General features: G+C 35.3%; 1 pseudogene; it reads right to left on the bottom strand.

Annotated features, from left to right (window-relative positions):
• Positions 1-35,361: 35,361 nt before the first annotated feature.
• On the bottom strand, positions 35,362-35,931 carry LOC118836546 (annotated as a pseudogene).
• Positions 35,932-72,089: the final 36,158 nt, after the last annotated feature.

Raw genomic sequence — 72,089 nt, 5'->3', positions numbered from 1 at the left:
CTTTTTCTGGATGTAGATAGCTTTTTCCATCATGAATCTTCTGGAGCTGTCTTTGAACCTTGTATTTCTGAGAAGAGCCAAGTCTATCAAAGTTAGTCATCACTGATGCTGTGTGTCTCTAATTGTGTATAATGTTCTCCTGGTTCTGCTCACCACACTCAGCATCAGATAACATAGGTCTTTCCAGGTTATTATGAAGTCCAGATCTTCCCCATTTCTTATAGCACAATAGTATTCCATTATATTGATATACCACAACTTATTTAGCCATTCCCCAGTTGATGGGCATCCCCTTAATTTCCAGTTCTTTGCCACCACAAAAAAAGCTGCTATAAATATTTATGTACATACAAGTCCATTTCCCACTTCTATGATCTCTTTGGGATACAGCCCTGGAAGTGGTTATTGCTGAATCAAAGGGTATGCACATCTGTATAGCTCTTTGGGCTTAGTTCCAAATTGCTCTCAAGAATGGCTGGATCAGTTCATAATGCCACAAACAATGTAACAGTGTTCAAATTTTCCTACATTTATAATTTTCCTGTTTTGTCATGTTGACCAACCTGACAGGAGAGATGTAGTACCTGAGTTTTGATTTGCAATTCTCTAATTGATAGTTTTTGGAGGATTTTTTCATATAACTATAGATATCTTTAATTTCTTCCTCTGAAAACTGAGAAATTACTTGTATTCCTATAAGTTTGACTCAGTTCCCTGTATATTTTAGAGATGAAGCCTTTGTCAGAGACACTGGTTGTAAAAATTCTTTCCCAATGTGCTGCTTCCCTCCTAATCTTTGTTGCATTGGCTTTGTTTGCATAAAAGCTTTTCAATTTGACATAATCAAAATTATTCATTTTGCATTATGTAATTCCCTCTATCTCTTGTTTGGTTATAAATTCTTCTCTTCTCCATAAATCTGACAGATAAACTATTCCCTTCTCTCCCAAATTGGTTAGAGTATCAGCCTTTATACCTAAATTATGAACACATTTTGACTTTATTTTGGTATACAGTGTAAGATATTGGTCTATGCCCAGTATCTGCCATACTATTTTCCAGTTTTCCCAGCAATTTTTGTGAAATAGTGAATTCTTAACCCAGAAGCAGGACTCTTTCAGTTTATCAAAGAGTAGATTGCTATAGTCATTGACTGCTTTGTCTTGTGTACTTAACCTATTCCCCTGAATCCAGCACTCTATTTCTTAGCCAGTACCAAGTAGTTTTGATGACTGCTGCTTTATAATACAGTTTAATATCTGGTATGGCTAGGCCACCTTCCCTAGCATTTCTTTTCATTAATTCTCTTGATATTCTGAACCTTTTGTTCTTCCAGATAAATTTTGTTATTATTTTGTCCAGCTCCATGACATAATTTTTTTGGTAGTTTGATTGGTATGGCATTGAATAAGTAAATTAATTTAGGTAGAATTGTCATTTTTATTATATTAGCTCAGCCTAACCATGAGCAATGGATTTTTTTTCCATTTTTTAGGTCTTATTTCATTCGTGTGAAAAGTGTTTTGTGATTGTGTTCATATAGGTCATGAGTTTGTCTTGGCAGGTAGACTCCAAAACATTTTATAGGGTCTACAGTAACTTTAAAAGGAGTTTCTCTTTCTATCTCTTGCTGCTGGCTTTGTTAGTAATATCTAGGAATGTTGAGGATTTATGTGGGTTTATTTTATATCCTGTCACTTTGCTTAAGTTGTTTATTATTTCAAGTAGTCTTTTTTTAACTTGATTCTCTAGGATTCTCTAAGTAAATCATCATATCATCTGCACAAAGTGATCACTTAGCTTCTTCTTTGCCTATTCTAATTCCTTCAATTTATTTTTCTTTCCCTATTGCTAAAGCTAACATTTCTGGTACCAAATTAAATAATAGGGGTGATAATGGACACACTTGTTTCACCCCTGAGCTTGTTGGGAATGCATCTAGCTTATCCCCATTACATATAATGCTTGCTGACAGTTTGAGATAAATGTTAGTTATGATTTTAATGAAGACTCCATTTATTTCTATGCTTTCTAGTGTTTTTAATAGGAATGGGTGTTGTATTTTGTCAAAAGCTTTTTCTCCATCTATCGAGATTACCATATGGTTTCTGCTAGTTTTGTTGTTCATATGATCAATTATGCTGATAGTTTTCCTAATATTGAACCAGCCTTGCATTCCTGGAATAAATCCTACGTAGTCATAGTGTATTATTCTCATAAGTTGCTGCAATATTTTTGCTAATATTTTATTTAAAAATTTTGCATCAATATTCACTAAGGAAATTGGTCTATAATTTTCATTCTCTGTTTTGACTCTTCCTGGTTTAGGTATTAGTGCCATATTTGTGTCATAAAAAGAATTTGGTAGGATTCCTTCTTTACCTATTTTCTCAAATAGTCCATAAAGTATGTGAATTAATTGTTCTTTAAATGTTTGATAGAATTCACATGTAAATCCATCTGGCCCTGGAGATTTTTCCTTAGGTAGTTCATTGATGGCTTGCTCAATTTCTTTTTCTGAGATGGGGTTATTTAGGTATTTTACTTCCTCTTCTCTTAACCTGGGCAATTTGTATTTTTGTAAATATTCATCCATTTCCTTAAGATTATCAAATTTATGGGCACACAACTGGGAAAAATAATTCCTAATTATTGTTTTAATTTCCTCTTCATTGGAGGTGAACTTACCCTTTTTATTTTTCATACTGGCAATTTGGTTTTCTTCTTTCTTTTTTGTTAAACAAAATGACCAAAGGTTTATCAATTTTATTGGCTTTTTTTTCGTAAAACCAGCTCTTAGTTTTATTTATTAGTTCAATAGTTTTCTTGATTTCAATTTTATTAATCTCTTCTTTGATTTTCAGTATTTCTAATTTGGTGTTTAATTGGAGATTTTCCATTTGTTCTTTTTCTAGCTTTTTCAGTTGCATTCCCAATTCGTTGATCTCCTTTTTCTCTACTTTATTCATGTAAGTATTCAGAGATACAATACTTCCCCTAATAACTGTTTGTGCTGCATCTCATAAATTTTAGTATATTGTCTCATTATTGTCATTCTCTTGAATGAAGATATTGATCATTTCTGTGATTTGTCCTTTGACCCACTCATCCTTTAGGATTAGATTATTTTATTTCCAATTAATTCTCAGTCTATCTTTCCATGGTCCTTTATTACAAATAATTTTTATTGCATCATTATCTGATGTTTGATGATTTCTGCCTTTCTGCACTGGTTTGTGAGTTTTTTATGCCCCAGTACATGGTCAATTTTTGTGCATGTGCCATATACCACTGAGAAAAGGGGATATTCCTTTTTATCCACATTCAGTTTTCTCCAGAAGTCTATCATATCTAATTTTTCTAAAATTATAAATACCTCAACTTTTTTCTTGTTTATTTTGAGGTTAGATGTATCAAGTTCAGAGAGGAGGAGGTTAAGGTTCCCTACTAGTATTGTTTTGCTGTCTATTTCTTCCTGGAACTCCTTTAACTTCTCCTCTAAGTATTTGGATGCTATACCACTTGGCACATATATGTTAAGTAATGATATTACTTCATTGTCTATGGTGCCTTTTAGCAGGATATAGTTTATTTCCTTGTCTCCTTTAACTAGATCTATCTTTGCTTTTGCTTTTTCTGAGATTAGGTTTGCTACCCCTGCTTTTTTTTTTTTACTTCAGCTGAAATATAATATTTTCTACTCCAGCCTTTTACCTCTACCCTGTGTGTATCCCCCTGTTTCAAATGTGTCTTGTAAACAACATATTGTAGGGTTACAGTTTTCAATCAATTGTACTATCTGCCTCTGTTTTATGAGAGAGTTCATCCCATTCACATTCACAGTTATGATTATTATCTCTCTTTTTCTCCATCCTATTTCCTAGCCATTCATGCTTTTATTTCTCCCTTCTCCCTTCCCCTCCTCAAAAGAGTTTTGCTTTTGATCACTGCCTCTCTCAGTTTTCCCTCCCTATCAACCCCCTCCTTTATCTCACCCTTTTCCCCTACTATTTCTTCCCTCTCTTCTAACCACCCCCTTTTCTTTCTCCTTCCTTTTCCTTCTTGTTCCTTCTCCTCATCCTCCTCTTCCTCCTTTTCCTCCTCCTCCTCCTCCTCCTCCTCCTCCTCCTCTTCTTCTTCTTCTTCTTCTTCTTCTTCTTCTTCTTCTTCTTCTTCTTCTTCTTCACCTGATTTCACTGTGTGAGACCTTTTAGTAAGTAAATGTACATGAAAGTACACATCCATGACATAATGAAAGTTAATGAAGATATTTTTTGAGTGGGACTTGGAAAGAGAGCATATTGATGGCAAAAGACCTAAATTTTCAGTTCTTTAGATAGGAAGGAAGCCTTTCTGTGCACTGGGGGATATGGTACTGATTAGGCACCAAGGCAAATGCTGGTATGGTAATTTTCTGGAATGTAAGCAAAAATTGATTAAGAAACACATTTAATTGTCTGATACATTTGCATTTTAATCTTGCAAAATGGAATCACTGAAATTGCAAATCATCAATAAGACTGCTGCTAAAGGAAATTTACAAACAAATGCTATTTTATAATGCTTTTTAAAGCTTTTCTTTGCTGTTGACTAGAATATTTTTAGAGTCTCTTTTCCTTGGTATTTAAGACAGACAAAATTACATTGGCTAATGATGCAATGTGATTTCATATCAGAGTTCCTGTGTAGAAAAAATTTTGCATAACCATTTACCACTAAAACCTTCCTCAACTAGCATGCCTATTGCCAATTTACAATAGAGTGTTTCAAATTTATAGAGCAAAAATTATACTACAAAAATTATAGATCAAAACCAAGGGCCTGAGTAAATATAAGAAGATCTACATCAATAGTCTGAAATATGTTTTTAATTTGAAAATTAAAATGTATATAGGGGCACCTTAATGGTGATATTAAAAGGTATTCACCTCTCAGCCTTGCAAATTCTTAACATGTTAAAGTGCATGCAGTCATCTCCAAGCAGTAGGGGTATGTAACTTGCATCTCCTTTAGCCCCATATTTCCACATGTCAAGGAATTTCCATCCAGATGCTTCCAGACATGTGATACAACAGTATAGTCAATTCTTCAAAATAATATAGGCCCTTTCCCATCTTTTTTTTGCTTCTTTCATAACATTTGCACTCTTGATTATGAACTTTTTTCTTTCTTTTTGGATAATATCCTTATAAAAAATCAACTCAGTGTTCATCCTTGTGATCTTTTATTTTGGAAAACAAATAACCTTAACTCTAATTAGAAGTTGCCCACAACATTTTTGCTTTATGTATTTTGAGGCAATATTCTCTGACAGTGTTATCTCAACAGAACATATGACCGTGAGGTAGAGCCAAGATCGAACAATTCAAGCAGGGACCCAGCTCAACTCTCTCAATGTTTCCCTCCAAACAACTTTAAAATAATACATCAAATCAAATTTTGGAGCAGCAGAGCCAATAAAAGGTTAGAGGAAGACATTTTTTCCAGCCTAAGTCAACTCAGAACGTCCATAAAAAGAGTATATAAACCTGGGATGAGTAAAGGCCCTTAGTATGGCAGGAGCACCAGCAATGGTCTTGAAGGTTACCCCAACAGCAGAACCAACTTCAGGAGCACTCAGTCTAGAGACAATAAGGGACTGGGACGACTGGTTAGAAAGAAACTACCAGGAATGCTTTGATGACATAGGGAGCAGATGGTGCTGATCGGCAACTCTGTTGCCCATTAGCAGTTTTAGGACAAAGGTATAGAACTGGGAGTATCATTTGTGTGTGGTCACAAGGGAGCAGGAGCCCTGGTTACAGTTCCAGTGTTAAGAGGAACACTAATACTTGTGACTGTGGGGGAGTGGTGACCATACCTTTCTCCAGGTCACACATATACACACTTGGGTATAGAAATCTATCTTACTTAATGGTGAGATAGGAGAGGAAATGAATAAAAGATATTAAAGAGGGGATAATAATGTAGAGGGAAAATTGGGGGAGGTAGTGGTCAGAAGCAAGAAAGACTTTTGAGGAAGAGTAGGATAAAAAGAAAGAAAGAAAGAAGGATGAAAAGAGAAAATTGGATGGAAGGAAATGCACAGGTAAGGATCATAAATGTGTATTGCATGAACTAACCCAAACACTAGAATTGGATATCAGAATAGATTGGAGGGCAGATTCCAACAATATGTTGTGTACAAGAGACACACTTGGGACAGAATAACACAAAGAGAGTTGAAATGAAGGGTTGGAGCAGAGATATTATGCTTCAGCTGGAGTGAAGAGGGCACAGGTGGAAATCATGATCTCAGACAAAACAAAAGCAAAATCAAACCTAATTGAATGAGATAATAAAGGAAACAACTTGCTGAAAGGTACCATAGAAAATAAAGTAACATCAAAAAATATAGCATATTTTACTGATAAAAACCTTATTATTCAAATATATAGGGAAATGAGGTATATTTAAGAAAATAAGGGCCAATTGATAAATGGTCAAAGGATATGAATAGGGAGTTTTCAGATGAAGAAATTAAAGCTATCTATAGTCACGAAAAAATTTTCTAAATCAGTGTTGATTAGGGAATGGCAAATTAAAACAACACTGATATACCATCTCATACCTCTTAGAAATGGCAAATACTGGAGGGAATATGAGAACATAGATACCCTAATGAATTGTGGGTAGAGTGGTAAACTGGCTTAACCATTCTGGAAAATAGTTTGGAACTATACCCAAAGGGCTATAAAAGTGTGTATATCTTTTTTTCCCAGCAATCCCACTACTTGTTGTGTATCCCAAAGATATCATAGAAACTGGAAGAATGAGCTATATGTACAAAACTATTCATGGCATCTTTTTTGTTATGGTAAAGAATTAGAAAGTGAGAAGATAGACATCAATTGGGGAATGGCTGAACAAGTTGTAGCATATGATTGTAATGGAGCACTCATATGCTTTAAGAAATGATGAGGGAAGTGGTTTCAGGGAAAAAAAAAACATGTCAACATCTGTATGAATTGACGCACAGTGAAATGAGAGGAACCAAGACATCATGGTGCACAGTAACAGTAATGTTGTAATGATGGTCAACTGTGAAAGACTTGGCTACTCTTACCATTACAAAGATCCAAAACTACTCTGAAATTTTCATGATGAAGAAATGTTTTCCACCCCTAGAGAGAAAACTGATGAATTCTGAATGCAAATTGAAGTATAATTTTCTTACTTTCTTTTAATTTTTTTATATGGGGTAATAGGCAAATATGTTTTGCATGATTTTGCATGTATAACTGACATCATATCATTTGCCTTCTCAGTGGTTGGAAAGGAGTAGGAGGGAAGGAAGGAATCTGAATCTTAAAATTTAAAAAGAAAAGAATGTTGAAAGTAAATAAATAAATATTTTTAAAAAATTTTATGATCAAACAATTTCCATTTCAATGATAAGGATCATCTTCAAATTGCACAGGTTATTTTAAATGCTATTTGAATATATTGCCATGATCTCAATTAAAGAATATTCAAAAATTTTGTACTGAAAATTTTAACAATTAATTTGGCATGGTAGAAGAAGTGGTTGAACCAAAATATCTTGTAACTCTCATTTTTCCCAGTAAAACATGAATGGTTTTGAGAACCAGATGTCTCCATGAATTGAGTGATCTCTGCCATTTTATTGTATTCTTTAAATACTATTTAAATATTGGCTGTTAAATCTTTTAGATAAAACATTTCTTCCATTAGTCATAGAGATTCATTCCTTGAATCTCATAGCATATTATATGCATTCAGTTTATTTGAATAAATGTTTACAGATTAAATACATTTTTGTTTAAATGGAGTAGGGATTAAATTATGGATATGCCAGCAACAAAAAAGAATTTAACCTAGAAATACACCAAAAGATTAAGTTGTAAAAACTTCCCAATTAGGAAATGGACAGGTAGAAACTTAGGAAATGAGTTGGAAAGACAGCACCTAGTATAAACATAGGTAAGCTTATATATAATGATAAATCAGCATAGTTATTATTGTTTATCACTTCATATTTGTGGAGAAAAATGTTCAGTGAAGATACTGGAGGACAGAAGAGGGAACTGAAATGTTTTAAGAAATAATGGGGTACAATATCCTTATTGTAGACACTCAGAGATTAAGAAAGGGGTATAGAAGCTATTACAATTGTACAAGCTATATTCTGCATACTGTCTGTGGTATTGTTGAAGTTTTAGCTTTTAAAAGGGGAATAAACATAATTTACTTAACATTTCCTCCTGTATGTTGTAAACAAATGACTAAGAGCACTCATTTATTCACACAGGGTTCCACCTGTTTGGGTGACTACAATAGGTAGGAAACAATACATCAACATTATCTTAATGTCACTGCTTTAATATCCTTCTGCAGTAACAAACCATAATAGTTATTCTAGTCAAGGGGACAGTCCCATAGATGGAAGGATTGATCATTGGCTCCAATCTTACACCTTTTCCCTTTGGGCACGATACCCTCCTAACTGTAGTTAAGAATTGTGAGATTCAAGGTATTTGAGTTACAGAAAGAGGTATTAATGTTTGAGGAAATAGCATCATAGATTTAGATTTTGGAGGGTCAGGAGCAAACATTTACTAATCAACTATATGACATGTTATATGCTACAGCTACAAATATGGGGCCAAATTGAACAATCTAGAAAGGACCTAGGCACCTAGGTGGCAAAGAGAATAGAGCTTTACACTTGGAATTAGGAGAACCTAAGTTCATAATTCTGCCTTAGATACTTACAAGATGTTTGACCACGGGCAAGTCATGTAAGCATTCAGACTCATTTTCCTTATCCATAAAACAATAATATTATCACCTATCTCACAGGGTTACCATGAGGATCAAACTTAATAGATAGACATAGATTAGAAATAGATATAGATCTATTTGAGTGAGGTTTTGGTTCAACCAATGTCATCTGTTTACCATTCTATCAAGGAATAAAAAAAACTAATTTGAATTTGTAATAATTCCTAGTGATAATAATGCAAAAATATATAATTGCATATCAACAATAAGACAGATTTAGTTTATCAAACACTCCTATTTACATATTAGGAATGATTTGATAGTAATATCAAAGCTGTCTATTTTCTATAAAAATAAATTTAAAACTTTAAAATAACCATAATTTTTAATAAAATAACTGTAAAATTTTATACAAAATATCTTTAAAATAACTATAAAACTTTACAGAAAGCAGTATAGCCTGGTATAATGGAGAAAGTAGTGGTATCAAGAGACCTGATCCCCTTTGACCCTTAATTTGTGAACCTGGGAAAGTCACTTAACTTCTCTGTATTTCACTTTGTCTTCTGTAAAATAGAGATTCTAATATCCCATGGCCTACCTCACCAAGTTGATGTGAGGAAGTCATGTTACAAACTTTAAAGTAATGATGTCTATAAAGAACTTTGAAAACCTTAAAATGCTATGAAAATGTCTGTAATTATTATTGTTTTGTGGTTATTCTGTAATTGAGATTTCTGAAGAGCCATAAATATTAAATTTCAGAAATCATTTTATTGAGCCAAATCATGCAGTGGTTCTCCCTTTGAATCATAAAAGGGACTTTTAAAAAACCTATAAAAAGACTCAATTCTGAAGGTTATATGAGTTAGGAATAAATCTTTTTTTTGTCAGCTATATAGGCAGTTATGTTTCAGGTTCTCAAGCTTAGATGATGCTTTGGGACAATAGCTTTGAGAGGTGGTACAAGGTCTGGGGTTTAATGAAGGAGAATTTTGTGATATTTTGGTGAGCTGCTCTAGCAGGCCAGGACCATAGTGGACCTGGGGCAGTTTGAGTTAACCTCCCCACCACAACATAGCCAATCAAGACAGTTGTGAGCCAGGATACTGTTACACAGAACAGGGTCTGTTTGAGTTAAGTTTGCTCCCAGGTAGATAGACCTAAAACCCCACTTTGGGCCCTTTGGAACCAGTGGTCTAGCTTCCTAATACTAAATCATTATTGTCACCTGTAGATCAACAAGAGATTGTGAATTTCAAGGCATATTATTTACAAACTAAAGTTGTCTAGATAATTGCAGCTTTGGATGAAGATAATAACTTGACATTGAGATATTTCTGGAAATATTGTAATAGTTACCATTACCATGCAATTCATAATATTGCTCAGGCATGGGAAGATGTAACAGAAACATGTATGAAGAGAGTTTGTGGAAAAAGTAAGCTTGCCTTTCATTCTATACTATATAGTTTGGCATTGGTATCTCTAGGAAATGCTATATGTCCTCTTAATCCGGCCTCTAATATAAATGCAACTCATTAAAATTATGCTTCAAGATTATATATGCTAAATAGTTACTAAAAGTATGACTCATGATTAAGTCAATATGAAATTCAAGTAGTTTGTGAAAAGGAGTTTCTTATGCAAAAATTAAGATAAATTATTAGATTTTGTATTGGTGCTTATTGGATTAAGCAAATGTATGTGTCTTAAGAAAAGGGGATTAAATAAAACTTGGGTGTGCCTAAGAATTTTATTAGGTCCATATTACAAACATACATTGAGCTTCCATAGTTCTTTCAGTTCATTTTAAATGTTTGGTTTATATATTTATATTAATAGATGGATGGATAGATAGATAGATACACACATATGTATGTATATATATACACACATATATGTGTGTGTTGGTCTATATATTCACACACATACACACATATACATATATACACATATATACATACACACATATGTATATACACAAATATGTATATGTGTGTGTGTATATATAGTGTGTGTGTATATAATGTGTGTATATGTGTGTTTATATATATATGTATGTGTGTGTGTGTGTGTGTGTGTGTGTGTGTGTGTATATATCAGCTGAAATTTCTAAGGCTTTTGAAATTAAAATTATTTTCATGCTCATAACCTAGAAATCATTTTTAGAAATTATGAGTTGTAAAACATAAAATCATAAATCATTTTTTCTACCAATTTCCTTCAAAGTTTAGATTTGGAACCAGTCTTAAAATTCAACATGTTCATATATTGGAAATACTAATGAAGACTGTAGAAGAATAAATATAAGGATTCTATTTATATGTCATATTTTATATATAAGCAAGACAGTCAACCCATGCATTATATATTAGGAAAACATAATCATATAAAATAATGCTGATTGAGGAATATGGTAGAAGAAAACAGTGGACAGCTTTGAGGTGAAGATCTATGGAGGCAGAAAAAGAATCCATAATGTAATCATAGTATGCTTTAGGCCACCAACAAGGAAGGAAGAAATAGATGAGGAATTCAATTATCTGGCTATCTACCTAAAGGTCTCTTTCTGGAAAACAAGAACAACAACAACAATAACAACTAAAAGTTTCTTGGCTTGCCTTAGTTTTTGTTTTGTTTTTCAAATAGTGAATGAACCAATGAGGAGAACTACTGCTCTAAATCTAAGTCTAATCCAGGAGACACTTTCTGTGAGGGTGGAAGTAATGGAAATCTCCGAGTGGGGTGTGTGTGTGTGTGTGTGTGTGTGTGTGAGAGAGAGAGAGAGAGAGAGAGAGAGTGAGGGAGAGAGAGAGAGAGAGAGAGAGAGAGAGAGAGAGAGAGAGAACTACTCTATCTTAGCATAAGGAATGAGTTCAGGGAAGTGATCTCTCCCTTCCTTTACTTAGGTTGACATAGTGATTGTAAAGCCAATCAGTAAGTGAAAGATCTTACCTGCCCGTTGAATAGGCTTCTGGTGGGGCTTCAGGTGGGGCAAACAAAGGAGGTCTTATTAGAGACAGGCCCACACCCTTTCACTAATTAGGTATGAGGCCCCAGGCTAGTTAGCAAACTAGTTTACTAGTTTGCCAGAGTCTTGAAGCCCTCAGGGCCCTCAGAGCAGTTGCTAAGACAGAGCCAATGGTATGTGCCTGAGTTCTAGTCAATCAGATGATGTCTAGTACTATATAAGAAAAGAGTACAGAACTTGGAGCAGAATAGACACTGAGGACTGAGAGTGGAACTGAACACAATGGAGCTGGAAGCAGTGGATCAGAGAGCAACAGTATTCAGAAGCAGAGAGCCAGCATCCACAGTGTGCAGAGCAGAGAGTGCTGAACAGAAGAGGTAGTCTTAGAGATCAAGGAACTGAGAGTCAGCAGAACTGCAGGAGGGAGTTAGGATTTGTGAGTGATCATCTTATAGGAGGGCACTAGCATTGCAGGGAAGCACAAGTGTGTCTTGGTCTCCCACTATAATATTTTGTTATAATCTCCTTGGTTCTGTAGTGAGGTGGGCTTATTGGTTTTGGAATATTATTGCCACAATATCAAATTGGGGGCATTGGTCCTTGAATCTGATCCTTTGGAGTCTAAATAAATGTTACACTTCCTCTGCCTTCTACCTAGAGAATTCTTTATACTTCACTATTCCAAACCATACAGGCATGTCCATGGTCTTCTCAGAGGTCATGAATTTTGCCTTACTGATATATTGATACATAATGAGGTTTTAATGTATTAACAATATATAATTCCTGTATTGGTTACAAACATCTGAGTCAAATAAGGAACAACACAATTGGTTGAGCAAACAAATTAGCCATGTTTCTCAGATCTTTAAATAGGTATTCTCAGGATGAATGTCAGTAGATGCAGAGATAATACAAGCAAGGAGTATACTGCAGCAGAGATACCTACAGGGGCAAGAAGAAAATTTCTCCTCTCTACTCCTTCTACTAACCACCCACAAGGCTTGTATCTGTTGAGTGGAACTAATAACTAGGAAGTGGCTACAACTAGCCACTACATGTAGTGGTGAACACAGACATGGATTTCATTAGGAAAAAAAAAAACAGAGAGGGGGCAGGAAATGATGAGAATCATAATAGTGAACATTTGTGCTTTAGTGCTTTTAGATTAATAAAGTACCTTACATATATTATCTCATTTGATCCTCACAGTGAAGGAGAATAAATCTAATGTGATAAAATAAGAGGTAGGGAAGTAATCAATGGGACAAGCTCCTGGTGGAGATGGGACATGAGAAATTCTTAATCGCAGTGAACTATCAACTGTATAGCCATATATGGCTCATACATATTTATCATTTATATGCAAAGGTGATGTGGTCTAGAAGATGATTCACTATAACTGAAGTTCTTTCTTCCGTCATCTACTCTGAAAGCTTGTCACTCTGAACATCCCCTTATTCCCTTCTCTTCCCCTCTACTATTTGATCTCTTCCCCTCTACTATGAGGAGCAAACACACACACACACACACACACACACACACACACACACACATATGCATGCATATATGTGTATATAAATGTTTATGATTACATATGTAAATGTTAGCTATTATGATTGTTATAATTTTCCAGTTCCTCTAGAAATCTAATGATATATATGATATATGACATGAACATATATACATAGATGTGTGTGTATTTGTGTCTTTATATCTACTCTGTCTTTATACATATACACATTTATTAAGCTACTAAAACTTAAAGCCCTAATGAGTCTTTTATGTACTTATGGTATAGCATATATGGTGCTTGTGTATCAGTATACATACATATATATATATATATATATATGTATATATATATATGTGTGTGTGTGTGTGTGTGTGTGCGTGTGTGTGTGTATCTTTATACACATATGTGCACATATGTGTATATATTTTCATATATGTATAAAACAAAAGTAATAGAGCTCTATATAAAGAAATATATAGGGAATTGATATAAATCCATGAAATAACCATTCTCCAACTGATAAATGCCCAAAGAATTTGGGCTATTTTAAAAAGAAGAAATGGATATTCTAGCCACCATCTAAAAAATCTCCAAATAACAAATGATATGAAAAATACAAATTATAGTAAGATTTTGATTCTACCTCATATCCATTTGATTTCAAAAAAAAATTAAAAAGGAAAGAAAAGGGCAATTGTCAAAAGTGCTGTACTTGGACAGGCCTACTTATGTATTGTTGATAGAGCCCTGAATTGCTCTGCCCCCTAATACGTTTATTCCTTTTGATAGAGATGCCCCTAGCAAATCTATACCTCAAGTAAATACTCATCTGTACCCAAAAAAATTTACAACAGCTTTCATTAGAGGAAAGAATCAAAATTAAGTGGATGCTCATCAATTGGAGAAGAGCTTATAGAGTATGAATGTAAATCTGTTATTATGCCATTAAGAAACTACAATGTGAACAACCTGAGAAAACTAGGAAAGACAAGAATGGATTGATGCAGAGTCAAGCATATCTTTTTAAGAAGACACTATGGAGGAAAAGCAATGGGAAGAACTAAATGAAAACAATCTATTCCCCAAGGGGTTTGACCTTCAAAAGAAAAAAATGTCACACTATTATAGTGGAATTACAGTTGTGGTCCAGAAACCCAGAGGTAGCCATGAGCTAGTCCCATTGTCCTGGGTGCTCCAAACTAAATTGATATCTACTTGAATTGTAATATCTATAGCTCTATCTTTTGGTATCAAGGTTTATAGGTTACAAATCCCTATAAATATGATTTCAGAATGAAATTACAAGCTTTAAGATAGATTAGTTTATATGCCCAAAGGGCTACAAAAATGTGCATACCCTTTGACCCAGCAACACCACTTCTAGGGCTGTATCCCCAAAAGATCATCTAAATGGGAAAAGGATACACATATACAAAAATATTTATAGCAGATCTTTTTTGGTGGCAAAGATTTGGAAATTGACGGGATGCCCATAAATTGGGGAATGGCTGAACAAGTTAGGGTATAAGAATGTAAAGGAATATTATTGTGCTATAAGAAATTATGAGCAGGCAGACTTCAGAAAAACGTGGAAAGACATAAAAACCGATGCTGAGTGGGAGGAGTATATTGCACACAGTTACAGGCACATTTTGTGATGACTAACTTTGATAGACTTGGCTCTTATCAGCAATGCGAGGTTGTAAGACAACTCCAAAAGACTCATGATGGAAAATGCTATCCACATCCAGAAAAATAAATTACAGAGTCTGAAGGCTCTCTCCTTTTTGTTTTGTTTCTTCTTTCTCATGGTTCACTCCATTGGTTATAATTCTTCTTTGCAACATGACTAATGTGAAAATATGTTCAATGCGAATGTATATGTAGAGCTTATATCAGATTGCATGCCATCTTCGGGAGCAGGGAAGGGGAAAGGGAGGGACAGTGGAAAAAAATGGAACTCAAAAGCTAGTGAAATTGAATGTTGTAAACTGAAAATAAATAAATAAATTTTAAAAAGATAGATTAGTTTAAAGATAATGATAAAATTTAAGCTTCTGTTTGTTATACCAAGAAATATTCTTTTCAGAGTGCCAGGCTTCTAAGTAAAGAGAGGAAGTGCGAATCTTAATTAAACATTTTATTCAGAGTAGCAATTGAACTTCGCCATGATGTAGGAACAATGGAAAAGTCTGATTTTATTGACTAAGAATATCACTGGCTGGCAGTCAGAATTTGGTCTAAATTTAATAAGGTAGGTTTAATATGGAGAAATGTAACATCTTGTGATTGGAACAAATAGATTTGACTTCACAAATTCAATATGGGGAAGGCCTATTTGGAAAATAGTTGCTCTACAAAATAGTTGAGGGATGCAGGATCTAATGGTTTGGAAATTCAATATCACCAAGTGTAACAGGCAGCCAAAAAAGTTATTGTGATCTTAAAATAGGTTAAGAAAGGTATGGTTTCTATAAATAAGCTGGTTCTAGGACTGCCAAACCCTTCCTGATAGCCCCACATCCAGATGGTTATGTTTACATCTGGGTATGATAGCTAGAGCTCAAGAGTGTAAAGAAAAAAAAAGGAGAGTAACAAGCAGAGTGAATATCCTCGGAGCCATGAGATGTGAGGGATAAGCCAATAGGAGCAAAAAATGGAATCAGAAGCAAAGTTGAAATGAGGTGCACATATGGAAAATGAGTTTGAAGTAAATGACCTTGAAAGTTGCCACTAACTCTAAAGAACCAAGAAAATGCAAAAAATGTCATGAAAATCTAGAGATAAGTAAGAGAGATAGTGATCTAAAGTGTTAAATGTCACAGAGAGGTCAAGGGAGTCAAAGACTACCAAAATTCCATTGGGTTTGAGAATGACGATGCCCTGGTAACCTCTGAGGTGAAAATTTCAATATTGTGGTAGAGATTTGACTCAAGGGGAAAGAGATACAAGAGTTAAGAGGTTGAATGCATGCATGAAGAAATGAGTGAATGGAGTATACATGAATAGTGCATCAAAGACCCAGGAACAGATGAAAAAAGTTTTTACTGTGGGAGGAAATATTAACCATTTTTACTCTATGACTATCTTGAGTCAGGAAGACCTGGGTTAAAATCTAGCCTGAGACACTTATTAGTTGTGTGATTCTGGGCAAGTCACTTAGCCTCTTTTACCTCAATTTCTTCTATAAAACGAGGATAGCAATAGCATCTATCTGCAAGGGTTGCTATAAGGATCAAACGAGATAATAATTATAAAGCACTTAGCATAGTGCCTGGCTCATGTTAAGTGCTATATAAATGTTAGGTATTACTATTGTTAATAGTATTATTACCATCATTTTCTCTTTAGAATTTGAATTTTAGTGGTTAACTAAACTAAAGAACTAGAACAATGATAGAAAAATGACAAGAAAGCATTCTGCCAAAATGGAATCAGAACTCTAAACTGTCTTATCCTTCTTAAAGACTGCATTATTGTATTAAAAAAAAGTTCCATGAGCAATATAGGAAAACACTTTAGAACTCTTCTTTATCTTCTCATTCTTTTTTATGCTGGAGATAGATATAAGCAATAAGTCTCTGGTGATTGTTTCTTTACTTACTTGATGCTTAAAATTATCAAAGCAATTTTGGTAAAGCCACATGTATACTAAGTAATATGTATCTCATAATTTAAAGAACTAGGCTAATATAGCTGTCTATTGATTTCTTGATCTCAATTTTGCAGATAAAATATGAGGAGTGAAGGTACAGGAATATAAAGAGAGACATGGAAAGCTCAAGTAACTTTTCTCTAGGAATTTGTATCATTTGTGTTTTATTAGTTATTGGTAAAACAGGTGGAAAACAAGCAGACCTTCAACAACTTAGCTACTGTTACCAAAAAAAAAAATTAGTCTTGGCTGATACTACCTGAGTTCACTATAGCATACGAAGCATGAACTACAGCACTCATACCACCATGTTATTTAGTGACAGATAGAATGAGGGGGAAGGCCTCAACTTTGTTGTAGTAGTATTTTTTCATCAGCAAGTTAGTGTGCTATCTGAACTAGATGCGAACCTATAAAAATACAATGTACTTACAATTCAGCAATTGTGATGATTATTTCTTTCACTTTATGGCTCTGTTGAGTCATCACACAATATTGGTGAGAAATCAAAACCAAAGAATGTGCTGCTGAAGGTTCTGCTATTGTCAAAAACCTGGGTAAGGGAAAGGTTTGAAATTAACTAATATAGCAATATGAAACAGACTCACCTATACTTTGTACCTTGAATGGTATAGAATCTACAACCTTGAGAATAATTCCTGGAGCCCATATTCCTCTAATCCCTTAATTCTTGGAAAATTATGTATCTTAGGCTATTTCTATCCCTGTATATGTAAAAACAGGTGTAGACATATATAGAACGGATTATTGTCTTCTAAGTCCTGAGTTGTCTACTTAGTGATAGCTAAGATGAGTTTTGAAATACCATCTCATTAGTAAAATCATTGTACTGACTATTCTTACTGTTAATTCAATGACAGATTAAGTAATGAGGATCCTGGCAAGTTTTGTTGGCCAATCAACTTAAATAATCCACTTAAGACATTATCCTCTAACATTTTATACTGGTAATTTGCTTGAGGAGAATAAGGAATGATCATAACATATTAAGGTTCATAGTGACATAAGTCTCCTGACCTGAAAGTTATTAAATTTAACTCAGCCAATGAAGAATCACTATCAGCAGTGGTACTTTTTGACCATCTATCTGTCTCAAGTAACCAGAAAAGACCTGAGATTGATGTAGAAGTTTGATTTGCTCTTAAGATTAATTAAAAACTTTTGAGACTTTTCGGCAATAAGCAAGTGTTCTTCCTCTGATATGGTACAAAAAATAATATGAATTGTTGACCATGACTTCTTGATAACTAACTCACCCCATCAAATCAAACATAGGTACCTTTGGCAGTTCATGACAAGTATAATGGCCTTGTTGTTATTCAAGTGACTGGACTATATATAGTTTTCATTAAATAGCTACTTAATATGTTGAATATAATGTAACAACTGATAGCCCTTACACTTAGGTAACAAGTTTATGTTTTGTTTTGTTTTATGATTTTTTTCTACTATAAAACTCAGTAAACCTAGCAAGATTTGCAACGCTTGCTTTTCTTTGGTTATAGAATCATCATTGTATTAGGAGGGCAGAGTTTATAATCTCAAAGAGGATCATAAACATGTCTGAAACGTTCGGAACCGCCGGATATAAGAAACTCACAAAGTAGAAGGCAGAAGAATCAAAACATTTATTTAGGCTCCACAGTAACCAACCCATGAACCAGCAACCCCATTTTGATATATTGATCAAAAGCTTCCAGGCCCAATAAGTACGCCTTGAAAGAGTAACCAGGAGGCTACAGAGAAGCATGATTGCGTAAAGCAAAATCATGTTTCCCCCTCTATGGTAATAAGATTACCCACTGGCCTGAAGTCTTTGTTCAGCTTTCTCCCGTAGGTCAGCTCTGCTACTGGCAGCTCCTGCTTCAGCTGTGGCTGTGGCTGTAACTGTAGCTGTAACTGTCGCTGTAACTGTCGCTGTAACTGTCGCTGTAACTGTCTCTGGCTCCAACCGGAAAAGGAAAAGAGGATCTTCAAGCTGTCCTCTCCCCTCTTATAGAGTTTTTGACATCATCAAGCACCGCCTGAACGACCAGGGCCGATTGGTTCTTGACTTGGCCCCTCCCCCTAGCATAGCCGTTAACACCTCCCCTCAGCCAGCCCCATGACTCCTCACACAGGAAGTTGTCTGCTTCCTGGAATGCTCTTTGGGCCTCCTGCCCCGGAAGAGCAAGCCACAGTGTCCAGAGGCTCAATGAGGTAAGCTGAGTCATTCAAAGAAAACAAAGGCCATTCTGGCTACAATCATGAATTTAGAATACCTTATTTTGAGAAGAATGAATGCCCACAGCATTGATATGGTAGTCAAAGAAATCGACACTACAAAGTGCAATTCCACATTTTCCATTTTATCACTTGGATGCCCAAATAAAGGAACTGTTTTGAGTTTTGTTGAACCTAGTCAATTCTACACATTTTTCTTCAATAAAAGACAGTCATTATTAAGCCACTAATTGTTTATGTGAATGGATTTAGCAGCATGAAAATATATTCCAGAATATCGAGTGTTAATGGCTACTTGATTTGGTGCTGACATCCACATCAATGCTGCCAGTAGAGATTCTATTCAAGATAACATATTCCGAATCAATGATGGGTCTTGAAGTAGCCAAAATGGAAACCCCTGAACAGAAACATGTGTCAAGATGCTGCATGAAATATTTTTGTTGAAGCTCAGTCTCTACAGTCATATCTGGTACAAGACAAATAACAACCAGTTTCGAATGAAGTTCTATAGTAACTACTCTGCCCTATTTTTACCCCTAAGAGCTTCTTCAGCTTGCAGGTTTTGAATTTATTTACTTCGAGACAGAAGGAAATCTTTGCATAGAATTCCCAGAAGTCTGACTGTCTTCAAACCATCTATTTTAAGTTCCAGGTTAAGAATGCTGACCATATGCAGTCACATACTGATTGAACTTGAGAATACAGTTAAAGTTTTACTGTCAGTGATGATGCTGATTTCATCTTACAATTTATTTCAACTCTATATATTCAAAAGTATACATTAGCCAAAGTGAGTCACTAATAGTAAACATACAAACAAACAAATGCTAGTAAAATATAGTTGATCTCATTGTCATTAAAATAGTTTATTCAGTATGTTAGTTAAGTATAGCAGTCAAGAGATAAACAAGTCCACAACATTACAGTTGTTTATTAAGTCTTGCCTTCAACAGCAAGTCTTGCATTTAGTAGGCACTTAATAAATACTTGTTGACTGGCTAGCTTTATTGCTGCAAAATGCCTCTGGGCTAAACTCAATCCTAATTACAGTTATAAACACTGAAAAGGGACAAAGCACAACCACATTGATTTAGTGGCCCTTGAAATATAAACCTGCTTAGATTATGATTTCATGAAAAAACTCCCACATATTTGGTTAAGGGTGAGAAAATGGGTATAGAAAAAAATAAATATAAAAGGAGCTATGTGAGCAGGGTCAGGAGAAAGGAGCACATGGCCCAAAGAAATGTGGACACCTTGCTTTCTCAGAATGAGGAAGTAAAAAGAGTTAGCCCTGGCCTCTACATGCCAGTAGAACATACTGATTCTGGAAGTGTAAATATTTTCCTGAGTTGGAAATAAATGTAATTACGTTAATATCAAATGGAAAAGTTAAATATGTGTGCTTTCTTTGAGAGTCACAAAGCTCAACACAGAGCATTTATCATCTCCCAAATTCCCAAGATTCATTCCAAATTGGTGAGATACCAGATTCACTGAAGCGTTTAAAGATAAGGATGCATGTATAAGCCTTTAGTCTACCACAAAAAGGAATGTGTTGTTCTAATAAAATATAATTCTGTGATGTGGAGTTGAAAAAACAATATTAATGTGCAGAGAGGGAGATGTTTAATTCAGTAAAAGGAAAAGCTGTCTAAATGTGGAATAGGCTGCCCTGGGAAAGAGCAGAACCTCCCTCAGTAGAAGGCCTTAAGCAAGGGCTTACTTGGTAGCTTTGGGCGGGAATAGATTGATGCGGATGTCCTTTCCCAACCTGTGTTTTCCCTCAGCCTTTTTCCCCCAAATAGTAAATATTAATTCTTCAAATGGTTGTCTTAGTCAAATGTGGTCTGATTTAGACAATGTTCTCTTCAAATTTTGATTGAACTTTAAATTTGACATTATTTTAAAATTGAACTTTTGATGATAATATTTCTATATGTAATAATAGCTAGCATTTATGTAACAGTTATAAAGAACTTTATAGGTGCTATCTCATTTATTCTTTACAACAGCCCTATGAGCTAGGTTCTAATTTTAGAGATGAGGAAACCGAGGCCCAGGACAATTAAATGACTTAGGGTCACATGGTTAAGGCATTTATGAATTGGGATTTAAACTCAGGGTTCTATCCACCATATTTCCAAACTGCCATAATTGATACAATCCCCTGAAAGGTGAGGCAAGTCACATCATTACTTTAATGATTAAGTGATTTTACTTTCCCAAGGTAAAATATATAATAGGTAACAGAGATGGAAATTGAACCCAGGTCCTCTCACTCTAAATCCAGTTCTCCTTCCACTATACCATGTTCTCACTAAAAAGCGAAGAATTTATGTGAACCCCATTGAGTTTTCTAGTCTTTGTTTTCTTTTCCTTTTTTTTCTTTTGTTTGTTTCACATTAGGCAATAAGCATTTGTTTTCTTTCTTTCATATTCACCACTTAGAAATGTCTCTCCAGGACTCTGGTCCAAATTCTTCTCATCCTAGAGATAAAAATTATATTTGTATTTAGTCCTTTTGCTTTTGAAAGCAGAACTCAACAGCAGAAGAGAAAAACAGTTGTTAACAATCTGTTGCATTCTTTTTCTAGAAATCATCCTTACTTATTTTTCTCTGTTCTCTTTCTTTCTGAAGGAACAAGAAAGTGTGCTTTGGAAAGAACTTCTTTTCTTTTTAAAAAATCTACAGATGTACGCATTTCTCAATGAAGTTTAATGAGTTGGGAATAACTACACAGTGATGATTTTTGTTTTAAATCATGCATTTGTTTATGAACAAAATATCATTTAAAAATCAGCAACCTATGTACATTTCAAAAATCGGGAGCACTTTTGTAGTAACTGAGTGTAAACAAGTTTACAGATCCATGCATCGATTATACATACATCCAGGTAGACAATTCTTTTGATTTCACAATGATTGAAATTTTTCTCAAAAAATACAGGTGATAATAGAAGTTGTAGCCTTGGGACATTATAAACATGTCATACAGAGATTACCGTGGGGACTCCACAGGACACTTTTCAGTAATACTAGGAATAATTTCTAAATTAGACTGGTAGACTAATGGTTCAGGACATTAAAAAAAAAAAGCAATCGCTTGAGTAATGGCCCACATATCCTTGTTCAATTACAGTTTTCTGATGGTACCAAAATCATTATGTGTGTGTATGTATAAATGTATGTATATGCATATGTATGTAGATATACATATATGTGTGTATATTTGTATGTGCAGATGTATGTGTGTATATACATATCTATATCTATCTATATATTTAATAACTTTTGTCCTTATACCATAGTCATCACTGGAAATAACCTCTTTCCCTCCCACTCCCAAACAAGGCTATACCCTCCCCAGGAACAAAGTGGAGGGAACTTGGTTTTTTTTTTAATGTCTTGATAACATTATTTTGATGTATTTGGTTTCCTGCTTAATTTTCTGTATTTTATTTTGTATATTAAAAAAATAAACGTTATTCTTAGTTGCTTATAAATTACCAAAGAGCCCATTACATGCAAATAAAATTAAGAACTCAGTTATGCAATGATTTCATGTGTTTATGCATACTATTTTCTGCTGCAGAAGTTATATTGGAGGTATGTGGAAAGTAACAATTTATTATATACAATTTTAAGGTTTATATTGCTTTTTACATATTTTATCTCATTTGATTTTCACAACAGCTCTTTTAGGGTCAGTGGAATTTTTTCTGCCATTTTACAATTGATGAAGCCCAGGCAGAGAGAGATAGTGAATTACCCAACATCACAATACTACAAAGTGCTTGAAGCAGGATATGAACCCAGGTTTTTCTGATCCTTAACAGAGTGTTCTATAAACTCCCACCTAGTTGTGATCTTTTGTTTGCTCTGCTTTGGGGAAATTATGACATAATACTTATCTTTTAAAAAGGCTTTTGGAATATTTAGAGAATTTCACTTAAACAGAAAATAATAGAAAGGATCACATTCTGTTAATCTCTTCTTTTCCATGTGACCACAGTATATTTCAAATGCCATGATAATTTCTACGAGCCAAATTTAGGAGGAAAATTAATTTGAACTTTTCATATCAAAAACAAATGAATTAAGAACAGTATTTTAAAACAATTAGAATATTGAAAGGAATTTAGGAAATGCTCTATGGTGATAGTTTTAGGGAATTGAAACAGGCTCAGACATGTTAAGCTTTTGCCCAACCAAGGTCACTATGATTGTAAGCAGCAAAGCCAGGAATGGAATCCAGGACCTTTGTCTCAAAATTAAATGTTCTTTAGATTGTCTCTCCTAGTTGCCTTTACATCATCATCATCATCATTATCATCATAATCATCATCATCACATCTATATATATATAGAGAGAGAGTTTTCTTAAAGTTTGCTGAGCACTTCAATGAATTAATAAATGAACAAGTAATTATTTACTCAGATATAGAGGGTACAAGTATAAAAAAGAAACCATCCATACTTGTAATGAGCTTGCATTCTAAAGGGGGGCAAGTACAGAGTGGGGGGAGGAAGGAGAGGGGGAGGAAGAAGAGGGGGAGGGTGAGTGGGATGCTTTAGTAGGGAAGAGAAGGTTTAGAATAGCTTCTATGGAAAGTGAGATAAGCAATCCCTTGGAAAGGAAAAAAAAGGACCACCTTTCTCAATTGAGGGCCCAGTTGAGGTTTGATAACCTGAATTTATAATACACACTTAATGTACAGCATCAGCAATTTTTATAGATCATCTGTGATAAATATTTGAAGGTTTATCATATGTAAGAATGATTCAACATGTCTTGCTTGGTTCTCATGTGCAGAGCTGAGACTAATGGTAAAATGGCAGTGAAGCAGAATTTTTTCCTCTCTCAGTAAGAGAAATCTTTCTAACAGTTTAGATCAATGCAAATCTAACCAAAAGTAGAATTGGCTATTATTTGAAGTATTAGTTTCTCCTTCACTAGAGGTCTTTGAGCTAAGGCTGGATAATCATTTGTTAGAGATAGAGAAAAGAGATAAGATTCTTTGATAAGTGTTGGGTCCATTGATTAGAGAAATATGAATTAAAACACCTTTGAAGTACCACTTCATACCTATCAGATTGACCAACAGGACAGAAAAGGAAAATTACAAATGCTGGAAGGGTTATGGAAAAATAGAGACATTAACACACTAAGTTCTGAACTGGTTGAACCATTCTAGAGAACAGGTTGGAAGTATGCCCAAAGGTCTATAAAATGGTACATATCCTTTGACATAGTAATACCACTATTAGAAAAGGGAAAAGATCTGTTTGTACAAAAATATTTATATCAGCTCGTGTGTGTGTGTGTGTGTGGTGGCAAAGTATTAGAAATTGGGAGATACTCATCAATTCGGGAATGACTGAATAAGTTGTGATATGTGATTGTGATGGAATACTATTGTGTTATAAGAAATGACAAGCAGGATGGTTTCAGAAAAACCTTGGAAGACTTATATGAAACAACACAATGTTGTAATGATGATCAACTGTCAAAGACTTAGCTACTCTGATCATGAAAATGATCCAAAACAACTCTACTGAACCTATGATGAACGTATGGAAACCTCAAGAAAGAGAACTAAGGAACTATGAGTGCAGATTTAAGCATACTCTTTCACTTTCTTTTTCTTTTTTTTGCGACATGACTGATATGGAAATATGTTTTGCATGACTTGACATGCATAATTGATACAATGTTGATAGGGAGGGGTGGAAGGAAAAAAAAGAATTTGTAATTCAAACTTTAAAAATAAATGTTAAAAATTATATATAATTGGAAAATATTTAATAAATAAATTTAAAAAGCTATTTGTAAAAGTGTTGGCTTCAGTAGTTTCCAAGGAACATTCTAACCTTATGATATTGGACATGTGCAATAGATTTCCTCAATGAGTAAGAAATTGATCTAAAATACTTCTGAGGTCCCTCCTAATTTTATTTTAGAGATTTTTAAAATAATTTATAATTTTCTTGTGTTGTTTCTATTTTAATCAAAATATGTTTCTATATCTACCCTGTTCATTTAAAAAGAAATACATTACATAATAACTACACATCTCCTACAAAGTATAGATACAGATAAACTGCTAGCTGGGGAATTCAGATAGTGTACAGCTAATCATGAATTTTTACATTATGCAGATTGAATGATTTTCAAATTACCATATGGACTCACATATTTTCTCTGCAGCCTTCTTTTACTTTTGAAGAGAAAAATACATTTTTAAAAGGCACTCTTCAGAAATTATAGGTTATTCCCCTCCCCTCTCCCACCCACTGCACCACATTCATCCAAATCATGAAAGCTCCTATCTTCTGAAGTTGTGGTCCTAAATTTTTGAAGGATTAATTAGTGTTTGTAGGAATGCGAATATGGTTTACTTGCTGAAAGTAAAACGAATGCTTAACCATTGTTCAACTGTCGGATTCTGCTCATTCTAGAAAGTCAAAATAGTCCTTAAAGATTTGCAGTTGGTGGCTTTCTTGAAACTAGATGTCACAGTGGTTGGAGTATTGGAGTTGGAATCAGAAAGACTTGATTGTGAATCCTGCTTCATAAACATGTTAGTTATGTGACCCTGGACAAGTCATTTCACCTCTCTCAGACTTTCCTCACTTAAAATTTGGATGCTAATAGGACCTAACTCATAATGTTGATGTGATGAAATAAGATAATATAGAAAGAGCTTCCTCAATCTTAAAAAACACTATATAAATGCAAGATCTTGTTGTTAGAACTGCTAAAATCCAATGATGTCAAAGAAATAGAATTCAGTTAAGTTCAATCCATTTCAGTTCTTTTTCTCTTGTATATTAACTTCTGTATTTTATTTTATATTGTTTTCAAATGTATTTTTTAATTGACAAAAATCCATTTTCTCACCTTCCCATCCAACTCCCCCTGCCTCATTAAGAACAAAAGATAAAACAAAACCCATTACCACAATGTAAAGTCAATTAAATTTCCATGTTGGCCATGTCCAAAAAAATATGTCTCAGTATTTGAAATCTAAGTCTTTCATTTCTCTATCAACATATGGTTAGCATGTTTCATCATTAGTCCCTTAGAATTGTGATTGATCATTTTGCTGATAACAATTCCTAATTCTTTGAAAATTATTTGTTTTTACTAAATTTTGTCACTGGATAGATTATTTTCCTGCTTCCCTTCAATTCATCTAGCATTAGTTTGTACAATTCCCAGGTTTGTCTGAAAACCTCTCCATCATTTCTTACAGCACAATAGTATTTCATTACATTTGTACACTATACCTTGTTCTTCTGTTCTCTAATTTATGGGCACCCCATCACATTCCCTTTGTTGTCACATCAAAAAGAGCTATAAATATTTCTGTACCTACTTAGAGTTTGTTTTTCTTAGGACTGATCCATCTCTTCATATTTCCTTCCTCTAATTTTCCTCTCTTTCCCTTACCCTTCTATTTCCCTGTTGAGGAAGACTGTTGAGTAAGTTGTTGTCTTATAAGTTATTTTTCAACAATGAGATAATTCCATAACCATCTGTATGGTGTGATGTATTAAACATATAACAAACATAGGCAGCTAGGTGGCGCAGTGGATAGAGTGTCAGGTGCTCTATCAGAAAGACCTGAGTTCAAATCTGCCTTAGACACTTAATAGCTCTGTAACCTTGGATATGTCACCTAACTTCTGTTTGCCTCAGTATTCTCAAGTGTAATTGAGGATAATAATAGCATTTATCTTCCAGAGTTGTTGTGAAGATCACAGGAGATTATGTTTGTAAAGTGCTTAGCACAGTGTCTGCCACACAGTCAGCACTATATAAATACTAGCTTTTATTATTTTATATAAACCTTCCAATAAGACATACCACCAATGAAAAAAATATAATATACATTTATCAGTAATTTTTAAATAAACTACCAATGAAATTATATGACAAATAACTTTAGCTAAAAGTATAAAAACCCAGTATGGCTGGGTTCTACAGGATGGTTGGTCCTGTAGTCAAAGGTTGACTACATGCTTTAAGTATAAGTAGTCAATGTTTCTGTTCCACTGGTAAATTTTTGTAACAGTAAATCTGGAATGAGTGCATTCTATTCTTTGGTCTAGAATTCCTTCCCTGGGAATTCCTCTACAGAATAGGTTAGGTGCTGGGACTGAGAACTGCTTTGCTCCTGTGGTCTGAGCTACACCACTGTTGTTTGATTCTCAATTTCCCCCCTTTTTGGTACCCAGTCCAGAGCTGCCCTACTATTCCCATGCATAGTCTCCTCCTCCTCCCACCCCTCACCCCACGCCCTGGCATCTGTGTCCAGAAACTGAATAATAGTGGATAAAGCTGTCATTCGGCACTTCTTGCAGTCATGGAGGCCAAGTACGGGTCTAGCGGTGCCCTGCATGAGTCTGACACCTCTTTCTGCCTCAGTGCACAGCCTTTCCCTGATCAATGGAGTGCTTTGATCATGGAGTACTCTTGGTCAAACCTCATCCCCAGTATCTGAAGACCTCTCTCTTTCCCTATCCTGAGCTTGGTGGTGACTTTTTTTTTTTCTGAATTTGCCTATAAGGATTCAGTCTAGATTAAATTTCTACCTCTATTTGGAGGAATTGTGTGGAGGGGAATTCAACTGTACTGCTTTCTGATGCTCCGCCATCTTTCAATTCAACTTAATTCAATTCAGTGAGTATGTATTGAACAAGATATTGTTTCGGGTCCTACCTAAGTATTTAACATCAAAAAGAAAAACAATTTATACCCTCCCAGCATGGAGCTTATATTCCTCTAGGGGTAGCAGTTGTCTAACTTTTGGCTATCAAGACCCCCTTTATGATCTTAAGAATTATCAAGGAGCCTGAAGGACATTTGTTTGTGTGAATTATATAAATAATATGTTAGTGCTATTTTGAAAATGGTTTTGACCTCACAGATCTTCCGAATGGGTCTTGAAGACCTGCAGGGTTCTTTTGACCATGTTTCAAAAACTATTTTTCTAGAGGACTACAACATAAGAGCAGTTCGCAATCTTATCCTTCTAGATAAACAGCAAAATATCTGTGGGGGTCAAAAGAATGAGTGAATCCCTAAAATGACTATGATAATCACTTAGGTTAGACTTTGATTATGGTTCTATAGACAAAGCCTAATATTAAGGTGTAAGTGATTACATTTTTGGAAGTGTATCAGAAAACTGAAGGGATTATGTCCTTGTTTCAGGGTAGAAATTCATCTAATTTGAAGTTTCTTTAGGCATGTAAAAGATGTTTGAATAATGTAAAGGATCATCTCTCTGCCTCTCCCCGCCCCCCCCCCAATCCCAGCCTATTCAAATTGTAAAATGATAAACTCAGATATTGAAGGAGGGCACAAAATGTGACTGCTGGGAAGAATTCATCCAAAGCCATGAAAATTGTTGGAGAGTTTCATGACCTGTTTAAAAAATGAATTATATTCACGTAATACCTTAGTGACCTCACCAATGCACCTCCAAACTATTTACAGGGACTGCCACTTACCATTAAAAAAAATCAGGCTCAGGGACAGCTGGGTGGTGCAGTGAGTAGAGCACCATCCCTGGAATCAGGAGTTCCAATCCGGCCTCAGACACTTGCTATACTTACTAGCTGTGTGACCTTGGGCAAGTCACCTAACCTCAATTGCCCTGCCTTCCTCCCTCCAAAAAAAAAAAATCAGGCTGAGGTTTTATTGAGGGGAAACCATTATTAACCATTTAGAACTATTCTTTTGAAATACTCACGCATACACTAACACACTTATTTGTGCTTCTGTTCACTCCTTACAAAATGCAAGTTTCTCGAGGAAAAGAGCAATTTCGTGCCTGTTTCTGTGTCACCAGTTCCAGCATTTTGTAGATACTCAATGAATATTTGTTTGATTATTGGTGAGAACCTGAAGTCAAGATCAGTCATGCTATTATTCTGAATTCTAATTTCTTATCCTGTTGTTTTACTGCAGAAAGACAGCACAATGAAGAGTTAAAAGCCTGTCTCAATTACTCAACATGCCCTTAAGCAAGTCACTTCACATCTCTCTAGCTATGTTATTTTCACTTGTAAAGTGGGGATAATAACAGCTGCCTCTGAGTGTTACCTCAAGGATCAAATGACATAACATATGTAAAATACTTTGTCAATCTTAAAATACAAGAGAAATGCTAACTCTTGTTGTTCATGTTACCGTTGTCCATATTGTTATTTTCATTATCTTGGCTACTATTGCTATACTTGTCTTATTCCTACTATCATCTTTTCTTTTTTTAAAATGCGTTTATTCTTAGTTTTCAACATTCACTTCCGCAAGATTTTGAATTCCAAATGGTCTCCCCATCTCTCTTCTTCCCCCACCCCAAGACAGCATGCATTTTGATTACCCTTTCCCCCAATTTTCCCTCTCTTTTTTTTTACCACCCCACCCCTTCTCTTATCCCCTTGCCTTCTATTTTCCTACAGGGAAAGATAGATTTCTATACCCCATTGCCTGTATATCTTCTTTCCCAGTTGCATGTAAGAGCTATTTTTAACATTCATTTTTAAAACTTCAGGTTCCACAATCTCTCCCTTCCTCCTTCCCCACCCACCCTCATTGAGAAGGCAAGCAATTCAATATAGGTTATACATGTGTAGTCATGCAAAACACTTCCATAACAGTCATGTTGTAAAAGACTATTATTTCTCTCTACCCTGTCCTGACCTCCATTTATTATTCTCTCCTTTAGCCTGTCTCTCCTCAAAAGAGTTTGCTTCTCATTACCCCTTCCCCCAATATGCCTTCCCTTCTATTATCCCCTCCCCCCTTTTCCTGTAGGGTAAGGTACAATTCCATAACCAATTTAGTGTGTATATTATTCCCTCCTTAAGTCAAATCCAGTGAGAGTAAGGTTCACTTATTTCCCCTCAGCTCCCCCATTTTCCTTCCCATTGCAAAATCTTCTTCTTGCCTCTTTTATGTGAGATGATTTACTACATTCTACCTCTCCCTTTCTCTTTCTTCCAGTACATTCCTCTCAACACTTAATTTTATTTTTTAAATATATTCCTTTATATTCAGCTCACCCTGTGCCCTCTGTCTATATGTACATTCCCTCCAACTACCCTAATATTGAGAAAGGACTCATGTGTTACAAATATCATCTTTCCATGCAGGAATATAAACAGTTCAATTTTCATAAATCCCTTATGGTTTCTCTTTCCTGTTTGCCTTTTCAAGCTTCTCTTGATTCTTGTATTTGAAAGTCAAATTTTCTATTCAGCTCTGGTCTTTTCAACAAGAATGCTTGGAATTCCTCTATTTCATTGAAATTCCATTTCTTCCCCTGAGGTATTATACCCAGTTTTGCTGGGTAAGTGATTCTTTGTTTTAATCCTCCAGAATATCAGATTCCAAGCCTTCGGATCCATTAGTGTAGAAGCTGCTAAATCTTGTATTATCCTGATTGTGTTTCCACAATAGCTGAATTGCTTCTTTCTGACTGCTTGCAATATTTTCTCCTTGACCTGGGAACTCTGGAATTTGGCTACAATATTGCAAGGAATTTTACTTTTGGGATCTCTTTCAGGAGGTGATTCCTTCAATTTATTTATTTATTTATTTATTTTTTGCCCTCTGGTTCTAGAATATCAGGGCAGTTTTCCTTGATAATTTCTTGAAAGATGATGTCTAGGATCTTTTTTTTTCTTTATCATGGCTTTCAAGTAGTCCAAAAATTCTTAAATTATCTCTCCTAGATCTATTTTCCAGGTCAGTTTTTTTTTTCCAATGAGATGTTTCACATTGTCTTCTATTTTTTATTCTTTTGGTTCTGTTTTATAATTTCTTGATTTCTCATAAATTCATTAACTTCCATTTGCTTCATTCTAATTTTTAAGGAATTATTTTCTTCAGTGAGCTTTTGGACCTCTTTTTCCATTTGGCCAGTTCTGCTTTCTAAGGCATTCTTCTCCTCACTGGCTTTTTGGACTTCTTTTGACATTTGGGTTATTTTAAAGGTGTTATTTTCTTCAGCATTTTTTGGTCTCTTTTACCAAGCTGTTGACTCATTTTTCATGATTTTCTTTCATCACTCTCATTTCTCTTCCCAATTTTTCCTCTACTTCTCTTATTTGATTTTCAAACTCCTTTTTGAGTTTTTCTATGGCCTGAGACCAATTCATATTTTTCTTGGAGGATTTGGATGTAGGATCTTTGACTCTGTTGTCTTCTTGTTGTATGTTTTGATCTTCCTTGTCACCAAGGAGGTAAGTACCTTTTCACCAAGAAAGTGAGATTCTATAGTCTGATTTTTTTTTCCACTGTTTTCTCATTTTTCCAGCCAACTACTTGACTTTTGAGCTCTTTGTTAAGTGGATGGTGTACTACCCCAAGCTTCAGGGTTTTTGTGCAGCTGTTTTCAGAAATATTTCTAGGGACCTGTAAATTTTCAGTTCTTCCAAGATGGTATGATCATTAGAGAGGTGCTATGGTCTGTTCTCTGTGGTCTGTTTAAAACCACAAGCATTCCTTTCTGTCTTGGAACTGTGAGGAGAATTCCCTCTCCACTGCCACCACAAGATCATCCACACCAGGGCTCCTCCTCACCTCAGGACCGCCACCCAGAGCTGTGACCCAGATCCAAGAACAGGCAAAACAAGAGAATCCTGCCACATCACCAGCGAAGAGATTCCTGCAAACCCCCTCTAATCAGCCCTTCAATTCCCCCACTGTCTGTAGGCCAAGAGCTCTAGAAGCAGCCATAGCTGTGGCAGTGGCTGCCGCTGTCCTGTGGCTGGGGCTGGGCTGGGGCTGGGGTCTGGATCATATTCCTCTCTCATGCAGGTGAGAGACCTTTCCCACTGACCTTTGAAGCTGTATTTGACATTTGCAGGTTGAGCTGCAGCTGCCAGTGATTCAGTCCCCTAAGGCCTGCTCCAGTCCCGTTTGTGCTGGCATGGCCCATGCTGGATGGTGCTCCTCTCCCAACCCAGTGCAATAAACCCTTCCTGTCGACCTTCCAGATTGTTCTGGGCTGGAAATTTGTTTCAGTCTGTCATTTTGTGGTTTCGGCTGCTCTAGAATTTGTTTAGAGTCATTTTTATATTTTGAGAGGTTTGGGGGAGAGCTCAAGCAATCCCTGCATTTACTCTACCATCTTCAATACTATCATTTCCCTACCATCACCTTTTCAAATGGCTCTGCCAAGTTTCTCTAAATTCATCATATTTGTCATTTCTTATGATACAATCATTCAGTCAATCAATTTACCAAGAAGTATTTATTAAGCACCTACTGTGGGTCAGGCATGTGATACAGTTACAAATTATATATCACAAAGGGAGGAAACACATAAGAGGATGGCTAGCAGATAAATAGGATTTAAATAGTGATTTTTATAAAATTAGAGGAGAAAATACCTTTTATGTAGGTAATTTTATTTGAGTCTCTTTATATTGTATCTTGACTCATGTTTTTACACAATAATATAAATTAGAGTATTAAATGTTTATACTACTCTTAACTGTTCTTAGTTTTCTGAAGAAGAGAGTGCCTCTATCATATGCTATTCCTAATTCAATTATCTTCATCTGGCGAATAACTTATTTTTGTTTTTTTTTGTTTGCCCTATGTATTCCAACCTGAGGGACCAACAAGTAGTAGATTTTGTTTTTCATTTCAAGCATAACACATATGAGCAATTAATAAGCCTTTCAATTTAATTAAACATTCAATTTTATTAAGCACCTAATATGTTTTGACACTTGGGATTGGTAAAAGACAAAAGCAATATAGTGTGGGGGTTGAAGGGCACTAGTAAAGAAATTTCTGGCCAGGGAGGAGAGTCATTTCTTTTTTTTTTTTTTTTTTTTACACAGAATTAGAAAGGGCTGCCTTAACCACCAAGTATAACACATATCTGAAAGGATGCCTATTGTAACATATTTGACAATTGGTTACCCAGCCTGCTTCTGAAGATCTTCAATGATTGAGAACATATCACCTTTCAAGGTAGCCTCTTTCCTATTTGACAGCTTTAATTATTTAGAACTTTTCTCACTTCATGCTTAAGTTTCCTGCTTTGCAATAGCTACTCGCTTTGTCTATACATATATTGAATTTTTCCAGGAGGATGGCACATTTTGGAGGTAGTGATGAAGACATTGAGCCAGATACTAAACTCTGTGTAAAAAGAGGGAAAAGAGGGGCGGAGCCAAGATGGCAGCTGGAAAGCAGGGACTTGCTTAAGCTCCCCAACCAGGTCCCTCCAAACACTTATAAAAATGGCTCTGAACAAATTCTAGAGCTGCAGAACCCATGAAATAGCAAAGGGAAGCAGGGCTCCAGCCCAGCAAAACCTGGATGGTTGCTGGGAAGGGTCTATGGCATGGAGCTGGGAGCAGAGACGAGCAGAGCCCAGCGTGGGCCTCGCCAGGACTAACTAGACCAGGAACCGGGCAAAACAGGAGTAGCACCCTGAATCAGTGAGCTGTGGCAGTCACCAGACTTCTCAACCCACAAACACCAAAGACAACAGAGAAGGTTAGTGGGAAAAGCTACTGGGATAGAGTGAAAGGAGTTCTCAGTCCGCCACTGTCCCAGGGGTGGCAGAGGTGGTGTAGCTCTGAGGCTGCTTCCAGAGCTACAGCTGCAGTTGGCTCTGACCCCAGGCCCACCTGGTGGGAGGAATTAAGCAGCAGATCAGATTAGACTGGAGCAAGTGGAAGCTAGTGACTTTAAGAGAAATCAAGATATTATAAAACAGAACCAAAGGAATGAAAAACTGGAAGACAATGTGAAATATCTCTTTGGAAAAACCAGTGACCTGGAGAATAGATCCAGGAGAGATAATTTAAAAATTATTGGACTACCTGAGAGCCATGATCAAAAAAGGAGCTTAGATATCATCTTTCAAGAAATTACCAAGGAGAACTGCCCTGATATTCTAGAGCCAGAGGGTAAAATAGAAATTGAAAGAATCCACAGATTGCTCCTGAGGGGGATCAAGGAGAAAGTGTTGCAAGCAGCCAGAAAGAAACAATTTGAGTATTGTGGAAATACAATCAGGAAAACACAAGTTCTAGCAGCTTCTACATTAAGGGTTTGAAGGGCTTGAAATATGATATTCTGGAGGTCAATGGAGCTGGGATTAAAACCAAGAATCCCCTACCCAGCAAAACTGAGTATCATGCTCCAAAGCAAAATATGGATTTTCAATAAAACAGAGGACTTTCAAGCTTTCTCAGTGAAAAGACCAGAACTGAATAGAAAATTTGACTTTCAAACACAAGAATCAAGAGAAGCATGAAAAGGTAAACAAGAAAGAGAAATCATAAGGGACTTACTAAAGTTGAACTGTTTTGTTTACATTCCTACATGGAAAGATGATGTGTGTAATTCATGAGACCTTTCTCAGTATTAGGGTAGCTGAAGGATACACACACACACACACACACACACACACACACACACACACACACAGAGGGCACAGGGTGAGTTGAATATGAAGGGATGATATCTAAAAAAATAAAATCAAATTAAAGGATGAGAGAGGAATATATTGAGAGAGGGGGAAAGGGAGAGATAGAATGGGGTAAATTATCTCACATAAAAGTGGCAAGAAAAAGCAGTTCATTGGAAGGGAAGAGAGGGCAGGTGAGGGGGAGTGAGTGAATCTTGCTCTCATCTGATTTGACTTGAGGGGGGAATAACATACACACTCAGTTGGGTATCTTACCCCACAGGAAAGAAAGAGGAAGGGGATAAAAAAGGGAGGACAATAGAAGGGAGGGCAGGCTAAAAATGCCAATGCCAATTGAAATAGATGACCTATCAATGATGAACCAAGATGCCTATATTCTATGTGCTTTGGTACACAAGTCATTTTTGATACAGTTATACTTACTGTACATAACTTTCATTTACTGGGAATATTGTAGAATCTATTTCCAAACAATACTATCCTTTAGAAGTTCATGAACTTTGATCTCTTCTAATTTTAATTGCCATATTCATGACCTTCTTAAAAAAGAAAACCATAACTTAACAACAAAAGCAACTCTCTCAAACTAAACTGAGAACTACCAGACCAAAAGGGAAGTGGCTATTTTATTCAGAGAACAATACAGTATGTATTTCTTCATTTAACACCCTGAAAGAGAGTATACCTCAGGTGTGTAGAATCACTAACTTAAAGGTCAGGTACTGATTTAGGATCTTGATAAATAAGTTCCTTGTCAACAGTTGGGTAATGAAAGCAGGGTCCATCCCCTCTTCCTTACATAAGTCTTTCTGTTTCCCAATATTTCAACCTCATATGAGCCATTTCATCTTCCAATTGAAGGATTGCCATGGTTGTTTCATAATTCTTTTCAGGAAGTTCATTAACTTAATGAGCAATCCACCTGGTTATAGGATGCTTGAAGTACTTCTGCTGTGCTGGAATGCAGGTTTCTGGGATTCTGCTAATCCCACTACATCAATGAATATATTCACTACTGTTATGCCAATTGCTACTGGAATCCCTGTCAACAATAAATAAAATCTCAACAACTTCAAAAATCTCTTGTCATAAAATTCAGAAGGTTTGATGATGAACATTTTCTTCCCATGGCTTCCACTCTGTTGGACTGGGGTGACAGTGACGCTCAGCATCAGCAGGCCTCCAAGGCTGTGGCCTGAGTCCACAGCAAGTCAGAGCCAAGCAAGTCCCCATCAGCGCCAAGGCTGAAGCCCCCAGCAAGAGGCTCATTGCCACCATGGCTGCTCCCGGCTTTCTCCAAGTAGCTTAAATTTCAGTGTGTCTAACAACATGTAAAAGAGAAATTGAAAGTCTAAGAGCTAGGAAAAGAGGGGAAAGAAGACGAGGTCCTGGCAGGGACATGGTGGCAAAATCCAGAGAATGAGAGATAATTATTCTAGATGATTACTCACAATGCAGGTTCCAAGAACTCACCATTGGGAGAAGGGGCCCAAGAGAGAGAGGAATTAGGAAACAGCTGAGGAATGGTACTAAATATGAGAATCAGGGATCCTTCCCCCAAATGGAGTTTTTGGGTAGAACTCAGCAATGGAACAAGAGGCCTACCGAAGTGGAGTCAGGACATAACTAACCAATGCATTGTTGTGGAGCCCATTTATTCCAACTCCTATGTGAAAAGAATTCCCACAATAACATGGTACTTAAACACCACCAAGGGTAGGCACTATTTGGACAGCACTATTTATTAAGAAGTTTATTGTTGGTTTTTTTGTTTGCATTCTCCCTTTGACATCAAGCCAAATTTACATTTTTTTTTGAAAATTCTACCCATTGCTCCTAATTCTTCCCTCTCTGACCAAAGAAATTAAGCATAATCTCTCTTTGACATGAAAGCTTTACAAAAACTTGAAAATAATTATCATGTCCCCCTTTTCCACAGGCTGAACATATCCAGTTCCTTCAAATGGCCCTTAAATTCATGGGTTCTAGGGTTTTTCATAATTCTATTTCCTCTCCTCTGGACATCCTCCAGCTTATCAATATACTTCTTAAACCATGATGTCTAGAATTGAACACGATCCTGCAGATAAGGTCTGATAATGACAGAATGCAATGGGATTATCACTTACATGTTTCTAAAAACTGAGACCTTCCTAATGCAGTCCAAATAGCATTTTTGGCTGCCACATCATACTCTGATGATTCGTTTTTAGCTTGCAGTCCATTAAAATAATCAGCTTTTCAAAATAACTCATTTCTCCATGCCTCCCTCCATCCTATATTTGTGGAGTCAATTTTTTTTACCTAAATGTAAAACTTCATATTTATCCTTATTGAATTAGATATAATTAGAATTAACCCAATGGTCTAGCCTGTCATGATCCTTTTGGATCCTGAAGCTGCCATCCTCTTTGCTATCTATCCCTCTGAGATTTCTTTCACCTACAGATTTGATGGGCATACTATCTATGCATGTATACAAAGAATTAATTTTAAAAATTTGTTTATCAGCACAAGGCCAAGCTCAGATACTTGGGGCTACCTGAGGAGAACTCTGTTCATTTTCACATTAGACCATTGACATCTACTCTTTTTTTGTCCAGCCACCTAACAAGTTGTCAATCCAAGTTATTTATTATTGCTTAAATGCATTTCTTTTCCACCCTACTAGACTTGCATGAGATACTTTATCTAAAACTTTGCTGAAATATAGGTATACTATATCCACAGCATCCTCCTCATCCATTGATTTATTATTTATTTTCAATAAATGAAGGGTTAGTTTGCTATGATCTTGTTTCTTGGTTAAGCCATCAAGATCTTTGGAATCATCACTTCCCTTTATAGATGCCCCTATCTTTAGTTATAAATTCTACATATAATTTTTCCAGGATTGATGTAGTTTGCAAACTCCTCTCCCTCTCTCTCTCTCTCTCTCTCTCTCTCTCTCTTTCTCTAACATTGGCCATTTTTAGTCTTGTAGTATCTATCCTATTTCTTAGGATTTTGGAAACATGATTCATTCTTCCCCAATGTATTAGAATATGTGAGAATAAGGACATACAAAGCTAGACAAGGTGGTAAGAGATGTATTCACTTTTGGTTGGATTTAGATTTCTATGAGTGCAAAAAGATAGAATATGAGGAACTGGTTTAGTATAATTCCAGAAAAAAAAATAGAAAATGGCAGAGGAAGCTAAATACTGAAGAGTGACCCAGGTTACATGGATGGTGATGAAAGAGTAGAGAATAATGAGAGGTGAAAGGGATTTTAAGCTCCTTACATGCCTGGCCCTGTATGAACAAACCCACTAAGTGAAAGCAGTATTTTCTTTCTATCAATAACATTTTTTTCTAGCAATAAATCTGGGTAATTTTATTGTAATACAGAGCATAGCTCTCATGAAACAACATATATTTATTTATTAATATATAAGAACAATTAAAAGGTGATACCTTTTTATTGTAGTATCATAGATTTATAACCTGAAAGGACTTTCAAAGTCATCTAGCCCAGATACCTGATTTTATACATGAAGAAATGAAACAGAGATTTTAAGTGACATCCAAGGTCATAAAAAATAAGTGTTTGTGCCAATATTACTTAACAAAAACTCCGAATCTAAATCTAGCAATCTTTCCAATTTTTACAGAAGCTCATTTGTTTGCTTATCACACTAGTATCACTTTATCACAATAGTAGTCCTAGAAAAGCTTAGCTAAGACACAGTCTTTTCCCTGATGGAGTTTACAGTCTTATAGGAGTATGGCAAAATACACAGATAAGTACTGAATCCCTTATTGTTTCATGAATAATTAAAAATAAATAAATAAATACATTTTATAAATAGGCCTACCTACATTATTGAAATCACAGATTCACCAAAATAGGCAAAGATACAAGGAAAGAATCAAAGAAATTCCAAAGGTTTTAAACATGGATAAGTGAGTGACCACAGCAGTTACAACAAAGTTCTTTGAGCAGTCCATTCCAGCAGGTTTTTAGGACAAGAGAGTATGAGAGAAGTCTTCCTCAAGGAGGTGATATTCTGTTCGGGCTTTAAAGGAGTAGGAGAAAGATAGAGGAGAATCTTCACATGAAAGGAAATATAGGATGAGTGTTACACAATGTAAATGGATACAGAAAATCAGAACGGTCCCTAGGGAACAGACAACTTTCTAAAAAAGCAAGATAGTCTTTGAAATGCAAGGCCTTGAGTGCCAGTCAAAGTACATTGAATATTACATGGTATGTCATGTGATGGGACTAGATCTATGCATAAGGGAACAATTGTTCCAGCAGTGCTATGAAGGATGAGTTAGAGATGGATGAATATAAAGACAAGTAGTCTTTTGGTAGGCTATTGCAATAGCCCAACTGGGTGATATTTGTTCTTGGAAGGGTAGAAGTAGTCAGAAGATAAAGGACAAGACAGATGTCACAGAAATGAAGTATATGATGACTCCAATATAGGTCTGAAGACTACAGAAGTGACACAAAGGATGTTATTAGAGAAATTTGTAACTAGTAAAGGAAATGGGCCTTATCTGTACCAACAGCAATGATAACTGATGGCCATTCCATGTACTCCATTGAAATTCCAGACAATTACAACAGACCTTGAAGAAAGAAGCATGTTGGCTGAACCTTCATTGAGGATTTTTGGAGGATATGGATAAGAGACCCACAGATTCAGAAGACACGAATAGGTTGAAATTCATACCACTGGAGGTCTGCCTACATTATTGAAATCACAGATCCACCAAAGTATCCAAAGAGTCAAGGAAAGAATCAAAGATATTCATAAGATTTTGAACATGGAAGAGTGAGCGATGGCAACAGTCAGTGGTGATCAAAAATGTCATTTTTCAACCGTAACAATCATAGCAATAATAGTGATATTTACTCACAATTATGTAGCCCTTTGTTCTTGAGTTCTTTTATACAATTCCTCATTGTCACATAACAAACTGTTCAGGGAGATGGAACAATTATCTTTAAGCCCTTTGTGTTATTGAAAAAGTTGGGGCCAAGGGAATTTGTCATTTATCCAAACTTACATAGCTCATTAATGAATCAACATGAGTAAAGTGTATAATAACACTAGGAACATAGTTTCCAAGTCAAGTTAAAAAGCATTTATTAAGTATTATGTCTTGTACCAGTAAAGTTTTTTTTTTTCCCTAATAGCCATCAGTTTACCTTCTAATATGTCCCTTACCTTCTCATTGGAGTGGCATCATACAAAAGGTCAGGTAGATGGGGAATGAGACTGGAAAGGAAGGGGGCAAGGTTGTAAAAGGATTCATATCCTTTTATTATTTAGCCAACAAGTCAAGTCTGCAAGCGTTAATTAATTGCCTACTATATGAAAGGCACTGTGCTTAGAGCTGGTTCAGAGACAGGAAAAAAATAGTTCCTATTCTCAAGGAATTCACAGTCTAATGGGGGAGAAAACATGTGCAACTGACAAAAACTAGCTACATCCAGGATGCATTAGAGATAATCTTAGAGAGAAAGACACTAAGATTAAGCATGGATGGGAAAGGTTTCTAGCAGAAGGTAGAAATTTAACTGAGATTTGAAGGAAATCATGGAAGCCAGAAGACAGTTGAGGAGAGAGAGGGAGTTACCAGATGATCTGGTAGCTGTATCAGAAGCTATGAGAGAAGACAGGTTCTAGGCATCTGAGTTCTATTCCCATCTCCTGCACTTAGTAAGTAGCTCTATGAATTTGAACTTACAAGCTCTAGACCTCAATGTCATCGTGTATAAAAATGACTATTTTGAATTAGATTCTTGCAGTCAAGACTCAATTATTTTATTAGTATTACTTTTGAAAAAATATATTGAATAACTCTGATACCGATAGCCAAAATGAATATGGCTTTCATTTCCGCCATTGTTTATAAAGCACATTTTATTTTTTTAAAAAAAAATTAAACTAAAATTCCTCATTTAAGCAATCATTTTTATAATGGCCCTAGATTATTTTTTGCTTCTTTCATAGTTTATAAATACATTTTTCACCTTATGTTTTCAAAAGGTCAATTTAATGAAATGCACCCCCCCCCCCACCAACAACACCTGCACTAAATGGAAAACTTTCCTGTAAATATGTCATTTTTTTGCCTTTGAATGAAATGTTTTCTTAGTTTCCAAGATTCTTTCAGAAATTATTAAGATAGAAAGAGGTATTCTGAATTCATTTTTTGAGAGGCAAGTCTAATTCAAAGCTAAAAAATGTAGGCTTTAGTTCTAAATTTAGAACTCTACAATTTTCTAGTGTGTTCAAAAATTATTTAACTGCAGTTAATAATGTATTATTTATTCTAACATCAGTTCTAAAAAATTGCAACCATTTGGCACATTATCTCAATTTTCTCTTAAAACATCTTTTTGAAGTCATGCTAACTGCATGATTTTACTAGAGCTGTTAACAATCAATTTTGCTTACAAAATTCTAGACTATGAATTGTTATATGTGGCTACCACTCTTCTGCTTAAAAGTGGACAGACAGGCCAGCAGACATGCAGACTTGTCTATAGAGTAGCAACTAATTGCTACTTTTAGTGGAATCAGATATGATAATATAGATCTCCATTTTCTACATTTAGGTGAAGAAATTACACATAGCTTTAGCCTGTGTTGTTCAACCTTGACAATCTTTAGTCCACAGCTGCTTTCTAAAATCACATGGGACTTATTAACATTGAACTATACAACAGGATTGTGTGTGTGTGTGAAGTGATTTTTTTTTACATTTCAAGTTGGTGTGAGGTTACTTCTCAACTTCATTTGTCTTCTTCATCTAAATTTTGCTGAACATTAAACAATATGTTGACAACTGAATATTAATATAATTTTTTCACCTCCTAACTCTCATATCACTCTCTTTTTTACAGCAGTATATTCTAATTTGTTTTGAGGGCAACTAGATGGTGCAGTAGATAAAGTTATAGGAAGACCTAGGTTCAAACCTGATTCAGACACTTACTAGCTGGGTGACCCTAAGCAATTCACAATTTTTGTCTACCCTAGTTTCCTCTTCTATAAAATGAGGATAGTGGTGAAGATCAAATAAGATATTATTTCTGTAAATTTTTTATTTATTTTAAACTTAAATATAAAATGAGAAAAGAAAGTTTCCATGTACACAGCAGAGCATAGGAAAGAATTCAACATAAAGCAATACATTTGCATTTAAAGAAACACCTATATAATAAATACTACATGTTGTTTTCAACACTACACAGTTTTTCTTTGCTTCCTTCTCAGCATTAGCTATTATTAATACTTATTAAATAAGTATATATATATATATTATAAGTACAATAAAAATGTTTTGGGAAAAGATACTAGCAGCTAAGAATCAGGAAAAACCATTTAGATGGTAGCACTTCAGCAGAGATAAGATACTATTTGTAAAAGTGCTTTGCAAGCCTTAAAATCCTTTATAGAATCCAACTATTATTGTTTGTGGTGGTGATATTGGTGATAGTAGATCAATAGTGTATGTTTTTGTTAGGTTGTAACTTTCATAGGAGTCAACCTGTTACTTCTCTTTGTGTATATCACAGTTCCTAAATCAGTGCCCTATTGATAGTAGATGCCCCACAAATACTGAGTTGAATTTGCACTTCAGTGACATTACAGACAATGTTGCTACAGACATAACCAGTTTCTTCTTAAAAAACAAAACAGAAACAAAGAAAAACATTATCTTTGTTTAGGACCAATAGAGTAGGAGTTGGTAGAAGAGAAAATCAATAATAAAAATGGACAGTTGTGGTCCAGAGCATGTATCTCTAATCTTTTTGACTATTCCTTTTAAAATTTATATTATATTATATTCCTTTTTTTTGAAGAACTGCTTCTAATAGTGACATTTTGAGTCCCTGGAAATGTTTGTATACATATTCAAACCTGGCCATCATTTACATTTGACAGTTTAAAAATCCATTTTTAGTAAAAGTTTTGATGATTTATGTCTTTCATATTTGCTCATAAACCTCTCCTTTCCCTCAAAGTATTCATTCCCATATCATGCTGCAGTTTAGGGGGAAAAACAGACAAATAATCTTTAAAAATGTTTGGAATAATTTTTTTCCAATTTATGAAGGCAATTTTCAATACTTCAATAAGTACATGATTTCTAACATGCATATTGCAGCCCGTTTTCTTCAAATCCTTCATAATTTTAATGAATATCCTCCCTCAACTACATCTTTCATATGGGATCAGCCCAATGTGAAGGTGTTTCTGTGGGCCTTTCCCCCCACATTTTATGAGAATTAGTTCAGTGTTTGGTCTACTTGTCTAATATATCCAAGTTTCTTAATTGATCAAGTCCTAATTCTCATAACATATTTTCTGGATCCTATTTTCACGTCACTTCTTCTATGCAAATTGTTGTTGGCAGTATGTTGCAACCCATTTCAAAATATCAAACATCTTTCTGTTGCTTTTTCGGTGACCCATAATTTTTGTTCTTTGAAGATTATAGTATTACATGAATTTAAGTCTAATAATATCCCTGGGATAATATTAATGTTAAAAAGGTAGGCTTTGATCATAAGGAGCAAGCTCAGTTCCAGAGAAGAGATGACAAAATGTACCTCCTTCTCTTCTTTGTAGAGGTATAACAAAATGAGAGTGGAACATTATGTATATTTTTCAACTCAGTTGATGTGTTGGTTAGTTTTGCCAAACTGTTCATTCTTCTTTTATAAATATATATATATAATACATTAGTTTGCTAAGTAGGGAAAAGGGGAAAATATATTTAAAATGTAAAGTAAAAACATAACATCATTTATTTGATTGTGGGTCCGGCTCATTGTCCATTTTCAGTGCCTGTCAATTTTAAATGGTATGGGGAAAACTTTTAGGAGAAAAACTTTTAGAGCTATGTTTTGGTCTGTTATGTGTTTTATTTTTTAAAATCAACAAATGATAAATGCAATGGAATTTATTCTGAAATAGGGTTCAAATGGTGTGAATGTGAAGATAGTGTCTGCTGATTAAAATAATTTACAAAAATCTGCCTATTCCTTTCCCATGTTTTTACCACTATATATTTAGATCAATGGCTCTAAAACTTTTTTTTTTGTTTCAGGACTTCTTTAAATTTATAAAAATCATTGAGAACTCCAAAAAGTTTTTTGTTTATGTGGTTTATATCTATCTATCTATCGATCGATCGATCGATCAATCGATCTGTCTGTCTCCCCCTCTCTCTCTCTCTCTCTCTCTCTCTATATATATATATATATATATATATATATATACACACACATATATATAAATAATTAAAATGGATCAATGTCTTAAAATGTGTCATTAACTCATTAAAATAATAACAAAGTTAATATGTAGAAAAATAATGAAAAACAAGTGTCTTTTCAAAAGAAAGTAATGAAAAGAATAGATTTTTTTTCCAAATTTCTGCTTATGGCTCCTCATATCTGCATCTACTTCAATTTATTATATGTTGTTGTGATTGAAATATATGAAGAAAATTTGGCTTCACAGAGATACATAGTTAGAAAAGGTGAGAGCCTTTTAATAGCCTTTTAGGAATATTGCACATAATCCTTTTTGAAATAAAACAAAAACTCAACAAGTGGAAGTGTCTTAAAGGTTACTTGCAATATAGATTCTGAAACCATATTAAATGAACTTTTTTTGTCCCCCTTTTACGTTAAATTATATTGTCCTATCTTGCACTTTAAATGAATCTTTTACCCATCAATGATTTTGTGTCATGCGTGAGTCATTTTGAAAATAAGGGTCACTGATTTATGCAGATCTTCCAAATGTTGACATGTTTCTTTTTGATATATGGGTGCATATACATTTATGTACGTGTATATGTATATATCTGTGTATGTGTACACACATACACACACATGCATACACACATACATTTGCTAATTTCACCACAATTTCATAAGAAAAGTCTTTAAGGATTGGGAATCTGTCAACCTTCCCAGAATTTCATACATACACACACACACACACGCGCGCGCGCACGTGCGCGCACACACACACGCACACACAATTATATGTATATGCAAATATGTAGCATGTATTTTGCATATACATGTATATGCATATATATTATATGTATATATTGGCATATTTTTGTAATGGCATTTAAGAATACACGTATAGGTATACATATATATGTATATATGTATATTATATACATACATAAATATACATACACACAATGGATGCAAGTTTTCCAAAATTCTAATTTTTCACTTGAAATATCAAATTTCATCATTGGTTACATATGTAGTCAGTTGTTTTCTTTGAAGTGACTAGATTACTTCATTATTTTTTAAGAAAATGTTTGCTGAATACTCTGCTGAATAACTATAATTCATCTATCAGTTGTTCTTTCAAGTAATAATGGTTTCCAAGAAAAAAAATAATAACTACCTCATCTTACGCCTGTATCGCATAAGTGTTCTTCCTTAAAACAATCATCATACTGGTTGTATATGGAAGCATTATGTTTGTAGTTCCCATTTCATCACAAAGAAAGTTTATATATATATATATATATATATATATATATATATATATATATATATATATATATATACACATAGTGTCCCTAAAGTCCAGACACATAGGAAAAATGAATATTTTGGAATATTTGGAATATTAACAGACCTTAGCCCCTTGACTTCTTTTTCTGGGGAGAAAAGGAGAAGGTGTACTCAATGAAAATCACAGATGCAACACACTTGATTGAACACATAAAGAGTGAATGTGCTAAAATTGATTGCAATGTGGAGTTATTGCATTGAGTTCACATGAATCTTGCAAAGCACATCAACTTTTGCATAACAAATGATGGAAATCATATTGAAAATATTATTTGTTAATATTCCATTTAAATAAAATGTTGTTGAAAATTTCATTCAGTTCATTTCTTGAAAATATGCATTTTTGCCTATGTATCCAGACTTTAGGAGCAATATAGGTCTTATGGATCAAGATTTAATAAAGTTAATTGTTTTTATCCATTTATCATGGACATTCTTAAGTTAAACTGGTATGTTTTTGTAATTGCAAGTGGTGCTTGGTATTTAAGAATATACCGACAACTAATAGAGTCTTTTGTCACTGTCTTGATTTATGCTAAAGTGCCAATAGTTTCACCCAACATTACTTTAGTACCCTCAATGCAAAAATCGACAGTTGTTCCAATTTCAACTATGACATTTAAAAAAAGAAAATGTTATCCAACATTTTGAATATTTTAGCACCACTTGTTTGTAGTTGTTATTCACATAAAATATCTTCGATGATTAGTTGATGATGAGACCAAATGGATACAAGCAAAATAACAAGTCCAGTCATGTTTCTAGATTCATCCATTTCTAAGGCAAAATTGAAATTCTGGAGATGAGATATTAACTCAGTCTTGACATTTGCAACTAAATTTTTAAAACACAAACCGTGCAGCCTCTGGAAAGCTTCATTGTGCACTCATCAGAGAATGAGAATGAAAAAGGCAGAGTGTCTCAGTGTTATACTAAAAGTAGTTTGACCTCACAGCCTACCTGAAAAGGTCTTGAGGACCCTCAACTGTCCTCAGCAGATCATGTTTTGAGAACCACTGAAGTAGATAGTTAACAAATTCTGGCTACATATGTAAGCATTGTCTCAGGCTACCAAATTGGATATTTTGAAGAAAAGTTATTTTGATCTAGATTATTTTTTCCTATACAAACATATTTATCAAATACAGGGTGTTCATAAAATCTGGTCACATAGGCAAAATTGCATATTTTCAAGAAATAAAATGAATAAAATTTTTAACAACATTTTATTTAATTGGAATATTAACAAATAACATCTTTTGTATGATTTCCATCATTTGTGATGCAAAGGTTGATGCACTTTGCAAGATTCATGTGAACTCAATGCAATAACTCCACATTTCCTATGTGTCCAGACTTTAGGGACACCCTGTACATAATACTACTCAGAGCAGGAATTGAGAAGCTGTGAATTGGAAACTTAGACATCAGGAAGCAATCCAAGGGCCTAAGGAACTCTGCCCTGCCCCCACTCCATACTCTCTGTTGCTGATTCTCTCTCTCTCTCTTTCTCTCTCTCTCTCTCTCTCTCTCTCTCTCTCTCTCTCTCTCTCTCAATCTCCATCACTCCTTTCCTCCCTCCCTCCCCCACTTTCTGTCTCTGACTCACTCTCTGGTTTCCATGGTTTGGTTTATTTAGTTTTCACTCATCAATCTGTAATTTATAAGGGATATAGGAATGTGTTGGAGGTTGTCTATGATAAAATAGTACCAGTAAAGAATTAAAATTGAATATTATGAAGAATTTTAATATTCCTAAGATGCTTAAAACAGGACTTCAATCTGTGAATGTCAGAATTCACTTTCCCATAAAGTGCTACACACCTGTGTTGTTTTATTTCAAAATTTGTTTCTGGTAACTTTTGAATTGCATCAGAGAAAAAATATATACTCTGAAATAAACCATTTGATATTTGAAGTAAATATTGTAGAGTAAGAACATTGGTCATAGGGAATAACAGATGGTCAAATGGACATTGTGTTTTTTTTATATTATACTGGACCACTTGGAAATAAGTAAGAATTCAAGCAGTCAATAAGCAGCATGAACTTTGCTGACCCATTGGCTTCTAGTATGAAATATAGTGGGAAGTTTGTGCTATTTGTAATTTTTGTTTGTTTCAGAATGACTCCATCTAAGTCAAAGAAACTGACTAGATATATTTGGAATTCTTAGTTCCATTTTGATCTTGTTATTTAGAGTAGAATGATTCAAAAAGCTCTAATAAATAACCTTTTATCCCTTCAATTTTATCAGTTTGCCTGCATTCTTTCAAGCTCACATTCTCTCTCACCCCCCTCATCCATCCTATCCACAAGCCTCCCTTATCATCTAGTTTCTTTTCTTTATCTTTCCCTGTCCTTGAATGTGTTCAGCTATCTATGGCATCAGCTCTAAAGGGAACAGAAGTGCTGAGTAAGAAAAAAATGATAGCTCATTCCATTTGCTCTCTGGAGAAAAGAGAGGGAACATCAGCTGGATATACTTTCTGATGACCAGTATTCCCCCCTTTTTTCAATTTTATGTAGGAAATGCAAATATTGTAGAAGCAGTTGCCTCTATTTATGGCTCTTCTCATTGTATTTATTGCCTTCAGGTCAGCATCAATTCCAAAAAAGTATCATCCATCAACAGTATGTGCCATTATACTGAAACAGGAGCTACTGCAGTAAGGAAGGATTGAGCTACTTATTTTAACTAACATGAGGCTTTGAAGGAATTTGTCATGAAAATGTGAATAGTATCCTTTCTAAAGACTCAAAACCTTAAGTTTTCTCTTTCTACCTAAGTGAACCTGATCTATCTTCATCTCCATTTTTTTAAGGGAGGGGAAAGAATGAGCTCTGCACATTTGCTTGAACATAGGTCCTTGACAACATGAATACCTTCTCACATTTCATAGATATAACTAAAAGAAATATTCACTGACAACAGCAGAAGAAACAAAATGATATTTATATATTTCCTAGTATATTCAGAACCAGGGTCTAGGAACCTATGCTGATACTTAGATAAACCATTCATTCTGTCTTCAAGGAACTTATAGTAAAGTGAGCAGATTGATACTAACACTATAATACATAATTTTTCAGGAAAAAAGTGTAATGGATATCTGCAAAACAATGTTCAATATGTGATCTACTGAGGAATGTTCATATCAACATGAGAAATCAGGAAAATATTTTAGAAGTATATAACATTTGAACAAGTTTTTTTTTAATTATAGGAAAATTAATCATGATGGCTAATGAGAGATAACATTCTAGACACAGGGAACGGGTATGAGCAAAAGCATTGAAAATGTGTGTGTATGGTAACTGAACAAAGATCAGTCCAGTTTGAAAGCATCCTAGAATCCATGAGGGGAAATTATATGAGATGATATTGGAAAGGCAGGGTAACATCAGATTGGAGTAGTCTTGAATGCCAAAGAAGGTTAAATTTTACTAGAGAGTCAAAGTACTGAATATTTTCAAGAGAAAGTGGACATCTGAACTAGATTAAAATTATGTAAAATAAGGACATAAAAGACCTGCTTTTAGGACATAGTAGAATTTGCAAAGGAAGAGAGTTGGAAAATAGAATGTAGTGTATGAGGGCTGGCTTGAAGGATAGATTGGCTAGAATGAAAATTTGCATGAAGGAAAATGCATAAAGCAGAATGAAATGACAAAAAAGATAGTTGGCACTCACATTATTAAGAGTTATAAATTTTAGACTTTTTTTGCCTTTGAACCTAGCAAGGGTAGTCTTTGTACTGGGGGAAGGAGCCAAGATAGCTGCCTGAAAACAGCATCTTACCAGAGCTCTCTCACAAATTCTGTCAGTTACCTAAAAAAAGTGAATCTGAGTAGATGTGAGAGAGTTAGAAGCCATTAGCAGACTGAGTGGGGCAAATTTCCAAACCACGAGAGTCCACAAGGTAGACAGGACAGATCTATAGGCTGGGAGAGGGTCTGGTGCATGGAGCTACACCAAACCACACCAAAGCTGAAGGAGTTGTGGAACTTAGCCAGAGATCTAGGCTGGGAACACAAAATTGGTGGTGATCCGCAGGCCTCCCAGCCCAGGACTGGAGTCTGTTGGAGCTACAGGAGGCAGCAGCACAGCCCCTGCAGCCATGAGAACAACTACTCCTGAGGCTTGCACTCCACACATTAGAGGTTTGAAACTCACCTTCTTGAACTTCCAGGAGACATGATGACAAAATAAAATGGCTCTCATCCCTCCCTTTCACCCAGAAAATACTCCCTCTGGAGAGAGCTTAAAATAGAGGAGCCAGAACTGGGTCTTCAGTAGCCAAATAGTGGGGAGGCCCAAGGGAGTGGAGCCAGCAAGGGTTAACACCAGGAACTGTGAGGTGCCATAGCACAGACTGGGGAAGTGGCAGACACAAGGACAGACAATGGCTGAGACCATCCCTCCCCCACACCTCATGAAACCAGAGGCTATAGCACACTAAGCCAGTAACTAGGCCCACAATTCCCAGAACAAGAAGCCTGGGATAGAGCCCCCTAAGCCCCAGAAGCAGAAATCCACTTTAAGGCCAGGAAAAAAGTTAATCAACATGAAGAAGCACTCGAGGAAACTAAGGATTGTTGATTCTTTTCATGGATACAGAGAAGATCAAAATACCAATCTAGAAGAGGACAACATAGACACTATACCCACATCTGAAATCTCAAAAGGGAATGTGAACTGGTATCAAGCCCAAAAAGCATCTCTGGAAGAGGCCAAGGAAAATTTTAAAAACCAAGTTAGAGAGATAAAGAAAAAAATGGAAAATAAAATTCTCTGATGAGAACAAATCTTTCAAAAGTAAAATTGGTGAAATGGATAAAGAGAATCAGCATCTATTTAGAAAGAATGATGCCCTGAAAAGTAAAACTGACCAAATGGAAAAGGAAACTCAGAAGAAAAATGAAGATAACAATTCATTAAAAATTAAAATTGAGCAAATAGAAGCTAATAACTCTATAAGGCATAAAGAATCAGTCAAACAAAATCTAAACAATGAAAACATAAAAGAAAATGTGAAATGTCTGATTGGAAAAACACCTGACCTGCAAAATAGATCCAGGAGAGACAATTTAAGAATTATTGGTGTACCAGAAAGGCATGATGAAAAAAAGAGCCTGGACGGTATCTTCCAAGAAATCATTATGGATAATTTCCCCGAGGTCCTAGATCCAGAGGGTAAAATACTCATCAAAAGAATCCACCGATCACCCCCTGAAAGAGATCCCAAATTGAAAACTCCAAGAAATACTATAGCCAAATTCCAGCATTATCAGGTCAAGGAGAAAATACTGCAGGCAGTCAGAAAGAAACAATTCAAATATCACAGAACTACAGTCAGGAACACACAGGATCTTTCAGCTTCTACATTAAAAGACAGGAGAAACTGAAATATGATATTCAGAAAGGCAAAGGAGCTTGGATCAACTACCCAGCAAAATTAAGCATAATTTTTCAGGCAAGGAGATGGACATTCAATGAAATGAGGGAATTCCAGACATGAAAAGGAAAACGGGGGAGAAAACTGTTGTTACTCAATAAGGGCAAATTATTTAAATCCTTATACAGGATTATATTGTTTTATACATGTTTTATATATATGGCAATCTTGAGAATAGTACAGTTATTATGACAAATGAAAGGGATATACATAGACTGTAGGTGTCAGTATAAAAAACTGATATAATGATAAAAAATTAATTAAGAGATATAAAGGGATGGTCCTGGGAGAAGAGGTAAAGAGGTAATAGAAAAGGGTAAAGTGCATCACATGAAGAGGAACAATAATATATTATAGTAGAGGGAAAGGAGGGAGGGAGAAGAGCAGTACTTAAACTTTACTCTCATTGGATTTGGTTCAAGAAGGGAATAACATACTCTGATTAGTACAGAAATCAAACTTGTCCTAAAGGCAGTAGGAGGGGAAAGGGAAAAGAAAAGGGAGGGGGGTGGTCAGAAAGGAGGGAAGAAGTAGCAAGGGAAAAAAGGGAAGATAAGGGAGGGGAATCAAGAGGGAGGGTAAACTGAGGAAGGTGGGGGTCAAAAGCAAAACTCTTTTGAGGAATGGAGGGGAGAAGGGAGAAATAAAAGCATAAACAGGGGAAAAATAGGATGGAGGAAAAGACACAGATAGTAATCATAGCTGTGAATGTGAATGGGATGAACTCTCCCATAAAAAAGAAGAAGATAGCAGAATAGTCTAAAAACCATAATCCTACAATATGTTGTTTACAAGAAACACATTTGAAACAAGGGGATACACAAAGGGTAAAGGTAAAAGGCTGAAGTAGAATATATTGTGCCTCAGCTAAAGTAAAAAAAAAAAAAAAGCAGGAGTAGCAATCCTAATCTCAGATAAAACAAAAGCAAAGATAGATCTAATTAAAAGAGATAAGGAAGGACAGTATATCCTGCTAAAAGGCACCATAGACCATGAAGCAATATCATTATTTAACATATATGCACCAAGTGGTATAGCATGAAAATTCTTAGAGGAGAAGTTAAGGGACTTACAGGAAGAAATACACAGCAAAACCATACCAGTGGGGGACCTCAGCTTCTCCCTCTCTGAACATGATAAATCTAACTTCAAAATAAACAAGAAAGGAATTAAGGAGGTAAATAGAATTTTAGAAAAGGCAGATATGATAGACCTCTGGAGAAAATTGAATGTGGATAAAAAGGAATGTATTTTTTTCTCAGTGGTACATGGCACATAATTTCCTTTCCATATTCAATTATATAGGTAAACTTTTTTCCATGTGATCTTTGCAATGCTTGAGTTCACCAGACCAACAAATCCTGCAATATTTCTATTAGTCATTGATTTATGTTCTTTAAGAACCATAACCTTGCATGCTTTTTTACTTTGTTTTTTCCCCTCCTCCCAACCCTCCAGAAGACTACAATAAAGTTTAGATAGGTTTCCCTATAGCTATGGATATATACTTATACATATACACATACACATACACATACATAGACATATACTTTCCCAAACATACTCTACTCTTAATCTTTGTTTTAATGTTTGTGCATATCTCTTGTTTCCTATCCCTTCTGACTCCTCTACTTTACTTCTACCCACTACCTTGCCTTCCTATCACTTGCCTACCCCCCTGCAAGGATCGCTCTCCTATCCTCCCATTCCCATAGATCTGAACACCCTTCTATACCCCCTTGTACCTATTCCCTCAGCCTTTCCTCTAAAAATCCCCCTCTTGTCCTCTCCCCCTCCTTATGCCCCTACCATCTTATTTCTTCTAAATTTAGAAGACTTTCGCACTCTTCTAAATATACATGTATCGTTCCCTCCTGAACCCATTCCTGATGAAAGTAGGTTACCAGAACCACCCGCCCTCCTCCCCCATCTAATTCCTCTGTATCCATTCTTCCTCTTGCACCTCATTTATATAAAATAATTACTCTTTTTAGCTGTTCCTAAATGGTTTTACTTTGTAAATTCATATCACAGTCAGATTTACCCCAATCTCTCTTATAAACTCGCCGATTATTAATAAGAACCTTAGACATGCAATTTACGCACATAAAAGGTAAACAGTCTGTCCTTATGAATCCTTTTAGTCAGTCTTTGGTACATACTTAAGCTTCTCTTGGTTCTTGTACGTCACATTTTCTATTAAGTTCAAGATTTTTTTTAACAAAGTCTTGAAAGTCTGAAAGTTTATCAAACATCCATTTTTTTCATTCATGATAATACTTAACTTTGCAGGGTATGATATTTTCAGCTGGAGCCCCAGGGCTTTGGCTCTTCAATATATTGTGTTCCAAGACTGTTTCTGCTGCTAGGTCTTGTGTCATTCTAGTTGTGGCACCATCATATTTGAATTGTTTTAAACTTGAGGCTTTTAATATTTCATCCTTGAGCTGGGGGAGTTTGGAATTTGACTATGATATTCCTATGAGTTTTCCTCATAGGATCTCTTTTAAGTGGTGATCAATGGATTTTTTTCTATTTCTACTTCCCTGCCTTGTTCTAATGCTTCAGGAAAATTTTCCTTAATTATTTCTTGTATTATTGTATCAAGATTCTTTTTTGATCATAACTTTCAATTAGTTGGATTATTTTCATATTTTCTCTTCTTGATCTATTCTTCAAATCTTTTGTTTTCCTTTTAAGATGCTTCACTTTCTCTGCTTTTTCATTATTCATATTTTGTTTAATTATTTCTTGATCTCTTATAATTTCACTGGCTTCACTTTGTGCAATTCTAATTTTCAAGGTCAGTTTCCTCCTTAAGATTCTGGATCTCCTTTTGTAATGGGTTGACTTTCTTTTCATAACCTTCTTGGTAGGTTTTTTTTTTTTTGGATTATTCTTATTTTTTTTTTAGTTTTTCCTCCATCTCTGTCATTTGATTTTTAAAGTTTTTTTTTAAGATCTTCTATAAATTCTTTTTGGGCAGGTGACCATTTGACATTACTCTTTGGGAGTTTCTTTACTTCAATATCCTCCTTTGAAGATGAACCCTGGTCATCTCTATTCCTGCCATAGATTTCTATGGTTGGATTCTTTCTCCTTTGCCTGTGCATTTTTTGTGGTAATACCTTGATTTTTGTAATCACCTCTAGCCCTGGGGTATAGGAAATGGCGCCTCTTGCCCCAGATCTTCAGTTGTCCTCTCTAACCTAGAACCAAAGCCAAACGTCCAACCTCTTGCAAGTGCTCATAGCCAGGGACTTTCTGCCCCACTGCTTCTGCACTCACTGGGTGTGTGCTGGTTCCTTCTCACCCCCAAGGCTCTTTGAAGCAAAGCTGGGTCTGGTGTTCCGCATCAGCAGAGGTTCCCTCAATCTTCCCAGGCCCAAACTTCCAACTCCTCTCATTATCCTGGGGTGAAAAGTTCCTGTGGCTGGGGCTGAGGTAGTCTCTCAAACCAACTAACCCCAGGACTTGCTACTAGTTGTTTAAGTGGCTTGCCTCTTGTTGTTACAAGAGAAACTAGCCTGGAGGGTTTTACTCTTCACAGGGACCAAACTTTGTCCTGGAATTTTTCTTAGGATCTTCTCAAATTGTTCCAGGAAGACTTCAGTTGTGCCCCTATTCTTCTTTGTCTCCATTCTCACTTTGTTTGCCCTAAGCTGCTATTTTAACTCTTTTGTGGGGGAAAATCTTGAGAGCTTGGAATTTTCTGACCTACTCCAACTTCCCAGAATCCTCTGCTTGCATATTTTTCTTGAAGTGATATCCATTCTTTAAAAATCACAAAATTGAAAACACAACAAATAAATAAGGAAATGTGTATAAGGCACAGAATCTGACATTCTACTAAACTAAGTAAAGGTGAGGAAACTACAATTTTTATTCATCACCTTTAGAGAAGTGAAGATGAGGAAACTAATCCATCCTTATGTGATCAAGATCAAACTAAAACAGCCTAGTATAAGTAGGACATGTACATGACTATTGCTGTCACAAAAGGAAGCTTAAATAAAAATTATTGATGGCCCAAAGTAATTTAGACACCACTGTAGCCTAAACTGTATCAGAACATGAATTTTCTCTAAACCATATCCAGTTGGCATCCATCCATTCTTTGCTTGAAGACAGCTTTAAATGCTAGGAAGTTTTTCCTAATATAAATCTCATCTTACTTATTTGCAACTACTATTCATTGCTCTTTGTTCTATCCTCTGAATCCTCCTAAATTCAAATTTCAAAGTGAATGAAATTCCACTATTTTGTATAAATCGGGGGGGGGGGGGCGGGTCATGTAACATCCAGGTGTCTTTTGGGTTGTATAGGTGCTAGAGGTGTTGGGTGAGATTAGGAGAAATTGTAATCAGTAAATCAAATATTAAAGTGTTTGCCATGTTTCAAGCACTGTGCTAATTGCTAGGGATATAAAGAAAGGCAAAAATATTGTTAATGATCTCAAAATGGCCACATTAAAATGGGAAAGAAAGTGTTCAAATAACTATGTAATTAGATTATAAATTAAGACATCGATATAGTGTGCACATATGTGTGTGCATGTGTGTGTGTGCACACGTGTGTGTATGCTCCCGTTGAACAGGGGAAAGGTGTCATTGTTCCAAGCTTCAGGCTTTTTCACCTTGCTATTTTCATAGCTGGTTCTTGGAGTCTGTAAGACTTTAGGGGGGGTATCATACAGGGAGAGGTATTGTCATTGTTTTTCTGGTCCTTAACCAGGAAGGGAACCTGTTACCTTGGGCCCACAGGTACTAAGGATCCTTTCTCTGCTCTAGAACTGCCACCAGGAACTAGGAACCCAGCTTACTCTCCTCCCTAGAATTGCAACCTAGGCCCCATTTCTCTTGTGAATGCAAGCTCTGTTTTCTGCCCTGGAACTGAAACTTGGAACTGGTTAATAATCAATGGAGTTGGCATGCAGTGCCTGGTCCTGTGCCCAATACCCATAAAGGCATCCCATGTAATCTCTTTCTGACCAGTTATCCAATCCCTTTATTATCTCTGGGATGAAAACTCCCAAAACTTTTGCTACTGATGCTGCTCACATGACTGCCATTTCATTTAGCTATGGGCCAGCCCCCTTTCCAATATCACAGACCTCTTTTTCTGACCTTCTAAGTTCTCTTAGGCTGGAAAAATGTTTCACCTTGACATTTCATTAGCTGTTGTATTCCAGACTTCAATTTGACATATTTTAAAATTGTTTGAAAGGAAATGTTGGGAGAGTTCAGCTCTAATATTCCTGCGATTAGTAGGCATGATCTGGAGAAGATGCTGCAGAAAAGACTGAGAAAGAATAGTGAGACACGTAGTAGGAGAATTGGGAGAGGATAGTGTCACAAAAACCAAGAGAGGAAAACATATCTGGCCAGAGAGCAAACTAACAGTATTAAAGTTTGTAGAGAGGTTTGAAAAGGATGAGAACTGAGAAAAAGCCATTGCATTTAGCAAGTAAGAGATCATTGACAACTTTCAAGAGAGCAATTCCATTTAAATGATGAGATTAGAGTACATGGTGATGGTTTTTGGGAGTGGCAGTCTTCCCCTAGTCCAAAAGTTTGCCACTGGTAAATCTTTCTAAGGAAATCATTCTGCTATACTTCTCCTTACTGATGGAAAGATGGACTTTTATGTTATTGACAAAATGCAATGGCAGAATGCAAGAGGTGACGTCTCTGAAAAGGAATAGAAGTGAATGGAAATTCAAAATCTAAGACAAAGTAATGTGACAACTCCATTGTCTTATAAACTGCTTTATAGCCAGAACTCTCTGTACATATTGTGCTATTTATCATAGTTGAATTGCCACTGATGACAACTAGAATGTCCACATGTCAGCTATCCATTAAAGTACTTGACAGTAATCAGGTTCTACCCATTTATATCATATTCATTTGTTTGAATGAATGGTTATTTTAGGGAATCTGGAGTTTAACTGGGCTAGAAAGTCCAAAACTAACATATAGAAATTAAGCCAAAGTTAGTAGGTGTGATTTGATTGAATTGACCATTGGGGGCCACTGTTACATTACTGTAATACTGTTGTATATTCATTTTATTAACTGTAAGTAAGCTAAATATTAAGAAAAATATAAATTGAAGTTACAGAGGCTTAAGGCAGGTTTCTGTTTTTGACAATTTTAATAGAATCATTTAAACTATTTTTAAGCAACTTAATATGGAGAACTTATTTTTAAAAGCTAAAGAGAAATTGGAAATGCATTTATCTAAAACTAACAACCATAATTAGCCTATGTTAAGGGATGCCCCAAATAAATGAATGACAGTTTTGAGTTAAGGCATGTTTTTAACTACTGATGTTTCATGAAATATTGGTAAGGGGAAAACATATTTGCATCATTTGCAAGTTACATAAACCATTAGTAAATATGGCTTATGTTATTAGTCAAAAATTATTTAAATAATTCCCAAAGACTCTTCTTCAGCAGATCAGACATTAATTTTCTGTTATTTCTAGTATAAACGGAAGAAATTAAGTAAGAAATTACATAAAAGAAGTTTTTTGGTCATATATATACATACATATATATGTCTGTGTATATGTTTATATACACACACATATACACATGTGTATGTGTGTGTGTATATGTCTATATATATATATATATATATATGTATATACATATAGGCACTGACTCTGAGTAGTCATTGCTTTCATTGGTTCTGAGACTCTCATCACATGTGAAGATGAAATTCATCTATTCCCTCTCTTTCTTGATAAGTCTCGCCTTTCTTTTCACAAATCCTCCTTTGGGGATCCAGCCAGTATATTGGGGACCTTCCTCTGGTTATTTTATTATATCAGAGATATAATCTCTGTATCTCTCACTGTAATTTCCTTCTAACCTACTCCAAACTATAGTCATACCTGATCTGCCTTCAATTCAGTTTTGATTCTGTCAAGATTATTATGTTTCATGAGTCTCAGCAAAAAAGCAAAACCAAAAGAGACATGGTTTGATGCAGTGATCAGTTTATATCATTAAAATTATTGTGAAATTTCCCCAAGGTAAAACTCTCTTTCTCTCATTCAATTCTAGGTGAAATTCATAGTCTCTCCCAAGTATCTGTCCAAGATTATATATTGATGGACTACCACAATAATCTACCTGAATTCTATATTTAACAATTTAAGATTTTGTGGAATTCATAATCTCAAAGATGGGGGTCTTGGTAGAACTAGTGATAACTCATTCACATAAAACATAGATCATGGATTTAGAACTAGAAGGGATTTTGGAGGCCATTAAATCAAAACATTAATTTTGCAAATAAGGAAACTGAGGAACAAAAAGGTTAAGTAACTTATGATCTGTCACACAGCAGGAAAATATCTGAGGCAGGATTTGAACTCACATCTTCTTCAACCCAAACCTAAGGCTCTATCCACTATCTTTTAATTCTATGTGATTCTAAACCTTGTCTTTTCATAAAGGGGTTAACCAACATATTGAAGACCATGGACTGGTTCTGTTCATATGTTGCAATTAAGAAATCAAGTTGTAGTCTCACCAGCTATCTCACCACCTCACTATCCAGAAAAACAAATAGCCTTAGTCCTGCAAAAAGTATTTTTTCCAAGTATATATAGTTAAAATCAATCTTTTTTCCATTAAATACTAAACAATCATTAATTGTTTTCTTTTTTAAACAATATTCTCTTTTTTCCAAACTGCATATAAAAACAATTTTTAACATTATTTTTTATAAAATTTTGAGTTCCAAATTCTCTCCCTTACTCCCTCCCCTCTTCTCTCCCTTAGAGAGTAAGCAAAGTGATATAAGTTATACATACGGAAACATACAAAACATATTTCTATATTACTTATGTTAAATCACTGACTATTTTGAAATTTGCTAAAGACTGAGTCTCAAAATAGGCTTTAAATAATTTGCATAAAAATATAACAAACAAAAATTCTGTAGAAAATAAAATAATATGAGAGCATATGAAAAATAATATGTACAATGATGTAGAAAAATGTAGGAAATAGCAAATCAATAAAAAGAAACTACAAAGGAAATGCTAAATGCACTTTAGAAGATGTTATAGAGACAATATTTTCTGATTGTTAAATAATTTGAATAAAATTAAAATGTATATTCTGCTAAATTTACTTAGATTTTTTTAAAAAGTAATTAGAACATGAATTGTATCACAGAAAGGGAACTATAACAACATTGGCACAGAAAAAAATGTAAACAAATAACTTGATTTTTAAATATCTCTTTTAATAGTAATAAAAAAAAACAGACTCAATGGCCAATGGTCCTCTTGAGCTAACGAAATCTAGCAATGAACTTTGGTGGATACAGAAATTGGCCTGTGAACTAGAAATGACATAATATGCCTGAAGCTGCTTTACTCACTTAGCTCACCATCAGCAACATTCAGGTTGGCACAAGAAACAATTCCCAGTGTAGTGTTGAATTTAATTTATTGGGAAATACTTGTCTCCCTGTGAAGGAAATAGATCAGAATTTTAACTAACCATGAGATTTCATCTTCTCACTTCAAATTTAAATAGTAACGATATAGCATTTATAAGAGTAGATAGTACTATAAAAATAAATTTTCTTTATTAAAATTAAATCCTCCCCCAAATCTCAGCAGTAGTGTTGGAATTCTTTAAAAAGAAATCGATCATTAAATTGGACATTTGAGCTATATCATGGTATCATAAAAAAAGCACAATTCTGCCTTAAAACATTTCAGTTTTAGTTACCAGTGAAAAAGGGGAAAAATAGATATTATCCAGACCCTCTCTAGGAAAGAGATTTCATATTTAATGATGAAAAGTTAGTTTCAATTATGAGATAAAACATGTGGAACAAATAGTCCACGAAGAACGTCAGCAGGTAGGTATTTCAAACTCAGCACATCAAAGACAGAACTCATCATCTATTCTTTAAAGCCCTCCCCTCTTCTCAACATTCCTATTACTCACAGGGACATCACCATCCTCCCAGGCGTCCTGGTATGTAGCCTTGGCATAGTTTTCTACTCCTCCCTTGCTCACCTCACATATCCAATCCTCTTCCTCCTTTCCCCCCTCACAACATTATGATGTTGAGAGGAAACTTGACCGGAATAAGACAGTTATCATGAGGATTCTATTTAAGGCTTTGATGCTCCAAATTCTATTTATTGAAAGCATTTTATTTAAAGGAAAATAACATACTCATGGAAAAGGCGGAGGGAGTCTTCAGTATCTCAGTTTAATGATTTTCATTCACAATAGTGTTTTAAGCGTGGAACCAGAATGATCTATGTTAGCAAAAGTGGGGTCAGCTCTGAGTATGTACATACACTAAGGCAAGAGCATGAAGCACTAAGAAGCAGATGCAGAAAATGACAAGTCCCTCTGAATAATTGCACATTAATGGTCACCCTTGTCATTTTTCTGAGTCATATGTTCAAATAGGAAGCCTTTCTGCTAATGGAGTATGTTCCTTCTCTGAAGACTGCTAAGTGCTTTGTGAAGTCAACATTCTTTTGGTTCTGTTTGATAGTATCTTGATTTCTCATAAAGGCACTACCTTCCACTTGCTCCAATCTAATTTTTAAGGTAGTATTTTCTTCAGTGGTCTTTTGGACCTCCTTTCCCATTTGGCTAATTCTGCCTTTTAAGGCATTCTTCTCCTCAGGGGTTTTTTGGAGCTCTTTTGCCATTTGGGTTAGTGAAGTCAAAGTTCTAAGTCCTAAAAGAATACCAAGTTTTTTTTATGGCAAAAGCAAAACTCTCATTTATATGCTTTGCTTTATTATTTCATTAATTCTATTATTTTATTAATTCTATTGCACTGAAAGAAATGAGGAAATGATGTCTTCCACTATATATTGCACCATGAGGTACAGGATGATGTGCAGTAAGTAGCACCATAACAGGAAAAATGTATGAAATGTTACAACCCCTGTTTAACTGTATTGGCTTCATCTATTAGGTCAGTAGCAGAGAATGCTTAAACTCCAAGTATACTGACCTACTTCAGTATGAACCAGATCATCATGAGGAAAGCCTTAGGCACTTACTGGCTGTGTGACCCTTGGTAAGTCACTTAGTCTCTTCCCAAATTATAAAATGGAAATAATGATAACACTTGACTGCACAGGATTGTTGTGAGAATCAAATAAATTTTTAATTATATAAATAATTTAATTTAGCATTATGTTAATTTAATATTAATGATTTGATTTATACTCAGATGAATCATTTAATCAGTTATTTTAATTTAATATTAATTTAAATATTTTATTGTTATGAAATATTACATAAATTATTCCACTGTTGACATATAGTCTAAGTATATTAACAGGTAATTCACAAGGGAAGAAACCCAGGCTATCTAAGGACATATTTTTTTTAAATGTTCCCATTCATACTAATTAAAGAAATGAAAATTAAAGCAATTCTGACTATATCCCTAATACCCATCAAACTGGTAAAAATGAAAAAAAATGAAAATGATTAATGTTAGATGGTCTATGGCAAAGCAAGCACATTAATACATTGTTGCTGGATCTCTGAAGGGGTACAATTGTTCTGGAAAGGGATTTGGAATTAAACACTAAACTTAGTAAAAAGTTACTATATCAGTGCTTGCCCTTTGACCCAGTCTATAGTACTGCTGAGCCTATACCTAAAAGAGATCAAAGAAACAGGAAAAGGTCCTATATGTACAAAAAAAAACCCCTGCAAACTAAAGGGTTATCCATCCAGCAAGGAATAGCTGAAGAAGATATGGTCTCTGATTATGATGGAATTCTATTGCACTGAAAGAAATGAGGAAATGGATGATTTTAAAGAGACATAGAAAAACTTATATGAAGTGATGCAGAGTGAAGTAAGCAGCACCTGAAGAGAATTCACATTATACTGTTCTTGCTGTAAAAGCAATTTGGAAGACATATATTAACAGATGAAGAATGGAATGAGCAGAGTCAGGGCAATGAATTATAAAATAACAATGCTCTAATAATTTTTAAAAATCCATATTTGGATTTTAAATTTGTATTTATATTTAGTCATAGCTCAAATTTTTTGCTCTTGCGTTTCAGTGCAGAATGACAAGCACTGTTTTCTGCTCTATTGAAAATGCTTTTCTGTGTGGCAGCTAAGTGGCACAATGAGTAGAGCACTGGTTCTGGAGTCAGGAGGACCTGAGTTGAAATGCGGCTTCAGACACCTGACACACTTACTAACTGTGTGACCTTGGGCAAATCACTTAACCCCAATTGCCCTGCCTTCCCCCTCAAAAAAAAAAAAGAAAATACTTTTCTAGTTCTCTTTCCTATTTCTCAAAACGGGCAAGTTTCCCTGTACATATTCTCTGCTTACTCTTTCTCCTATGAAAAGAATAAAGAAAAAATTTCAAAGTAACACCATTATCCATAAAACTTCATTATACTCTTTTCCCACTACCAGAAAATTCCACATAACTTAAGAATACTCATTAAGATTTTATTTTTTGAAAATTATATATTTCATAATAAAATGATTAATTGTGAAGCATAGTGGATAAAGACCCAAACTTAGAGTCAAGAAGACCTAGGTTTAAGGCCTGCCACTAAAACATAGAGGCTGTATGATTCTGAGGAACTCACTTAACCCTATGGTGTCCCAGAGAATTCTCTAAAACCATAAGGAAGGAAGGGAGCATTTAAGTGCCAACTACGTGCCAGGCATTGCGCTAATTGATTTGGAAATGTCATCTTATTTGATCCACACAATAAGCTTCTGGGGTGGATCTATTATTATCTCCATTTTCCATTTGAGAAAACTGAGGCAAAGAGAGATTAAGTGACTTGCCCAGGGTTATACAGCTGATGAGTGTCCAAAGTCAGATTTGAACTCGGTCTTACTGATTCCAGGCCCAGTGCTCTATCCACTGTGCTTTACAAGTGACGGGGCAATTACCAATCTACATTTTTAGAGAGAACTTCCTTAATTTTCATTCTTTAGTGCCCCAAAAATGTGCTATTAAAGACAACATATCTTTTATTCTTCCTTGTGCACACTGGACCACATTTTAAACAGATTTACATAATTAATTGTTAACTAATTAGCTAATGTTAGTTGAATCACCATTTTCTCTTATAGTGAACAATACTGTATTTAATTCTATACAACCCTTTCCCCACAAGATTGGGCCAATGCTTTTACATCATGGTCATCATTCAATCTTTTTCCCAATCTGGATTCTAATATAAGATTGGCAGTGCCTAAGCTAAGTGGCACAGTGTGCTGGACCTGAAATAAGAAAAATTCATCTTCCTAAGTTCAAAACTGGTCTCAGATACTTACTAGATGTGTGACCCTGGGAAAGCCACTTAACCCTATTTGCCTCAGTCTAATCACCTGTAAAATGAGCTATAGAGAGAAATGGCAAACCCCTCCAGTATCTTTGCCAATCCCAAACGGGTTCATGAAGAGTTCGGCAAACTTAAACAACTGAATTATCAACAAAACTGCATGATTCCTTGTGCCTAGACAAAAGACAACTTCACACCTGCTTTACCACCTCTAGCCCCTTATTTAGAATTCTTTCTGCATCCTACTCATTCATAACAGTCTATCTGTGACTAAGTTCCATGACTAAGATCACAGTGATATAGACAGTAAAAAGTGAGCATGGACCTTCTTCTCTCAAGGAAAATTGTATGAAAAGTTTTTAAACAATGAAAACCTCATTTCACTCATACGTACTGATCCCTATTTTCCTTGACTTACTCTCAGATGATTATCTCTCATTTAACAGCAGTGCCATGACCTCCTTCACAACTCTTGTTCATTCCTTGGGAAACCTGAACTCCACCCTGACCAACATGGCTTGCCCTTTTCCCCACGAGCATTCTTTCTATAACGTCTCACTAATTGTTTTCCCCTATTCAGCGAGACATTCAATGTCCCATAACAGATAGATATTTGGACTTGAGAAGATCTAGACAATTTCTGCCTTTGACACATTGGTTATGTGACCTTGGGTAAATCACTTAAATGCACAGTTTTCTAGGCATCTCTTTAATACTGTAAGTTATAGAGAGAAGATATGGATCTACCTTGTTAAAGTTTCCTATATTAATGAAATAAAAACTACAATTCTTTTCTTATTTCCTAGAAAGCTTGTCTTCAACCTTCTAAAAGCGTGAGTTGATATTCAGAAAGAATAAAATGCTGTTTTTATTCACTTTTCTTTTACTACTAGAAAGTTGCTGCTAAGAAATAAGTTGTCTATGGTTATGCTTTTGGCAACAGGACAAATCTGACCATGACTCTGATTAAAATTAATGAACATTTTTTGTGGAAGTTAGTAAGCCTGAGGAAAAAAAAGTATTGGATTCACTAAGCATATATTTTTCTACATGCGTGATCTTTTATAGAAGGTTTGATTAGAATTATTTTTAGAACTGTTTTTCAGCGACTACATAGATCTAGCACTAAATAATGCCTCTCGATAGGAAGGTCTATCCACTATTTCTCAGCATTTCTCTTTTTATCTCTGCTTCTGAAAATGACCAAACTCTTTTTTCTAAAAGAACAATTTCATTCTTACTTGGAAAACAGTTTGGCTCCTTAGATAGCATATTAGGCTTAGAATCAGCAAGACCTTTATCCAAATATTTCCAATCACACCTATTGGCTCAGTGAGCTACTATTAATTTGGTTGCCCTTGGGCAAGTCATTTTATCAAACTAGGTGTTTAGTTTGATAAAGGCATTGAGGTCTCTTTTAGCCCCTTAAATCTTGATTCTATGATTATAGGCAAATCAATTCACTTCTCTGAGTCCCAATTTCTCATCTATAAAATAGAGATGAGAATGTCTCACATGATTGCTAACATTCAAATGAATCACTGTATATACTATTTTTCAAACCTTAAACCAAAATTCCAGCTAGCATCCAGCTTCCTATTTGTCTAACACCAAGTGAAATCAAAAAATTTTCATTAAGCACCTAGCACTATTGGCCAGGCACTGGAGATTAAAGAAACCACAACAACAATAACAAACAGTCCTTTCTCTCAAGGAGTTAATGAAATCTAAGAAACTGGATTTCATAGTACCAGTAAATTATTTTTATTTAATTTTTAATTAATACCTATTTATTTTCTTTTCCTCCCATGTACTCTTCCCCAATTAAAAAGAAAATAAAAATCTTTATAACAAATATGTATATTCAAGCAAAACAAATTCCTTGTCCATGTCCTACAAGTATGACATTCTGAAGGTTAAATATACTATCTCTTTGTCCCTTCATATAGGTTTATCGAATTGATATAGGTTCAGTCAACAAAAATTTATTTTGTACTTACTATGTGCTAGACAGTGTGCACCAGGGTAAAACACACACACACACACAAACAAATGAGAGAAAAGGGCTAGAATGGCATATGGGTGTTCTAGAGAGAGAAGGTAGCTTAGTCATGGTGGCAAATTTCAGAGAGTCAGAAGCACAACTGAGAGAATGATAGGAGAAGGTTAACAGAGTTTGTAATCCATCCTCTGAATTCATGATTGGTCACTGAATTAATCAGAAGGCTTTCAAAGTTGTTTGTCTCTACAATATTGTTGCTATTGTATAAACAGTTCTCATTCTAGTTGCTCCTTTCTTCTCTTTTGGCATTGAGTTGTGCCACTTTTGCTCATAATACAATAGCTCATTTTGATTTCTTCTAATATTTAGCTCAACTCTAGACAAAAATTTGATTTGATTCCTTCCTTAGTGAATTGCTTTTAATCTACAAGCATTGGAACAATTTCCTGTCTTTGAGGTAGAATAATAAAATGTTAGATGTAGGAGGGAATCATAGAAATCACAATTTTAAATTTCTCTGTTTTCCTTTTTTTCCAAAGAACATTATTTATTTATGATTCTTTTTTTATTTTGAATTTCAAATTTTCTCCCTCCTTCCTACTTCTTTCCCATTCTTTGAGAAATTAAGCAATATGATGTTTATTATACATGTGAATTCATGCAAAATGTATTTCCATATTAGCAATATTTTCTTCTTGACCTGGGAGCTCTGGCAATTGACTATAAGGTTCCTGGAATTTTTCATTTTGGTATCTGTTTCAGAAGGTAAAATTGGCAGATTCTTTCAATTTTTATTTTGTCCTCTGATTCTAAGATATCAAGGCAATTTTCCTTTTTATTTTCTTGAAATATGATGTTAAGGCTCTTTTTTTAAAACATGGCTTTCAGGTACTCCAATAATTATTAAATTATCTCTCCTTGATCTTTTTTTCCAGGTCAGTTGATTTTCCAATGAGATATTTCACATTTTCTTCTATTTTTTTCATTCTTTGATGTTGTTTTATTGTTTATTGATGTCTTAGTTTCTATTTGCCCAATTTAAGTTTTTAAGAAAATATTATTTTTCATGGAGCTTTTGTACCTCTTCTTTTATTAGGGCCAATTCTGCCTTTTAAGGAGTCATTTTTATCAGTAATATTTTTGTACCTCTTTTACCAGTTGGTCAATTCTGTATTTTAAGGTTTTATTTTTTACAGTATTTTTATGCCTCTTTTCCCAAGATATTAACTCCTTTTTCACTAGTATATCTGGAGTGAGGACTGTTGAGCCCTCTTCAGGACTGCTTTCCACTGTTGGTGTTCATTTGATTGGCCAAACTCTCACCTGTGGCTCCAAAAAACTGTAGCATGTACAGTGGCTATATCCCAGTAAAACATTTTAGCAAGTAGGCTAAACTAGGTGGAGGGGTAACCATGGCAGTCTAAAACCCTTCGGACAGCTGAAAACAATTTGTACCAATGGCCATGAAGGGGACTGAAGCAGGTGCTATGGAGCACTTCAAGGTTGGTTAGGCATTGAAGACACCAAGGTCATCCATTGCATCCTGAGACATCTTGACTTTTGTCTAGCCACTTTACATTGATGACTCAAAGAGAGAATAAGGACAACAATTTCTCACTACAATGCTTCACTTAAATCCAATTTATGTGCAAATCAAAAGACATCACCCACACCATTTTACCATTTTTACCTACCTCAAAGCCTTGTGGTGACAGGAAAGTGATGAAGCAGTAGGAACAGGCTGGAGGTTGTAGTCGCAATCCTACACACAGGCAGCCTAGGCCAGAGTCTTCTCATTGGGCTGAAGCTGCAATAGGTTTCAGAAGACCCTCCGACCTGGTGTTTGAGCAGCCTTTTAAGGATCACATTGCTCACCTTTTGGTGTGAGGAAGGGACTAGAAAAGGTGACCCAAAAATGTTCTGCTTGCCCAATCCTGGCCTGCTTACCACAGCAGGCAGGGATACCACCCTGCAGTCAAAATACACAAAAAAAGTACAAAAACTTTTGCAAAGATGATTCTACACATGATAAGTACATGGAATGTGTGCACAATTATGGGCAAAAAAAGAAATCCAGTAGGTCTGAAGGACAAACTTATTATTGTGAGAGAACTCAGTGGGCATCACATCCAAATAGTAGCCATGAGTGAAACAAAGCTGTCAAATGAAGGGCAGCTTACCAAAGTTAGAGCTGAATACAAATTTTTCTAGAGTGGCCACAGTGAAGGGGAGGGTCATGAAACTGGTATAAATTTTACAAGCAAAACTACTCTAATCAACAAGCTTATATTCTTCCAAAAAGGCATGAATGACAGGTTTATGACAATAAAATTGCCACTTGTGGGGCAGCTAGGTGGCACAGTGAGTAGATCACAGGCCCTGGAGTCAGGAGGACCTGAGTTCAAATCCAGCCTCAGACACTTGACACAGTTACTAGCTGTGTGAACTTGGGCAACTCACAACCCCAAATGCCCTGCCCTCCCCCCTCAAAAAGAATTGCCACTTGCAGGAAAGTGCCACACCACCAGTGTGTATGCTCCCACCATGACAAACTCCAATGAGGTCAAAGAAAAATTTTATGAAGACCCGGAGACCCTCATCACCAGTGTGACAACTGAGGACAAGTTTATAATTCTGGGTGATATTAATGCAAGAGTAGGCACAGACTGTCAAACATGGCAGAGAATCCTTGGGAGGACTAGATTCAGAAACAACAGTACCTACTATTGAAGACTTGTGCATCGCATGACCTCATCACCAACACTGTCTTCCATTTAGCTAAAAACAATAAAACTTTCTGGGTATATCTTCACAGCAAACATTGGTATTTAATAAACTATGTCATTGTAAGGAAAAGAGACAAGATGTGAGAATGACACAGGTGGTGTGTGGTGCAGAGTGCTAGAATGATCATAGACTTAACCTCTCTAAGATAAATATTTGCATTCAACAAAAGCAGCAGCCCTAAGGCATGACTGTGAGAACACTTAAAGTCAACAGATTAGAGTCTCTCAGATTCTCTGAGCAGGAATATTTTGTTGCTAACTTGGAGGGAAAGGTGAACCAACAAGTGGTTGGCAACATTGGAGAAGAAAAGGAGTGGGCAGCTTTCAGAGATTTGGTGTACAGCACTGTATTTAGCATCTGGGCCAGAATACTCACAAATATGAAGACTGATTTGATGAAAATGATTGGGAGATTCGGAAGCTGCTAAATGAAAAAAGAACTCTACAGGGTTTACTAGCAGGATAGTTTATCTGTTGCTAAGAAGGCAGTGTTTATTTACATCCATCAAAAGTGACATGCAAGTAAAGCTTAGAGAGATGCAGAATTCTTAGCTCAGTAAGAAGGCAGACTAAATTCAGTTTCACACTGATAGTAAGAATCTAAGGCACTTTTATGATTCCCTGAAGGCTATTTATGGGCCAAAGACTTATGATGCATGTCAACTATCCAGTGCCATATATTGATTATTCATTAGGACACAATCCTAGAGAGATGGTCAGAACACTTATATAGTATTGTCAACAGACCATCATCATTGAATTCTGAAACTGTTGACCATATACCTCAGGTTGATGTCAACCCTTTTCTAGGTGAACTTTCAACTGAAGAAGTGGTTTGCCCATGAGGCAAAGTACCTGGTGCTGATTCTATTCCAGTTGAAATTTCCAAGGCAGGGGGTCCACTACTCATACAGAAGCTGAGTGAAATTCTCTGGGTTATGTGGTGAGAGGAGGTTATCCCTCAGGAGTTCGAGGATGACTCCTTAGTGTATGTCAATAAAGGTAAAGAAATAGATTGTCCTGGGACAATCACAGCAGGGTCTCTCTCTTAGTCATTGCTGTCAAGATCTTACCAACAAGCTAATTGTTCACCTGGAAGATGATCATCTACCTGTGAGCCAGTGAAGCTTCAGAAAGTGCTGAGGAATAGTAGAGATGGTGTTTGCTCCTGATAACTCCAGGAGAAATGCCAGGAGCAGAACAGAGGTCTATACACAACATTCATTGATCTGGTCAAGGCCTTTGATACCTGAGCTTGTGGAAAATCATGGCAAAATTTAGTTGCCCAGAGAAGTTCGTTAGTATTGTACACCATTTTCAGGATGACGTAGTTCCATGGCTTCTGGATGATGGATGATGCTCTCTTACTTTCCTAGTCACCAGTGGAGTGAATCAGAGCAATGAACTTGCTCCCATACTTTCTAGTATAATGTTTTCAGCAATGTTGTAAAACACTTGCCATGAGCACAAAAATGGCATCACAATCAGCTACCACACTGAAGGTATACTACTTAACTTGGAAAGGCTACAAGCCAAGACTAAAGTGGAAGGAGAGTTGGTGCGTGACTTTTTATTTGCAGATGATTGTGCACTCAATGTAGCCTCTGAGGCTAAGATGCAACAGAGTATAGATTGATTTTCCACTGCCTGTGTTAATTTTGGCCTAACAATTAAAATAAACACCAAGAAAACATAGGTTCTCTGCCAGCTGGCACCATACTGTCCATACAGGGAACCATCAGTTACAACAAATGCAGAAATATTGAATATTGTGGAAAAGTTCACTTACCTTGGCAGTGTACTTCCCAGAGATGGACACATAGATGATGCGGTTGATTCTTGCACTGCAAGAGTCAGCTCAGTGTTTGGTAGACTCTGAAAGAAAGTGTGTGAGAGAAGAGGTATTAAACTGCCTACTAAACCGAAAATCTTCAGAGCTGTCATGCTGACATCATTGTTGAATACCTGGGAAACCTGGACAGCATACCGGTTCCATGCCAGGAAACTGATTTGCTTCCATTTGAACAGTCTTAGGAAGATTCTGAAGATCACTTGGAAAGATAGGGTACCAGACACTGAGGTCTTTTCTCTAGTTAAACTGCCAAGCGTTCAAACTCTACTGCGGAGAGAAAAACACTGATGGGCAGACCATGTTGTTTGAATACCAAAAGTAAAATTGCCTAAAAGATTTTTTTACAGAGAACTCACACAAGGCAAACACTCATGTGGAGGTGAGAAGAAGCAATAAAGGATGCTGTCAAGGTCTATTTGAAGATGTTTGGAATTCATCGTGTGTCATGGGAGACAATGGCAAAGGACCACCCAGCATGGCATGCCCACCTTAAAGAAAGCATTTGAAGTGGACTATTGGGAGAACTTGGCTGTAAAACTACCTCTCCTCTACCGTCTTGGCTTGACTCTACTGGGTTATCCTCATGAGAAACTGATGTAAACAATTAAGTGACTTGTGCAAGGTCAAACAATTGAGCAAGTAGCAGAGATAAGATCCAGGGCTCTTGCCTCTCTCTGGAGATCTCTAGAAGTTCATACAACTGCAAATGAGTTGTGTTATGATAGTTGTTTATTTCAATGCTGGATTATCATTTTATTTTGGTAATACTCAAGGTAATATTCAACTCTTTGCTTAGATTCCAAACATTAGAATACAATTGTTCTCCTTAGTCACAGCTATATAATTATGCAAAATAGGGAGATTTGGGCAAACTACTCTCATTTCATTTCTTCCTTTAATGAGAAATAGTGTTAAAAGATCCTGTAGATTTACATTTGTGTAAACTTGACAAATGTTGATAAAACATATTCAAGGTGGTAGATGGAAGATTTTTTTAATATAAATGATTAATGGAAATTTTCCCTTTAAAGTATTTAAAATGATTTTGATGATCATAGATAATATCTTTCTACTGAAAACGAAATATGAGAAGTTATAGCAATCAATTATTTGTCTACATTATATAAGATATTGAGTTTTCAGAACTGTATTGAATAACTTTTAAAAACTGAATTAGCTAGACGTTTTGGTATTTTACTGACAATCATAAGGAACAGCTAAAATCAGTTTTAAAATAAGAGCAAATTATAGAACAGAAAAATGTTGTTTCTTTAGAAGAAAATAAAATATTTATCTACAAAGTCATTAAAATAATTATAGTGAAAAAACATTCTCATTTATTTCCTTTTTTGTTAATATGCTTTTTTGCATAAAATGTGGAGAAATCTATGAAAATGAACTCCATTTTCTGGTGTTATGTATAAACTCATTTTAAGTTGTATCATAAAGACATGGTGATAATTAACAAAGCTAGAGATAAGAAATGACATTGGACAGATGAATTTTCTTGTACAACAGTTGAAAGACTGAAACTTAAATGAAAAAAATACAAATTTAGGATATCATGATTCTATAGTTGGAAAATATCACTACAGGAAGCATGTATATCTTACTTATGTCCTAATTCTTTCCCAGACTTGATCATTCTGTATTTATGTACACTTACATGAAATATTTTCCAATAAGTTAAATTCCCACAAATAAGTATAGTATATATTCACTTAGAATTTCATCATACACATCATATATGTTTCTATAAGCACACATGTATTATATATATTGTTCATATGCACGTGATTTTGTCTACATATGCACATGTTTATATACAGTTATATGTTGGTATACATATGCATATATTAATATGTTTGCCCATTAGTATATGCATGTGTAAATTGTAATGTGCATACTGTGCATGTGTGTATGACATATATGTAGTTTGTATAAATCATGTTATAAGAGAGCCTGAGGTAACATGTTTACTTCATAAAAAATAATGTGTAGTGAGTCATTTTCTGATTATTAGTCCACGAATGGGCATCATCAGGCAGACTCTTTGGCTTTGCCCTAAACTGTGACTCTCTACTACTAGTATTCCTCCTGAAATTCTACTTGTGTACCAAAGTTCAAAGTAACTGGTACTTGTGAGAACTACAGTTGGGAGGAGGAGGAAGGAAGAAAGAGAGCTGAGAAGGGAGATTCATTGTTTTATTTCTCCTACAAATTAGAAAATTTAAGCCTCAAAAGGGTCAAACTCTCAGATAAACTACTGAATCTTTAAAATTAGATATAAATCTGGCATTGTGAATGCCATGCAAGGTGATTTTTCAATTTCAATCCAGGCATTAAGTTTTGTATGAGCCCAGA

The sequence above is a fragment of the Trichosurus vulpecula genome, chromosome 1 (genome assembly GCF_011100635.1).
Source record: "Trichosurus vulpecula isolate mTriVul1 chromosome 1, mTriVul1.pri, whole genome shotgun sequence".
In the NCBI taxonomy this organism is placed as follows: Eukaryota; Metazoa; Chordata; class Mammalia; order Diprotodontia; family Phalangeridae; genus Trichosurus; species Trichosurus vulpecula.
This window is presented reverse-complemented; position numbering and strand designations above follow the sequence as displayed.